We start from the raw sequence: 72089 nt of genomic DNA on the forward strand, positions 1-72089 counted from the left end.
CAACATCCTAAGATACAAATGCAAGCATATATTAAAAAACTTGGAAGCACAACAAGAAATTAGAAAAAAAAAAAAAAAAAAAAAAAAAAAAAAAAAAAGTAATCAGAAACTTAAGCACAAGAGTAATCAGAAAAGAGCTTGTAAACAAAAAGTTAATAAAAAATTAAAATACATGTGGAGCTACAACTGCAGAAGCTATGTTGAGTTTTGGCCTCTTCATATCAAAATTTAACCAATAGCCAAATCCCCTACAATCAGGAAGAAAAGAAAAAACAAACTATGAAATATAAGTTGTACATTTGTGTAAAAGACAAGAAGCAATCTAGAAAATAAAAGTATGTAACCAATACAGAAGAATAACATTAAACACAACACACAATAACAAAAAAGTGTATAATCAGTAGCTATATCCCCTACACAATCAGTAAGAACAGAAAAAAAAAAAAATCTATGAATAATAAGTATTACATTTGTGTAAAAGACAAGAAACATTCTAGAAAAAAGTATGTAATCAGATACAAAAGAAGAATATTAAACACAACACACATTAATAAAAATGTGTACAATCAATAGCTATATCCCATACAATCAGTAAGAACAGGAAAAAAAATGATAAGTTCTGCAGTTGCAAACAGAGATTAAGTATAAGTTATACAGCAAAATATACTAAAAAACTATAATCAAGAACGTGAATCAGGAAGAAGAGGAAAAAAAACGGAATCAAGAACATGAATCAGGAAGAACAGGAAAAAAAGGACATAACTTGATTTCTTATTAAACTGTTTAAGAAATCAAATTAAACCCTTGATTAGAAAAACGAGAATGATAGAGCATCTAATAACTGGAATCAATTATGAATATGTCTCAATAATCGATTAAGAGGGAAAAAAACGAGTTATATAAGTTCTTAGCGGTTTAAGAGCAAACTGAGAATCGATTAAGAACAAAATTTTAAAGAAGTTATTTTCGATTTAAGAGCACATGAAATAAATACCTTGATTGCAATCGATAAGAACTAAGTGCTTCACACCTTCACCGTCTTCACTTGTTTCGATCAGCAATGGAGGTCAGCAACACGATGTGAAGGTATTGGAAAATTAGGGTTGATCACTTGATTGGGATAAATGTTAGAGCATATACGTGTGATTTAAGGGAGAATTGATGAATTGGAACCCTTTAATACAATCGATTGAGCATAGTGCCGTTAACAAAGCCATCAATACAAGTATGGGGAAGGGAAATTGTCGATTGAGTTTCCAGTGCACGTTCTTTCAATTCTCAAAGGAGCCGGCGAAACTTTTTTATTTGAATAATTATATTATACGCTTAAAATATAAAATTTATTATTTAAATTATTACAAAAATAAATTATCGTGTCAATATCGTGGTTTAATCGTTTTAAAATCGTGTTTATAATCATGTTATATTCGTGTTGTTATCGTGTTATTATCGTTTCGAATTACAGACACGAACACGACACGACACGATTTCGTGTTTCTTTTACACGACAAGAACACAAATTCGATTTTTTATTTCGTCCCAATTTTATTTCGTGTCGTGTATTTTTATCGTGTCGTGTCAACTTTTGCCACCCCTAATTCTTGTAGATGTGAAATACGCGATGAACATTTGATGTAATTTTACCTTTGAGATTGTCATAATAATTATTGTATTAATTAGATCCTGGTAACCACATAAATGAACATAAAATGTCAAGCAAGTGATTGTAGCAAAGTTGTCTATCAATATAAAAGAAAGTAAATTACACTCGGACAATGTAATTATAACTTTTGTAGATGAAATTCCTCCCTGTATATTTAGCATCTACAAGCATAATGCATTTCACCTGTTCATCTCGCTACAAGCTGCTAGCCACAAACCCAAAGGATTTTTAACAACAGCTATACTATCAGCATATTTCAAACATTGATAAAGAAAAAAGAACGAATAATGTTTTTTCAACAAAACGTTGTTGCATACACAGCAATATAACATCAAATGGTCCTTCATACAGCATGTGTCAATGTGGTACACATAATGCAGTAGGCACAGATTTGAAAGCAAAGGACACCAAAAAGTATAAAAGGGTCATATAATTGGTAGTTGTATAGCTAAAAGCAAAGGACAACCAAAATCTTTGAACAATAAATTGAAAATGCAAATCCATCGATAAAACATCTTAATGTTGAACATATGCAAAGATAAAAACCAAGATAACAGCGCATCCAATCCAAGTCATCATTCATGTAAACGATTATCATTCAGACAATCATTGGGAAAGTACCAAATGTGTGAAGGAAGGAACCGGCCTTTTCGACTTGTATCAATGGTGGAAAGGAAGTAAGCAAATCTCTTATATAGTGACCGATGATCAACCAACAACTCTGATTTAATAGCAGCAGAATACTTCAAGCTGTTAATAAAGAACACACATTCTTCAAATGTTTTTCCCGACGACACCCACTTCATTTCCTCAAAATCTAGATAGTGAACGTCGTATGAATCTTTAGACCTACAATCCACCACATAAAGGTTTTCACTCGAAGTAAGAAACTCCGGAGATAAGAAGTCTGGCTTTGGAAAATTCTTGGTATGGAGTAACATCAATTTGGGGTCTGGATTGAGACTCATTTCATATACACGACAACCTATGTTTATGGTATATATCTTCCCCTTAAAAGCATGTAAATCAATCATGAGGGAAGTGGAGTAGATACGATTCCATGCTTGTGTACCCGCTATAGAAAACCAAACTTGATAGGTGAATGTAAGCAACATCACAAACACCCACCCAGATACTAAAGGTGAATAGACAAGGATACATGCAACACTTTCTGGATTAATGTTTGTATCAAAGGGGAAACAAGGGAAATGAAGTTCATGCCTTGTGATAAGATTCACAAGCCAGAAGTCTTTGGTTTTCCGCCCGAAAAAGATCAGGTAACCACAAGTTATTCCAACACAGATCCTGCCAGCATAATGGGGAAGGATGGTTTTGAACTTTCTACCTTGAAGGTCCTCCAGGTAACAGTACCACTCTTTCTTACAAGAACGATGAGAGATCGATATCAACATAGGTGGTCTGGATGCCATAAAAATCTTCCTGTTATCAAGTGCAAGTTTCCTCCATGATTTGCATACCCCACTAAATGCAACAAAATCAATGACACCCAATTGCATCATAACTAAAAAAAGCAAATGATGGTCAAGATCTGACCAAGGTGCCACACCACCATTGACTCTCTTCCTGCTGGATGATGATGAACCATCACAATTCTGGTTTTTGGTCATTCTCCTTATCCTGGCCATTCCTATAGTGCAAAAGAAAATTAAGTATTCGAGCGCTTGGTAAATGCAAATTCCATATAAGATACAAGAGTTGTAAGCATACACATATATACAGACGTTACCTTACCGAATAATTGAATTATTACAAGAGGTTGCAAGAAAAGGAGAAAACTGACATTACTGAATATTACGTCCATAGATACATTTATATTTCGGGAGCCCAATAAGTGGCTTTGTAACTTGCCGAGATCCCAATGAAAAGAAAACATATACAATCCAGTTGAAGTTGTTTTGCAGTTCCATAACAAATGCATAATAAATTAAAAAGGGTTAACAACATGTACTCATCATCCTGTTGCAATATAATTACCTCACCAACAGTTTTCCCAAAATCAACCCTGACTGGAAATTAGCAGTTCTAGAAGAAATGGATGTTTTTAACAAAAATTGTGCTTGCAAAATTGTAAATCTTCCACATTGTAAAAAGTTGTTGCAAATGGGTCAGTACAATTAAGTGCACTATCTACTGACTACTAAACACCTGAAGGATGGAGTTTTTCAGAATATGGATGAAGTGTAACTTGTTTTCCAGAATACATAAAAACAACAAAATTAAATCAATTTCCTTCAACTAGGACTTGATACCTGAAAGGTAAGAACCCAAAAAATAAACATCCTTTCCGAAGGTTGTTAGCGGCAAGTTTGCCTATATGGAAACTCGATTTTCATGTGAGAATCCAAGTATTAGATCAGAAACGCTAAATCATCGTATAGAGATCCAAAAGCTCATTTTGCAATCATTATTGCAGCTTTGTTAACTGTATGCAAACTCCGATGCTAACTAACTAAGTTGAACTGATTAGATCACATTGAATGAATCTAGGGCAAAAACTCAAATCAGGTCAAAACCAAATCGAGGAAAAACAATCAGATTATATGAAAATGATCGGATTTCTAGGATGAAATCCTCTAAGAAATTTTATCAGATCTTTGAACAATTAAGTTAGATTTTGTAGCCTGAACTTCAAATCAAATTAAGGAGAAGGTTTTAATTATAAAAACTATTGTGAAGAGCGAAACACAGAAGATGATTTGACAAAAGGAAACACTCAAATATAGAAGCCAAGGAGAAAAATATACCTGCAATGGTAAAGACACGGCGTTGAAGGTGGGGTTCTAGGGTTTGTACTCGAGAGAAGCATAAATACTAGATATGAGATGGGAATTGAGAGATAACATTAGGTTCCGATTTCAAGAAGAAATTACAATCATACCCCTTAATAAGAAGCGGTGACTGGTGAGTGCACGTGACTTCACACGTGATCATTGTGCTCGTGCCAGTGATTCAATGCTGTATTAGAGCATATAATTTCTGTTATGCATTTGTATACTACGAAAATTCATCATCATCATCCATAATAAATGGACATACACAAAATGTAATTACAACACCCCCCCTCACGTAATCCATAAGCCTTGATTAACCATCTATTCAACTCAAAAAAATAATGGCAAAATGGTAATGCACTAAGTTGTAAAACCTCCATATATATATATATATATATATATATATATATATATATATATATATATATATATATATAGGGTTAGGTTATTTTGTTTTCACTATCTATTGTGTGCATGTATGACTGATTCTGGACCAATCATTTTAGTTATTTTAAGAAAGTAATTAATGCATATTACATGCTGAAGATATAATGAATATTAATTACATCTTCAGCATTTAATATGCATTAATTACTTTCTTAAATAACTAAAATGATTGTTCCAGAATCAATAATATATGCACACAATAGATAGTGAAAACATTTGAACCTAACTCTCTCTCTCTCTCTCTCTCTCTCTCTCTCTCTATATATATATATATATATATATATATATATATATATATATATATATTGATTGCAACTGGAAATTTTTTTTCAAAATTATTTGTCAACCATACATGATAAAGAAAAGTACCTTGTAAATGATGGGATTCGTTATAGGAAACAAATAGCTTAAGTAGTCCATTGAGGTAAAGTGTCATAGAATGCTTGCTTCCTACAAGTAAATGAATGGAAACTTTTACAGCAACATACACAAACACAACTAAATCTTATAAAAACCAAACAAATCAGAAATGGCAAAAATGAAACATATAAATTTTTATGGGAAGTAGACTAAAAAGGGCAGCCCAGATTGCCAAATTATGATAACTTGCAGAAATAGAAAGTACACGAAATCCCAATCTTAATAATATTAGTAACAGAAAAATCAAAGGAATCACAGAGATCTGACAGGTAGCTTTACTTTTGATGATGGTTCACGAGGGTGATGAGTCAGTCCACAGTGGTCGTGGCTCAATTTGGTAATGTTTGAGTTTTACCACAAGATTGTCGATTCAAACCATCTATCAAAGATCAAATTAATATAAGAAATATACCTAAATGTACATAACAAATAAATTGCTCTTTATATTCTTCAAGACAACCAAACATCGTAATGGAATGCAATAACCCATTCTATTACTCTGTTCATTCCATTCCTTTACGATTGCATTTCATCAGAACCACTCATACCTAAAGCCTAAAGGTGTCAAAAACAATACCAACCGATCCAACGCGATGAACTTTTCAAACAATAAATTCGAAAGTTCATTTCCAACTTTTGGGCACAGTAAATCTAAATGTTCAATCTCTCGTCCGATATAGTAAAAATGATGTTATAGATCAAATAAAGTAATGAGAAACATAAAGATATTCTATTCCTATCACTGAAACTGCACAAAATAAAAGAATATGGATTACGCTAAAAGTTGTTAAAAACAATCACATCCGATCAAAAGCTTGAATATCACTGAAACTGCTTAAACAATCCCAAAATCTTAAAAATGTTCCAACATAAATCAAAACCGATAATTACAGTCCATTACCCGCTGTAGAGAACCATATTTTATTCGTGGAACTATTTAAGATAGCAAACACCCGCTCAAATATTGAAGGTTAAAAAATAAGGATAGCCCTAACTCCTATTTCAGGTGCAGCATCAACAGAAAAACAGACATTAGGCCTTACGGAAATAAAGTTCATGCCTCCTGATGGGATCCACAAGCCAGAAGTCATAGGTTTTAAACACTCTTCCTTCGATATCCTGTAGGTAACACAACACTAGTCTTTCTTATAAAATATGCAAAGATCCGTGTATCAACATGGGTGGTTAATTTGGAACCCATAAACCTTTTCCTGTTATATACTGCAATGAAGTATATGACTTGCAAACTCCACTGAATGAAATAAAATCAGCTCCAGTTGCATGATAACTAAAAGAAGCACATCATGGTTAAGATATGACCAAGGCACCACACCACCATTGTCAGGAATTTTTCTAGATGTATCACGATTCTGGTTTCTAGTCATACTCCAGTCTTTTACCATTCCTACATTTGCAAAAAATAAATAAATAAATTTAAGGCCTTTGTAAATGCAAATTCCAGCGAGACAATAGTTATAAACAAGGGACAAGTATTCACAGACAATAGTTATAAGCATCATCAAGAAATTATTACGCCTCCAATTGATTAAGGCTGAACTAAATAAACGATCAATCAATAGCTATAACATCAAGAAACAACTAATATTGAAGAATAGTTGATGATGGAGATTTTGTAGCCAAATGTATGAGCAGAGGAAGTTTGGAGAAGAGGAATCATTCATAGGATGCCCTTCAAAAGCAATTGATCTAATGTATATAATAGTGCTATCTTTGTTAGAATAACCGAAATGACCAATTAGGCCCAATGCCCTTCTTTATTATATACACTATGTATGCTTATCGTAGACCCATTTTCATGTAAACTTGTATCATAATTCAACCTACAAATCAAATCTCATACGAAAAACATAAGCTATTTGAAGATATGGATAAATTGGGGGAATTCAGTGATGAAATAAGACAAGAGATTTTTCTCTGGTTTTCTAGGGTTTTAAAGCAGAAACATAAGACAATAAAGAGAAGGGAAATTAATAAATAAATAAATAAATAACAAGCTAGGAAGGGAAAAAATCGATTAAAGAAGAGAAGAAGATTTAAATTCAACCTTGATGATGCCAGTTTAACATAAAGTAATGAACTGCGGAGGCAATGGATTGCAGGACGATGAAAGGCCACCGGGGGTGAGGCTGGGAGACAGGGGAGATGTGGGGTTAACTGATAAGCAAACCAAATAACCAGGGCGTTGCTTTTCGGCAGAGAGTGGAGAGCCGGTGGAGGGGTTGGAGGGCGCCGGATATGAAGGGCGGTCGCCGGGGAATTGATGAACAACTGATAAAGAAGGGTATGAGCCTATGAGGTAAAATGCGACGTTGTTAACCAAGGTTTTTCTTGAACCATGTTTCTGCACTAACCCTATATTTTTCCATATTATTTTTTGTAATATTCTCAAACAAAAGAACATTTTCTTTTTAATTTCATTATTACCCCCGGATAATTTCTGTGATTTTGTCTCATATAGACATTATTTCTATGATTTTTATATCACATAACCCACACTAGCACAGAACAGATTTTAATAGTGCGATGACTTTTTTTTTTTTTTGCGGCGAGAGACTAAAACCGCACCGTTAAAACACTTTCGTATTAATAAAATAAAAAACTTCACCATCTAAAGCATTTGTTGGAGCGGTTTTCTTATATCCGCATTAAAAAACATTAAAAACGCATTATTTAATGTGTTAGCTCGAAACCACACTATTAAACACGTTTATATAAATAAAAACCGCCTAAAAAAATGATATGGTAACCACATCATTTGTTTATTCTTTCCCTCTAAAATTTCATTCTAATGTTTCATTTCCCCTGAACTTTTGATTTTCTAACAAACCAAAATTTCTATTTCCCTCCTAACTCTTCAATCTAATAAACGCATCATTAAAGAATGGGGACCGCATCATAAGATGGAACAAGGTTGGCATATCAGAAATATGTAAGAGATGGTGGTGATTTGATGGTTCTAGGCAAAGTCAGGGGTTGTGGTCAGTGTTCTTGTTGGTTAGTGGTGGAGATGGCAAGTACGTAGATAAACTAATTTTTTTTCTTCTTCCTTTTATGTTTCTGATTGACGTTTGGTGGCGTCAGGTTGTGTAAGGTGGAATAATGGTGGTAAATCGGAAGTATGTAGGAGATGATGACGCATGGATGGTTCTCAGCAAAAGGTAGGTGCTCTATGGTAGGTGTTCTCGGTGGTGGTTAGTGGTGAAGACGGCATGTGGTCGGAGGTAGCGAAATGGTGAAGCGGAGGTGAAGCAGACTCGTGAAGATGTAGGAGTTGTTTTCAGGAAGTGAAGATGGTAAGGGTGATTTATGCTAAGGTAAGGCAGATGGAAATGGCGTGAACTAGTGGTGGTTTATTGTTTGTGAGCTTGGTTGTTAATGTGGTCAATTTAAAGACGCTTTATGTAACACCCTGTTCCGAATCGACTCCTAGTCTGGGGATGTGGCCTAAATATCGGTCATCATAAGGATTATGGCTTTTGAAAAGGTAGGTTCTAGGCCCATTCGGGTGCGGGTGATGTATTAGAAGTGATCCAGGTGTTCTATTCGTGTTTTGGAGCCTAGGGGTATTTCAGTGAAGTGTCACTTGGGATTTTGTGATAAATAGATTTTTGTTCAGAAGGTTATAAGAAAGGTATGAACTGATAGAAGTGTAGGGCTTCTCGTTACCTTTCCGTGGATATAAGGATCGTTAGAAACGGGTTTATAACGAAGAAGTTATGGTCTTCGGAAGTTTTGTGGTTTTTATGCTTAGCCAAGTACGCGGGGCATACTAGTGAAAAAGGTAGTATGTTGGGCGTACCTTGGAGTACATTGGGCGTACTGACTAGGATGGTCGCGAAGGTTCCCAGGAGTAAGTTGGGCGTACTCCAGTCAGATCAAAACCCTATTTTAGGGACTTGGACCCTATTTAAGCTCTTTATCTCATATCTTAACCCTAATATCTTCAGCCTCCATCCCTCCAAAGCCTAGAAATCATCCTCAATCACTCATGGTGGCATTTTGAGCTTATGGAATCCATTTTTGGAGTGTTTGGTCCATTTTCAAGAAGGTGGAGCTTGGTGCAAAGATGGGGATCAAGGGGAAGCTTATGGATCTAGCTTTTGGGACTCATTTTCCAGCTTGATGAAGGTATAAATCTTTTAACTTGATGGTTGATATCTTAGATCTCTTACTAGTGAGTTTTAGTTCATTTTGGTCCCAAAGATGAGATCTAGTGGTCTTGATTTCATTCCAGGAGCTTTGAGTTGCCCCTCTTAGTGTTTCTGAGGCTCAAGGTCCATAAAGTTGGTTCCTTTAGATTTTAAGACCATCCATGTTGAAGTTTGAGTCATTTCCATGGAACTAGAATGTTATACTTTGAGATTTGGTCTTTTGGGGGGGATGCAAAGTCACCAAGTCAGTGACTTTATGGATTAAGACGTTGGAAAGGACTTGGATCTGTGATTTTAGCTTCTGAATCTGAGTATTAAGCACTCAATAGGAAAATGACTTAACAGGGGAGTACATTGAGCGTACAAGCAGGTACGCCCAACGTACGTACCATTTGGCTAGTACGTTTAGCATTCATAGGAGTACACCCAACGTACTCATTAGTTATGGGCCTTATGGATTTTGGGCCTCGGTTTGGGCCATGCAGGGGGCTTTTTGTCCTTTGGGCCTTAGCAGGCCATCAAAAGTCAGATAATGTGGGCCAAGAAGATGTTTGGGCTTAGGGTAAGGCCCACAAGAGGGATTGGGACCAATTTAGCAAATTGGGCCATTAGTGGGCCACTAGTGGGTCTGGGAACCCATCTAGTGTTGGGCTTTTTATATTATGATTTTGAGCCTTAGATATGGACCAAGTTGGACTAGGGGTAAAATGGTCATTTTACCCTAAGGAGGATTATTGTTTTGAACTAAGTGATATTTTGGTATTGCTAGCTTTGGGAGTCGAGAGATCAGTTGTTTGGGATTTCTGGTGAGGCAGCGATTCGGGAGTTCGATTCTTTAGTTCAGATCGGCAGTGCGAGGTGAGTTATCCTCACTACATCAACAGGGTCTAAGGCACCAAGGCCGGCCTTATATGGATTTGTATCCGGATTTTGGCATGATATGTTTATTGATTACATCCTGGTAGTTAGGATGGTGATATGCTTATGCTTAGTGACCGGTTAGGTCTGTATCCCGGTTATTGGGATGTTGCTATGATTAGTGATCTGTTAGATCAGTTTGACTGTTATACGATATGAGCTAGTGTATGATATTTATCTACACATCAGTATCCTGGTATATAGGATGATGCTATGTTAGTGATCGGTTAGGTCGGTATCCTGGTTATAGGATGTTGCTATGCTATTGATCTGTTAGATCGGTTTGGTCTATAGACTATTATGTAATTATCTGTTATATGTGCGCATGGTTGTTTGGTTGGGGGTTGGGTTGAAGTGGTCCTACTTTGTGTTGTAGGCCAACATACCCGGCGAGCGGTCCGGATAGGTTGTAGGCCTTGCGAGGCGGTCCAGTGATGCCGAAGGCTCGGGAGCGGTCCAGATAGGTTGTAGGCATGCGAGCCTGTCCAGTCATGCTGAAGGCTCATTATGCATGTTGTTTACTTATATGATATATGTTGTGGCTATATCGGTATGGCGTTGGTATTTTGGGGGTAACTCACTAAGCCTTCGAGCTTGCAGTTTCAGTTTATTGTTTCAGGTTCAACGGATGACCGCAGGAAGGCGAAGGCGTGACCGTACACTTCCTCGATTAATGATTATGATTTATGGGAACTCTGATGTTTAAACTATTTTGAAAATAAATTGTAATAACTGAATGGTTTTAAAGGATTTAAAAAGTTTTAAATAGGCTCGAATTTTATGGATGTTACAAGTTGGTATCAGAGCCTTGGTTTGAGCGAATTGGAGGAACATTCGTGTGAATCGAGTCTCAAACTAAGGAAAAAGATTTTCAAAATGATTTCAAATGGTTTTCAAAATAAGTAAAAGAGGATGCGAATTGTACGATCAACTGGAGCCAGTAAGTAGACCCCAAAATATCGTATAGTTATTTGATATTGTGATATGTTAGAACTTAGAACAACATGCTAGTACTAGGCTAGGGATCTTCAGGAATTGCATGATAGAATTGCCTTATTACATGATGCCTGCTAGCCTAGGGTTTTCCTTATATGAGATTGACATCATTACTATAGTTGCTTGTGTATGTATCACGGCTGTACATAATTAAGATCTTATAGCCTGAGAATGTTTGATTTGGCCTCATGTTATGTTCTTGTTGATTAGGGACTTAGGGTAGGATCAGATATTCGAAAGTCTATAGGGTCCAGCGTTATGTATGGCTAGCATACACTAGTGTTACAGGTTTGGTGGAAGTTTCATGGATGGGTGGGTTGTGTGAGGCCGGGAGGCCAGTTACGAGATATTTAGCATTCCTCTAGGAGTGAGGATTGAGCGCTCGCTGTGATTATGTATATTTTTAGGGCGTTGTGATGATACTTGAGACAAATATGGGTAGGTGTGGAAGGTATTATGGGCTCGTACTACTAAAAGCACAAGACCCATACGCGTAGCAAGGAAGTCATCACCCCTAGGGTTTTGGGTTGGGAGTTGGTCCCATGTCATTATATGGATTATCAGAGATCTTTTTGGTGTCTTACCAGAATGGTGGTTACGAGACGTCTTGAGACCGGATCCAGGTTAGGATCGGGAGTGGGCAGCCAGGATAGGCCAACATTTCAGGGGATTGTGTTAGTGATTACTTTTTGTTTTCATAACAATATAAAACCAAAACGTTTGCTTCTAAATGTGGCATTAATACAAACTTGATGTCATTTTCTTTTTGTTTTCATAACAAAACAATTGTGCTAATTAGTAATTACTTTCGAATTTCTTTTCTAAGGACAATATGCTTTAAGTTTTATATTTTTATAGAGCATACATGAATGATGCGTGAGAGCCTATTTAATCTATTAACTATAAGTAAAAACAACTGAACATTTAACTAAATAAAATTGGTAAGAAGAAAGCAATAGTACTAGTTCCTATCACCCCCCAAACACGGAATTGAAGAACTTAATATAAATTGTCATGATTGCCTATATATTGAACACGTTTGAGTGTTGCACGTTTATTTTCATAAACGATTTTTGACATAATTGAAGGTTGACAAGTCGAATCTCCAATGAGCATTGCTAGTTTGTTACAATATATATATATATATATATATATATATATATATATATATATATATATATATATATATATATATATATGTTTGTATATTCTTTTTTAATAAAAACGGATTTGTATATATTTATGTACTTAATAAATACCTAATTTTATAAATAGGTATTTCGTATACAAATTTTAAAAAAAAAATGTTTTATATAGAAAATGTAAGATTTTTTTATGGGAAAATATGTTTTTTTTTTTTTGTATAAATATGATTTTATAAAGAAAAAACTTATTCGAATTTTTTTTTGAGAAAAAAGTTGTAAAAAAACTAAAGTTAGGATGAATTCATAACATAATTCTAAAACTTGGGCCAAAAGGGTAAATTTTGGACCAAATTTGTAATAAAATTTAAAATATGGGCCAAAAGTGTAAATTTTGGACCAAATTTGTAAAGATTTTTGAAATCTGGGCCAAAAATGTAATTTTTGAAAGTTAGATGACCTGTTGACCAGGTAAAAGGGCTAAATTGAATACGATTACCGGTTTTTGGGACTTAATTGAATAAAAAAAAGTATAGGGACTAAATCGATTATGAGGCCAATATGTAAAGACTTTATTGCAGTTTTCCCAATTATATAAAGCAATAATCTTGATAATTAACTCCGATCTATCCGAATCAAATGATATACATACCTTATCAAATCGGAAACTGAATACGAAGAAGAAAACTGAAACACAGATGTGAAACTTCACGATTAATGAAAAAATACGTATAATTGCTAACGAGTTATATAAAGAAAAGAATTTTCATAATGAATTCCTCATACACTACAAACAAATTGATATTTAGTGGCACACACTTTTAGTGGCATATTTAATTTATGCCACAAAATCAAGCCTTTAGTGGCACATTTTAGGTGTCACTATAAAAATTAATGGGTTTAGTGTCACTTTACACTTTAAGCCATTAAAAGTCATATTTATTAGTGACACTTTACATTTACATTTTATGCCACTAAAAGTCATATTTATTAGTGACGGTCATAACTTAAAAAAGAATCTAAAAAAATTTATATGTTTTATTTAGTTTAACTTTTATGCCACTAAAACTAAAAAAATATATTGAATTTTTGTTCCCCTCATTGTTTTCCCATCAGGTGCTTTTCATTTACATTTACATTTTTTACCCTCATTTATGTTTCAACCTAGGGCTAATAAGTGGTAAATACGCTCTGAACTCAATCGCTCAATTCCATCGTCGGTGCTTTAAACCCCGTCGCCACACCTTCAAGTCATCGCCCTCACTAATGTTCGATTTTTCCAGTCTTCCTCGCCCACCAATGCCGCTGCATTTGCTTCATTCTCCTCATCTGTGCTTTTAATTTAATCAGGTAATATCTCATGCATTTTCTTACTCCTTCACATTCTCCTCAAATTGTTTCATGTATTTTGATTAAACCACTCGATGGACACCTTTTTTAGTATAGTCACATAGTTCGTTCACCTGATCGGAAATATGTACGATGTTGAGGTCATCCTCAATCGATACCTAGAATGAGCCTGGTTAGATTAGAGATTAGTTACAAAATGCGAATCGTTCAATTTTAGAAATTGATACCTGGAATGAGCCTGGTTAGATTGGGAAACCTATCGACTGTTGGAAACACACGTCGACTCTTAGAAGTCATCAATTCTTCTGATTCACTGAACTATTTTACATACTGATGGTTTGATTTCCTATTCTAAGTATTGTAAACATCTATATAGTACTCAACTTTAAATCATCTAGTACAATCATCCTTCTTTCCATAGATATGTTATTAATGTGTTTTTTTCTTTGATTGTTTCTATTAGTTATTAAGAATTGTTTCTGTTATCAAAGTTCATGTTTTGAATTAACTCACAGATTATTGTTCTTGTATTCATGCTTTGCTTATTAAGCATTGTTACCTTATTCTTTCTGTATAAAATGAACAAGGAATCTGATGAAGGATCTGAAGCAATTGATTTCTCAAACTACAATGCTATAAATTAACAGTCATTGCAACATGAGATAGGTACCAATATTCAAGCATGTTCTAAACAAGGATCTAAAGAATGTATTTTCTCAAACTATAATGTTAGTGTTTTGACAAAATCTCCCTATTTTGTTCCAACATATTGTGTATTTATGTGGTGTGTAGTATGGGCATGTGTTTTTAATCAGTTTAAATAGAAGAAATGGCATTGTATATTCATTTTTTTTTCCTATTATAGCATTGTACTTTGAAAAAGATTGAAAACACAAGTTATTATTGCAAAATAAATAAATAAATTCAAAGTATGGTGTCCTAATAAGAAAACAACTATGAGTATAAGTGTTTAATGTTGTGATATAAAGAAGTTACATAAGATGCTATAATAAAAAAAGTAAATAAAAGCATGATGCTATATCTTGTTTTTAACCATAATAGCATTAAGTAATAGTTGTCCAAATTAAGCATTTTTCACTAAAAGTATATAACTTGTGCTTAAACTGATTGAGTGCGGCGTCTGTTGGCACTGTTTTAAGTTCTGGAGTAGCTAATTTAGAGTATGCTAACTATGCAACTCCAACTGCAACTGCAACTGCTACATACCCGAACAATGATCCATATGGATATGGAAACATAGGATATGTAAGTTACTCTAGTAGTAGCTATCAGCATTAGCAACCAAATCAATAATACCCTTAACAGGTTATGTTCACCAATATCCAAACTACACTACAGATTCTAATGTTGCTTATACTGCTCAAAATAATACTCCTGTGGCATCTGTATAATATCAACAAGATTATAATAAACAATGGACAAATTATTATAACCAAATTGAAGTCACATGTGCTCCTGGGATAGAAAATGTATATTCTACAAGTGCACTCAATCTGGTGTCTCCTGTTCCTGTTCCTATTCCTGTTGTTGACAATGCTTATTCTGCTCCAAACAGCCAACAAGTGGCATCTACTGCTCCAGTTCCATCATCCACTATGTTTTCCTGTTGTGTCATTTGTTAATTATTATGTTCTATGTTACTGAATAAAATATATAATCAAAATTGATTCTTAATGTCTCTGTATTATGTTTATATGTGGTTTGGTTGTAGATACCCTGCAAACATTACTCTTCTGCGTGGAAGCCATGAAAGTAGGCAATTAACACAGGTAACAACACACAACATATTTTGATATTACTCATGAAGTAAATGAAGAGGAAAGTATTTTTAAAAATTGAAAATAAAACAAGAAGTATGAGTTAATTTGTTGTTGATGTCATCTTGGATTACTTGTTTATTAATATTGTGTAGGTGTATGGATTCTACGATGAATGTCAGAGAAAGTATGGGAATGCTAATGCATGGAGATACTACACAGATGTTTTTGATTATCTAACTTTGTCAACAATAATAGATGGAACCGTATGTTTTTTTCACAATTATCATTATGTTACAGTTATGATTTTGAATTTGTGATTTTAATACAAATTGTGTCTTTGTTTTTTTCACGGGTATTATGCGTTCATGGTGGTCTTTCACCATACATTAGGACCATTGACCAGGTTTGACTTCCTATGCTACAGTTTTATATTTAGTTTCATGTGGTGGCTTAGCTTCAATAATCTTCCTTGCCCCTGTGTTATTATTATTATTTTTTTTGTCTTGTTTTCATAACACCATTTTTCATATTAGAGTTATTGATCATTATGGTAGAAAGTGTTACAAAAATGATATTTGTTGCATGAAATTGTTAAAGAAATGGTCCCTAATAACTCTCTTTTAGGAAATTACATGTAAATTAATTATTATTCTAGTATTAATTACAATATATATGTGCGACAATCTTACTATGCATTTGTTTTGGAATCTTAATAACTTTTATATTGCTTATAATAACTCTCCTTTAGGAAATCAAAAATCATCATCTGGAACCCATCATAACAATTGGAATGGAATGGCCTATTGAAGATTCATGTCGCCAGGTATTTTAAAATTTTTCCACCTATCAAGACAAGAACAAAAAAATGTGAAAAATAAAATCAAAACGGTAATATATAATTTGCTTTACTCAATCTCTTGGTTTTTTTTGGCATGTGGAGAGTTGAGTCGGATGACACATGAACATTTTTACCTCATCCCACAATCCTTTACTAAAAATATTGATGAAAAGTTGAGATCAACAATATTTTCTTTTTACATAAATGGTCCATATAACTTACAAAATGGACCCTATTTTAATAGAAAATTACATAAATGGTCCCTATCTAGAAAAAAAATTACAAAATGGTCCCTCATGAAAATATCTCTAAATTTTGTTTCTGTTTTTATATAATTTTTCTTGAATGTAAACCAGATGAGAACTATTAGAGAAGAGCTGCCTTGAAAGAAAGATACAAGATGTTGGAATACTTCCAAATGTTTGGAAACATGCACAAAGGGGATTAATGTGCGTTTTTATTAATACTTGTGGTGGAGGATAAATTAAATTTTTGTTCCACAAGTATAGTTGATTTTTGCAGTTTCGGTCAATATTTGTGGTTCTTGTAACGTTTTTGGTCCATCTGTCTTCCAAGTAAAATAGGTCATTGATAATAGTTGATTTTTGCAATCTTGGCCCCAAAATAGACATTTTACTTGGAGTAGGCCCAAAAATGTTACAAAAACCTAATGCAAGCATCAAAATTGAAAAAAAAAAGAATTACACTTGGACCAAAAGGTAATTTACGATCCTTATTATAATTGTCTTACATCATTCATTATGGGATTTTGGGTATTTTTTTGTTTATTTAAACTCTTGAAAAATAAATATATCTTGGTTTTTCTGATGAGAATTTTTTTAACTTTTATGTAAAATGTTATTTTATCAGGTGATTGAAAAAAATGCAAGCTCATGACCAGGGTACACTAGCTCACGTGTTTACTTTGGCATCTTGTTGATTTTCCATGACAAAAAACAAGTAAAAGGAAGTTGAATTGGACTTAAAAGCTGCAAAAAAATAGGATATAGTAACCACTATGGTTTAGTCTTAAGTCAAAGGATTAATGAATATCTTACAGTTCTCAAGGTGGGATTGAATCGTGGAAGGAATGGAATGGTTTATTCCATTGGAATAAAAAAGAAAATGTCGTTTGTTTCGTATTATGGAATGAATTTTTTTTATTATTTTCTAGTGTTGTAGTTTAATTATTTATTTTATTTTATATTATAGATAGAAGTTAAGTACATATAAGTAGCCAAAATTATAAAAGCTCATGAGTATTTACCAGTAAATAATGTCATAATATTTTTGTTTATAATGGCAAATAAGAAAGTGCCACTAAAAATCATAAAATGTGTAATTAAAAGTACAATGGATTTTTGAAACAAACGAGCATTCAATGGCGCAAAATGTGTGCCACAAATTTTTTTTCTTCTACTGTGGTACATAAAAAAGTGTCACTAAAAGCCTAAAAAACTGCAGCGACTAAAGCAAAAAGTGCCACTAAAGGGTTTTAGTGGGAGCGTTTTTAGTGACGTTTACTATATGTGCCGCCAATTCTCTAAAAAACCTTTAGTGACACTTTTTTGGGTTTTTAGTGGCACTTTTTGTGTGCCACTAAATGACATATTATTTGTAGTGATATCTGATTCAAACGAGCTAAAGATATCATCAAATTGGAAACTGATAACAACGAATATATAAGTTCTATGTAAAAAAGTTGCTAATTTACAAAGATACCCTTAATGAAAAAGGGGCACGCGCTTTTTTTTAAGGTGAACATGTTAGATAAATGATTGGCTGAGAATCATTCTCCCATTCTCAACCTTTTTTATTTTCTCAATTGAACCTACCTCTCTCTATCTCTCTCTCTCTCTCTCTCTCTATATATATATATATATATATACACATATATATGTGTGTATATATATATATATATTAGTGTAAAATATATATATATATATATATATATATATATATATATATTTTACACTAATATATATATATATATATATATATATATATATATATATATATATTAGTGTAAAAATATTTTCTCAAAGTTAATTTCAATAACATAACCATTTTAAACATATGTATTTCAATATTTTAACAATATATTTTTAACATGCGTTGCGCAATGCGCGAGAATTCGTCTAGTATACTTATAAAGGAAACATTTTTCCTTTCATCACATTCATTTGAAACTCCCATGTTGTGACAACCTGAAATTTCTTCCGTTCATACCGTTAAAAATAAATAAATTCGGAATTTATTTCTACTATTGTCAGCATTATCTCGGGTCTAATTAAATATTCTAAATTCAGTACAATCGAGGTTTGGGTCCAAAAATGAGTTTTTCCAAGTCAAAGCATAGCATCCGAGTTAAACACCCCTTCGAGAGGAGTGTACGACTGCAAACTCGAGTTTACGGTCGTACAACCCCACCCTACCCCCTTGACCGAAAACTCTACCCTATATATAGGGTATTTGGCCTTCATTTCAAACTTTAAACACTTCAAGAACTTTCTATCTCTACTCTCTCTCTACAATTTTCGAGTTTTGCTTCCAAATCTTCAAGAACAAGTAAGTGATCCCTCCTTTGTGTGTTAAATCCTTCCCAAATCCATGTTGCACTCTTGATTCATCCATGGATTTCATTTTTATCTAGATCTTAAAGAATCCTCGAGAACACTTTAGTGTTTTGGAACGAAAACACCTTTCTTTGCCTTCAAATCGTAAGTATCATCCTCTTATACTAATATCTAGTTAGGATTCTTGATTTTTGCCTTGAAATCGTTACTTTTCCATGTACAAAAGGTGTTTACGGTCTAGTGTATCTCCTTAGACCATACACCCTTCAATGACCGTAAACTCATGGACCGTACACCCTTCAAAGACCATAAACCCATGGATCGTAAACTCTCTGACCGTAAGGTCATTAGACCATGAACCCAACAACCGTAGGCACCAAGGACCGTGAACTCTCTTTGGTCATGCCCTTCTGACCGTAAACTCTATATGGTGTCCATATACCCTAGTTATGCAATCATATGTGATTGTATCCCATGAATCTTAGAGTTTCCTAGCCAAAAAGGGTGTTACCCTTCTTAGTTGGTTGTCTATACACTAAATTCATAAACATACATGTCTCTATGTGTTTATTAGGATCATTGTGTGCTCAAGGTTACACCTAACACTCTGTAATCCTCTTCCAACCACACGTCAGAACCACTCACTACAGGTGAGTTCATACCCCTACACTTTTATAGTTTTTAAAACATTTTCAGGGGGGAATACAAGCTAAACATAAAGGTTTTTCACAACTTAAAAACTGATGCAATTACAACAAATTTCACGTGAAAAATTTAGATACTTTATCCCTCTTGTAATATGCGGTGCAAAAGGGATGTTTCTAAACATGATTGCATAGTTTTCAGAATCATACACGAACACAACTTACCAGTCAAACTATAATAGGTATAGTTTGGGAAATTCAACTCCGGTTTTACAGATTCAAACTATGTACAAAGTCAAACATATAAACTAATACAGGCTTAGTTTATCCATTACTACATACAGAAAGCAAGAGTATCTTGTCAAATAATTATTTTGCGTATAATTATTTATACTCTACAACGTTTACAACGATTTCGAACACGAGAACCACAGAACAACACGTAAACTAGTTAATACAGGATTGTGAGACCTATCTTCGTTATGCCCTTTGGGGTACCAATAAATCCTCACCATTAGTATAACCAGAGTCTCCTGGAGGGAGAGCGTGAAATTTGTGAATAGATCTATTCGGAACTGACAATCCCACACCTGAACTGTTAGCTATAGTTTGGCAGACACGCCTGGAGTGACAAATTTTGAAATTGTACGACGCCTGAAGAAACGTCAAGGAGGTTCATCGATCATATTAGTATGGTTATACGACTCACAATAAGTATAAACTAACCTTTGTTTACGAGATTTCTTTCTACAATAGTTTTATTTTAATTAATAAAACTGCCTATCTACTTAGTGGAGTGTATTCCAGGGACACAATCTTCAGTTTTATTTAAAGTAGAAAAATTACCTTATCTACTGGCGGTAGCCAGGGTTTTCAAATGAAACGTACCTCACTTACTGGCGATAGCCAGGGTTTTTCGAATTGAACCGACCTTATCTACTGGTGGTAGCCAGGGTTTTCAAACGGAACATATTTTTCATACAGTGACAAACAAACATGTTAGAAAATATTGGATTTTCTTGGAAAGCAAGCATACATATTTCAGAACTTGATAACAATGATTTTCCACTACAAGAAAAATCATAAATAGCTACGAAAAGTTGCTACAGAATTGTAATTCGTAGCTATTCTATTATGGAATGTGCTACAAAATGGCTTGTTATAGCTATTTTGCTACGGAAATGGCTACGAAGTTACATTCCATAGCTAAACTAGGAATAACTACAAAAAGTTACTACGTAATCAAACTCTGTAGATATTATACTACGGAATATGCTATAAAATGGTTGGTCGTAGCTATTTTTCTACGGAAATCTTTACGGAGTTGCATTTCCGTAGCTAAATCTTGAATTGTTGATACAAAATCAAAACTTGTAGCTATTTTACTATGAAATATACTACATTGTTGTTGGTTGTAGCTAGTTTGCTACGGAACTTGTTACATAATCCGTTTTCATAGTTAGTTGGCTACAAAATCGGTTACGGAATAAAAATATGTAGCTAGTTTGCTACATAATAGAAATTCGTAGCTACTTGGTGACGAAAATTTGCTACAAAAAAATCTATTGCTAATCTACAACGTAACTTATAACGGAAATGTTAAGTGTTGTTATTTGTGTATCTAAGTTGTTTTTGAATTTGTAAAATAGCTACAGAGTCTAAATCCGTAGCTATTTGGCTACGGAATATTTCGTAGTCAATTAGTTATGGAATATACTTCCGTAGTAAAATAAAAAAATATTTTACCAAAAAAATTATTGTTTTTAATTGTGTTATGATTATAATTTAATTATGATTAATAAAACTCTTTATATATTATTATAAGTTTTTTATTTATTCTTATTATCATTACTTTATATATATAAAAAATAAGTTTTTTACTTATTCTTAAAAGTGGAACAAGTTAGCAACAATAATTTTCTCAGTTTTAAACATTGGCCATAAACTTTTTCTAGTTTTACACATTAGCCATATGATTTTGAAGATTTTGTCACATTTTGTCCTTGTAGTTGTGATGTTTTCATTAAGGCATGGTATTTTTTGAGGGATTGACAGCTTAGTCCTTGGTCTCGTCCCTGGTCAATGCATACTCACGTGTTCTCTTCCTCTGCTAGGGTTTTTCCCTTTTGGACATGTTGTGCTCCTTCCATCGGCTCCCAGCCTTATATTCTAATCAAATGTCCCACCTTTCCTTAGATTACACCTCCTAACCTTCGAATTAGGTTTTTCCGTTTGTTTCCGCCGCTTCCTTCCTTCGATTTCATCTAAGCATATACATGGTGATCGATTTCATTCTGTCAAAACACTTCACACCTCCGACCTCTGCTGAACGCAAACGTCACGACCACAACTATCGCCGCCGCCACCTCTACCACCACACAGCTACCCTCCGCCGCCGCTGGTCGTCGGTTTTCATCAGCCTTTTTCGCTTCTCGCCTTCTCTGGTGGTTCTTTTGTCGACCATTATGTCCGTCATTACCAGGTCGTTAAGGTATGATCATAATGTGCAAGAAATGGAAGGTAAGCAACGAATTTAGTTACTGGCATAATTTCTCATTTCTCTTCGCCATTTAATTGATAGCTTTCAATTCTTTTGTCAACAGAGAACGGAATTGGAGAAGACTGACTTTTTTTTCTTAACCTACAACTAATTTTCTGATTTTTGAGAGGAATGTCGAATTCATAGGGTTCATTTATTCAACATCCATCTCCTACTCTAATATTGGCTTCCAGGTGAAATTATATTTGATGTTTTTCCATATATACTTTCTCTTCCATCTCTGTTTACACACTTGTTCAATTCTTTGTTTGTAATTGTGTTTTCGTTTTTGTTTATGAAGCTACTGAATGATGTTTTAGTGTTGGTATATATGCCTCTTTACTTTATTTGCCCTAAATAACACTGGACTAGGGTTCTTTTGGTAGTTTTTGTAGGGTCCATTGTCATCATCTTTTCCAGTTGATGCTTCACTACAGTTCACCAATACAATGCCTTCATTGCTAGTATGGCATCAAATCAAATTATCACCTGCAGTGTTTTTTTGGTAATTTTTGGAATTGTTGTTGCAATGAGACTGAAAGAAAGAAGAAAAAGAAGAAGTGAGGGTTCCAATTCCACATAAGGATCATGTTGGATTAATACGATTATCATCCAAATTATGTTCTTAATTTAGGGCTTTCGTATGTTATTTAACTTTCCATTATCTTATTACTCCGGGAAAATGCAACTTGATTGTGTATACCATTTGCATTTGCAGAGCATAATGATGAGGAGATTGAACAACTTAAGTCTTCAGCTGATTTTCTTGTGGAGTTATGTGATACTATTTCGTCTGTAAGAGTGTTTTGCTAATTAATTGAATTCTTCCCATTTTTCATTCTTCTTATTCTACCGACTGTGTGAAGCGAGTCTTATCTTCCACCTTTTACTTTCTGCGTGTGCTATTGTTGCAGCTAGATTATGCTAATTTTGCAAATTGGTCCCACCAAGCTGTAGTACTTATTTTGGGTATCTCCTTTTTGTTTCATTTTGAAGTCAACCCTTGCATATTTCCATTTAAAACCTATGCTCTATTCTTATTATCTTCTCTTTGTCCTTTCCCTGAAGATGCAGTCAAGAATATTTTTTCCAGGGGAACAAGTATCGAACATGTTCAAAGGGATTGTTGGTAGCTTGTCACTACGTTTAGTCAAAAAAATGTGCACCAACTCACAAAGAAACGGTAAATATTGTTTTGTTATGTAGTCATATGAGATTGTCATGCTCTTCTGAAATTGTAATTATTTTCTTGAAGCTATGTCTTTCTAATTGAGTCTCCTTTATCCAATAATTCTGTTTCAGAAGCTCATAATCAATTTGAAACTGATGCCTAGTTCCATGTTCTGCATTTGCTTCATAAGATTGGAAGTGAATCATGATTGGAAGTGATCCATTTGATTCAGCTTTTTTTGAAATGCATAGCAGTCTCTACGTTTTGTAAGTAATAAACTTCAATCATTCTCAACAATCTCTTTACTACCTATGTTTTATTATTATTATTTATATGAATGCAACATGATATGTTTCTTGTTTCTCATGTGCAATGTTGATACTCATGACCTTTGTATTATTTAGCAAGAATATTATTTGGGTTCTGAATATTTTTGTCATGTTTACTTTGTATTTCACAGGATCCAGCTTATTGAATTTTTGGTATTAGATTACCTTATAAGTTGGTCAAAGATAGATGGATTTGCTTCAGGTATGCATAAATTTTCATCATGCAAAATACATTACATGCAGTTAATTTTAAGAGTTACTACCTCATTTTCATGGAAAAGAGTCCAAATTTGACTGATATATATATATATATATATATATATATATATATATATATATATATATAATTTACAAACAAAGTGGTTTCTTGGAATTAGGGAGCAATATCAATAATAAGATCATAAACAACTCCTGCCACTACAATTAAAAAATTTCAGTATGCAAATTCAATTTTTTTTGAAATCCGCTGTGATTATATTTAAATTTTTTTGTTTATTTTTAGATTTTAAATCTCTAGTTGGTCAAAAATTAGAGATATAATGAGATTTCATACAAGAGATTTGAATGTTAATCAAGTTGTTTATAAATTTGATTTTGCAGGTTATGTTATTTTTGTTGAGGTTGTTTGTGTATTTGTAATTAATATTCAATTTTAATGATTAGGGAGCCATGTAAAAGGATTTTCAATTATGTAATATATCTATAAAAATCTATGTAACTATTAAAATTAAATTTATTGCATATTTATATATTTCAACGAATATTATAAATGGAAATTGGATTTTGTAGAATATTTTTATCGTTATGAATTTGTTTTGGAACCTATTTGTGTTATGGAACAACTGACATTGAATTTGCTACGGAACAAATGGCTACAAAATTGGCTACGAAACAAATGGCTATGGAATTTGTTACGGAACATATGGCTATGAAATTTGTTATGAAACATATGACTACGAAATTTGCTACGAAACAAATGGTTACGGAATTTACTACAAAACAAATGGCTATGAAATTTGTTATGGAAGAAATGGCTACGGAATTTGCTACGCTCCCCATTGTTACAGAATTGTTATGGAAGTGTGTTGTAGTTAAATTACTACGAAATAAATGACGTAGCAAAACTGCTACGGAAACTATAATTTTGTAGCTAAACAATTTGCTACAAGAAATATACCTACGGAATCTCATTGACAAATTCCGTAGCAACTTCTGTAGTTATTCAGGTTTAGCTACGGAATTTTAGCTTTTAGCTACGAAATTTTTTCATAGCTAAATCGAAATTTTCTTGTAGTGTTCACTACAAAATCATGCTTATAAACTCACCAGCTTTATGCTGATACGTTTTCAAAACTGCTTGTATTCTCAAGACAACAATAGACAGGTACTCTTGCCAACTTTTGGAGAAGACGGAGCATTTTGGATTCACGTCTTTTTCTTTTGTTATATACTTCTATGTACAAACTTTGTTTTCAAACAGATGTAAATAATCATATCGTAATGTAATGGATGTGTTTACTTTGCTTTCTATGATACAACTGTTGTGATACTACGTATGACGTCACCCGCCCCTGGTCGTTTCCGCCGTCCGTTCTGACGGTTCAGGGGATGTGACAGATTGCTATTAGAGCTATTGTTTATAGTGAACTAAGTATACCGAACCTTACATGGTATACAACTATAAACACTAAAGGAGCCGAAGCGCTCTGAACTAAAAGTATACTTTTAAAACATAAGTATTTTTACGAAAAGTATACAAGTATACCTACATACCAGAAACAGATTCATGTGTAGAACAAAACAAAAGTATTTGGATATTGGATACTATTGTTAAACCCGGGCAGTTATGTAATCATGTCTAAGGTCAATATAGCCTGATCAACTACATTTATTCGAGACATGACCAAGATGTGCTTGGGAGTGACTGTGGTGTTGCAGCAGACCTAAAACTTACCAAGTATCCATACAAGAAGACGTCGATAGAACAAAGCAGACAACTTAAAATACTATAGGAGTATTTTACTAGAGTCAAATTCTTTACAAAGATTCATTTCCAAGTGTTGCTACTTATTCCTTTTAGTGATAACTTATTTGCATTGGTAGCTTTTCCTTGTTTATCGCTTAGTAAAACACTCTAGCTATCATATTGAGATATATCTTGCTTCATATCTCTTGATTTGATTCCAGATCCAGCTCCTCCATCTCGTCAGTTCAATCTTGCAATGTTCCAGGCAGCTGTTACTGCCGCTATAGCTGCCGCGATGTCACAGATTAATCCTGGTGCATCTGGCGGGCCAGGAGGTGATACTCATCCCTAAAATCATGAAGGTAGTCAGGGACACCAGAAGGAGTGCTCCTATAAAGACTTGATGAACCCAAAACCCACATCTTTCGACGACAATTGAGGTGTTATTGCCTTGACTCGATGGTTTGAGAAGATCGAGTCCATTTTCGAAATTTGTTCCTGTTCTGAAGCTAACAAGGTGAAATTCGCCGCTTGCACTTTCACCAACAAAGCATTGACCTGGTGGAATGGTAGGGTAAAATCCTTAACCCTGCCAGTAGCAAATGTTATGGGTTGGGAGACCTTGAAGGAGCTCATGCTAGCTGAGTACTACCCTCGGGGAGAAATGCAGAAACTGGAGTACGAGCTATGGAACTTGAAGATGAAAGGTTCCGATATTGCTGCCTACACTTCTATGTTTAAAGACCTAGCGCTTCTTTGCCCAGGAATGGTCACCCCGGAAAGCAAAAAGATAGAAAGATACATTTGGGGATGGATGCCCCCAACTCAAGGGAATGTCTTGGCTGCCAGGCCAACCATGTTTGATAGCGCCAAGTGCCTGGCATAAACTCTCATAGATCACAACGTTGATCACGATAAAGTGACAACTACTCCTGAACCAACTAAGGGAAGTGGTGAGAAAAGAAAGTTCTGGAAGCAACGAAAGGGCCAGTCTTCGCAGGAGCCCTCCAAGAAACAACATACGGTGACAGTTCACGTTGCTATTACTCCCGCCGCTGCTCCTGCCACTCAAGCACCTACCAACATATATACTAGTACTCTCCCTTGGTGCAGCAAGTGCAACTATCATCCTTACATTTCCGGCCCATGCCGTGAAATGCTCTGTAACAATTATGGCAAGAAGGGTCACACGGCTCGAAGCTGCAGAACACCATCCCAACCAACCAATCAGGCACCTGGAGCAGGTGTTGGTCAAGCCTGTTATGGCTAAGGGGAAGTCAGGCATTATAGAAGAAAATTCCCCAAAGCAATAACAACTGGAAACACAGGGAGAGTGCTAGCGACGGGGAAAGAGGAGGCAGTTGCTAATCCTACCGTTGTTACGGGTACATTCCTCCTCGACAACTCTTTTGCATGCTTTCTTTTTGATTCTGGTTCGGAGAGATGTTTTGTTAGCCATGCATTCAAACATATTCTCAAACATAAACCCCAACTGCTAACCGAAACATTTACCGTCAAGATGGCTAACGGTGAGAAGGAGAGCACTAACGACATTTTCATCGGTTGTACCCTTACCTTAAATGACCATTCCTTTCCCATCGACCTCATGCCTGTTTCCATAAAGAGTTTCGATGTCATCATCGGTATGGATTGGTTGAGCCCCAATCGTGCTGATCTTTGCTACGAAAAAGCTATTTGTCTCAATCTCCCCTTTGGTGAAACCCTCATGATTTATGGTGATAAACTCAGTTCGAACCTTTGTATCATTTCATGTATCAAAGCCCAGAAACTTCTGCGAAAGGAGTGTCATGCATTCCTAGCCCATGTCATTAACGAGAGAAACAGGAAGTTAAAAACCTCGAGAGCATCCCCGAAGTCTGCAATTTTCCTGATGTCTTCCTGAAGAGCTTCCGGGAATTCCTCCCGAGCGCCAAGTCGAGTTTCACATCGACCTAATCCCCGGAGCTACCCCCGTAGCTAAATCCCCATATCGTCTAGCGCCAGCAGAAATGCAGGAGTTATCCAGTCAGCTCAATGAGCTACTTAGTAAAGGATTCATCAGACCGAGTTCCTCACCCTGGGGAGCCCCGATATTATTTGTGAAAAAGAAAGATGGGTCTTTTCGGATGTGCATCGACTATCGTGAACTAAACAAGCACACCGTCAAAAACCGCTACACTTTTCCTTGGATCAACGACCTCTTCGATCAACTTCAAGGAGCTAGCTACTTTTCCAAAATAGACCTCAGATTAGGGTACCATCAGCTATGAGTCTACGAGAGTGATGTTCCTAAAACAACATTCCGGACTCGATATGGTCACTACGAGTTTGTAGTAATGCCCTTCGATCTAACCAACGCACTGACAATATTCATGGACCTGATGAATGGGGTGTTTCGTCCTTTCCTGGACAATTTCGTCATCGTATTCATCGACGATATACTTTTCTATTCCAGAAGTGAAGAAGATCACAGACAGCACTTGAGATTAGTGCTAGAGACTCTAAGGACAGAGAAGCTGTACCCAAAATTCTCTGAGTGCGAATTCTGGATTCGAAAAGTAACCTTCCTGATGGGTTTTGGTCATAAGACATCCTATGTGCTCATACAAACCCTGATGCTTGGATCTAGGTTTCTCTATTGTACATGGTTTGAATCCAAGACTATAAACCCTAATTCTGGCATATGGAAATCAATATTAACATATAATTAGGTTTAAGATATTACCTTGATTGTTATGTAGCAATAACAATCCTAATTCCTCCTTTGAATTGACTTTGGAAGGCTTAGAGTCACAAGTGTCACTCCTCTAATGGTTCACAAACACCATAAGCAAGAGGATGAAGAGGAGAGATGATGGAGGCTGCCCAAAACGTGTTCTAACCCTAGAAAAGAAGTTCCCCCTGTTTTTGAGCCTTAAGGGTTCTATATATAGTGAGGCTATTAGGGTTATCTAACAAGGAAACCCTAATTTGGTTGCTTAAGCCCTAAGCAACCCATGGAGCCCTTTCTTAAATCCTTGGACGACTTCATATGGGCTTCCCCCATAGAATTCGTCCACCTTATAATAAAAGGCAATCCATGGCCCAAATTGCTATTATCTTATAATTACAATTCCAGTACCTTAAGTTTAATTAATCTCTTTTAGTCACAAAACTAATTACCAATTAATTATTGACTAATATTAATTAAACAATATGATTTATCCTTTAATATATTATTCCCATAACATATTAATAAATCATATTTAATCCTTTCTCTCCATAATTCATCCTATCAAGTTGCTTTGGTGAAGGCAACCCAAAAGGACCATGCACCATCGGGTCAAGTACATACCAAAATAGTTATGGACTTAGACACTAATCCAACAGTCTCCTACTTGGATAAGTCTAACAACTATTCTGCGTATGACTTCAGATCCTGATCTGCAATCATAGCTTTCCAAAGCCGCTGTCAACTCTGATCATATCAGATACGCGTGTCCTTAGATAAGGGATCATATATTCCTCCATTCTAGATATCATATGAGATATGATTTCAAATCATTCTCTTTGTACTATATCTCGATTTCCGATTTATGACGACTGACTAATTGAACAAATCAAATTAGCCCTAGCCCGACCGAGCATTTACGTTTGTCATCACTAAATCATCGAGGGGCCCAAAGACATCGCTTTTATCCTACCTTGGATAAAAGGAAAGGATAAAATTTGATACAATGCTTGCTTGCCCTCACTCACCAAATCACACACAACAATATGTTTTATAACACCAAGTTACTAGTGCATTTACATATTATCAATGTGCCACCGATTTGTAAGATACAACTCACACATCTCGGTTTCAAGAATATAAGATGTTATAGTCTCACTAATCACTCGTGATACAATTTCATGGAGTGATCCAAGTGAGCGTGGGTTTAATCCAATGCTCAAATTCATATTCATAAGCACTCATGAATGTTGCAGCAAACATTTGCTTATGTCTAATACACTTTTAGACAATCCACACACCAATTCACGACAGTCTTCATTCATATCTACTTCCAACATATGAACGACTGTGGCCCGTTTGAATAATTCGATTATTCTTAATAAACTCAATTGTTTTGGAAGTCAAAACATGCAAAGTGAAACACAAGAATAATACTAATCCCATATGGCCTCAAACCTTTGAGCATAAATAAAACACCTTTTATTTATCACCATATCGATTACTCATTATTTGTCGTTTCGGGTAATCAACTTCTTACTTGAATTATTACACTTGTCCTATGCTCCTAGCATGCACACAATGTTTACCTATGGTTCTTACTTTGTGAAATAGATCAAATTGAACACACTTCCAATCATTCTCATTTCACAACTCCAAATCTTTTTTCATAAGTGAAAAAATATCAAATTCTTGCTACTTATAGAATATGCTAGATTCTAACATTCTATGCAACGATCCTTTCGTAATGTCACTGCACCAAAGTCACAGAGACTATTGCCAATGATATTACAAAGTCTTCTATCGGAGATTGTTACAATACAATTCCTATGATGTCTCTCACTCAAAGTACATTCCTTTGAACATCCTTTTGCATAAAAGTTTCTAATCTAGACATAGATTTTCAATATTCAATTCCCAATATGGAAACACTTCCATATTTTCCATATGACAACTCATTCTTAATAGAATCTTATCTATTCGTAATGATGTCGATATAGTCCATCCAATATGGAAACATTTCCATGATTTCCATATGACAACTCATTCTTAATAGAATCTTTTCTATTCATAATAATGTCGATATGGTCCATCCAATACCATGCTTCCAACTACTCACAAGTGACCAATCCTCGTCAAACTTTGGATTGTCCTTTGATAGTTGTTTAATTATTTTAGTCAAAACCAATTCTAGTCCCTTTTCCCTCTAAATGCACTTGACATTTGGAAAATTTTAGAATGGTCAAACATTAAATCATTTGCAATCGATCCTATACCCGAAGCGTATGGGACACGATGCATAATGTTTTATTTGCTATGTTCTCAAAATTCGAATTGTGAAGAGGAATGCCGTAATCATAATCGAAATTTTAAGAACACACTATGTACCCTTGACTAAATATATTAACATTTCTCAACCTAATCCTTTAGATTTGAAATGAAGCATAATATTCTCTCCCTTAATTATAGAAAAACAACCTTTCAACTCTTACAACTTTGCAAAGTATGACTCTTGTTTTCTATAATTAATATTGCTAACCTTGCAATACTTTCCTTAATAATCATACAATCATAACTTTTATGCTCCCACTATCATGATGATTATTATAAAACATAACACTTATGCTCCCACTAGTTTCGACATATATTCATAAACATCTTAACTTTCAGAAAAACAATGCTAATTGAATTTCTTAAGTTCATGTTTCTAATACTTAGTGCTTTGATAATCTTTTATCAAGGCTTCTTGAACTTATACACCTTTGCCTTCGATAGTTCATATGTGTGTGTAAACAATTGCCAAACCTCACAATTCAAATTATGGAAAGGGATGTCGTAACCATAATTGAATTTGAGAATGCAACTTTACAATCACTATCTTCTTAAGATCTTTCTTAGTGAAAGCATTTCCTCACAATCATTTTCATGAAGGAGGAAATCTTATGACACTTAGATTTAAACGGTGTATGTGTTCCTATCCATGTGAATTTGTTAAAACTAAAGTTTATGACAAATTCAAACTCATATGGACCGAACTTTCTTAATCTTGATTTCTTGCCTTATGGTAGCACAGCTGCCCACCACGTCTTCCAAGTAGTTAACTAGCTCACCTTTTCCTATCAATGTACCTTTCATTGATTAAGGTGCTTTGCCTTTTATGCGTTCAAAATGAGAACTCATAGGACTCACATGCATAATTAACTTGATTGGATTGGCCCAGAAACAAAATAATGTCTTCACGATAGGTTGTAAACCTCAACTCGTGTGCTAGTGATGATCGATAAGGTTTATTTGATTTGTTCTTGAAACCTTTCAAGACTATTAAGACTCCCACTGACTCCTTGACATATAAGATTCTCTTGTCAATAACCATTTCTTGACAAAACAAATATTCAAGAGTTAGTGTAGCTTTTTATCAAAACACTTCATAAATTGGTCTTAGTTGGTCTTTGTCTTATCCAAGACATCACAACTTTCCACATTTGATGAATGTTATAAACCTTTTAATACTTGTCACTCATTGTCACAATCTTAACTCTAAGACTTGTTTTGGAACGAAGTATGATTGACTTCTTGATTTGACCATTTCTTCCATCTTTGATTCCTCTTCTTGGACATACAATTGTACCAAGACTCACTTAGAGGATCAATTGAGATATGGTTCTTAATCATTAAGACCTATCATAAAGCATAAAAGGTACTCTCCCTTCTTCTTAGAATGGAGAAACTTTTATCTTTCTGCCTACTTGATTCTTCTTATTCATTCTACTATTGATTTAAACCTTTTCAATCAATTCATAATTACACTTAATCTTATAAGTATAATCATATTTACTAAACCTTTAGTAAATCATGACGAATATCATTGTTACTTTTATGGTGGACTTGATTAGCACGCAACTTTGTGTGTTCGATCTCCTAGTCCTTCACTTGACACCTTGTCAACGAATTAGTCTAATTTCCAAATATGAAATTTCTCATTCATCGTGCAACCAAGTTGCATGATTCCAAATTTCTGTCCAATTAAAACTTGGGCGATGAGAAACTCTCCCTATTTGGTAAATTCTCGACTTTCCATAAATAACATAATAAGAACCAAATCCATTATTGCTAATAATAGAAACATTTTAACATCAATTTTTTCATACACGCCATTGTAAGGATAAATAAATAATATAAAATCAAAATTTATTTTTATTGCGGAAAAATTTGTCCTTAAAATGCAACTCATTGAAAAACTTATGCTAATACATCTTTCTTAGCAATCTAATTCTAACTCTAAGTAGTAGCTCAAGAATCTAATCTTCGAGAAATGCGATCGAAATCCATTCCTACACGGTTAGATTCTGCTCACTTCTTCCCTTAAGCTTCCTTTCTTTTCTTCGATCCTACAAAACATCAATAGTAATCTCATCACATTATGTATTAAGAATCTAGAATAGAAGCTTAAAAGAGTTAGTCAATGGATTTTACCTAAGGCAGAGCCATACGTTTTGACTCTCCCATCTCTTAGATCTCTTAGGTAAATAGGGCAACTTCGTCTCCAATGCCCCTTCTCTTGGCAATAAAAGCAAATTGACTCTTTTGGAACAGAACATGGAACTACTTCAAACATTGCCTTTCTCTTATGATCAAACTTTTCGAACATAGCATGTCTTTCGTTGCCATTCTCTTTATCCATAGAAGTCTTGAAGGCAGATTCACCAATCAACTTTGCTTTTTCTATTGCACCAAACCATTGCTGATTCAGCAGAAACAAGCATATAGGTGAGATCTATAAGGTTCACATCGTAGTTCTTCATATAGTACTCTCTTACGAACTCACTATATGAGTTAGGAAGTGACTGAAGAACCCAATCAACAGACATTTCCTCACAGAAAACAGATCCCAACATTCTTAACCTATCAATGTGTGACTTCATCCCTAGGACGTGTGCACACACGGACTTTCCTTCTTTATGTTTACTTGCCAAAAAGGGCTTGATTGATCTTGTACTTTTCAAGCCTTTGAACTTGTGGGTTAGGGAGAATAATTGGAGGAGGTAGAGGAAGTGAAGCATGATTTCTTGTTCCTCGATCGAATCGTGGAATATCATCTTCATGTGGAATGCTTGTTCCACGGGATTTGAGAAGACCATAGTTGTCGAACTTTGACATCTACAAGACGGGAGAAAAACGAATTCAAGTTAGTTGATCGATAGAGTCCTTAGTAAATCACCCAAATGAAATACTAAGGCTAGGACCCAACACAATATTCTACAACTCGGGAGAGGGATGCTGTAACCCAAATTGCAGAACATTTGAAGGTAAGTGAATGACGATTCACTAATTTCCACCATGAAAAACGAAAAAGAAATTTAAGTTTTAAATCTATGAAAAACTCCTAGATCCTTTGAGATACATTGAACTTTCAATGACATGTTTATATCTCGATATGCCCCTCTAGTTTGTGACTGGGATGCCGAGGATCACAAAGCGGGTGTGAATAACCATGCAAACTTACATGGTTCCCTCACATGTTACAGTGACCTATTCGATGTGCCGGTAAACCACACACGCTCCACCGAACTATGACAAACATTGAGTCACCCTTTTCTACCTTTGCTTAGAACCATTTAGTGTGCCGGTAAACCACACACGCTCCACTAACGTCTTTGCAAGGGCACAAAGTGTAATTTCATGGAATTGCATCAATTCACTTTTTCCTAAGTAATTAAGATTGGGAATTTTATGAAAACATTTAATTACTTTTATATTTCATTATACTTATAATGGAAGGTTTTGTCCTATCCTACCCGTTCGGCTAACGACCCTCCACTAGTCAAGAGTGCGGTGGGTAAGAGTAGATAGCCATTCAATCGCCATTTTATAGGCAATTTCCTTAAACACCCCTTATTGACTAGCTTCGTGAATGAGGCCTACTAACGGTAAGACTGACTTTTACTCATACATATATATAATGTTAGACTTTTAATGTTATATATAGTATAGGGTGTATTTTATACTTTCAAAATACTAGGTGGTCTAATTTAACAATTATACCTTTAATTCAATTAAATTGTAAACCTAAACTTTTATGGATTTATTAAACTTCTTTTAATTATACACCTTAATTAATTAATAAAACCATAAGGGTGTGATTTGAACTTTTTCAAAACAATACTAGAGTTTTAGAATTTAACATTCCTAATTAAACTTTTAATCAACTTTTAAATTCCAAAACTTGAGAGCAAGTTTTGAAACATTTCAACACATTAGGGTTTCAACTATTTAAATTTCAAAACTACAAAACTATTGGGTTCAAATTTAAACTATAAAACCTAAAGGGCAAAATATGAAACTTTTCATAACAACAAGGATCAAATAACAAATAATCTAAACTAACATTTAATTACATAATTATCCATATTTGATTTGTTTAATGATTTCTTGCAAAACAATTTATCAATTTACTCAAAATAATTATTCAATTATCTTATAAGGAAACAATTATCTTATTAATTGATAAATATCCTCTATTAGATCAAAAATATAGTCAAATATATCATATAATCGGATTAATATTGATCTAACATGATAAGGTAACTATACCAATGCAAAAACAGCAAGAAATCCCGAGATAAGCTCTATCTGACGAGTTGACTCGTCGAGTCAAGCCTGGACTCGTCGATTCACCTTGGACTCGGCGAGTTCAGCTATGGACTCGGCGAGTCCAGCCTCCAAAACACCAAAAAACGAATTTTTTGAACATGTAATGCATCAATACAATTGAAACCAGTCTAGGCTCTGATACCACTGGTGGGTTTTGGTCATAAGACATCCTATGTGCTCATACAAACCCTAATGCTTGGATCTAGGTTTCTCTATTGTACATGATTTGAATCCAAGACTATAAACCCTAATTCTAGCATATAGAAATCAATATTAACATATAATTAGGTTTAAGATATTACCTTGATTGTTATGTAGCAATAACAATCCCAATTCCTCATTTGAATTGACTTTGGAAGGCTTAGAGTCACAAGTGTCACTCCTCTAATGGTTCACAAACACCATAAGCAAGAGGATGAAGAGGAGAAATGATGGAGGCTGCCCAAAACGTGTTCTAACCCTAGAAAAGAAGTTCCCCCGTTTTTGAGCCTTAAGGGTTCTATATATAGTGAGGCTATTAGGGTTATCTAACAAGGAAACCCTAATTTGGTTGCTTAAGCCCTAAGCAACCCATGGAGCTCTTTCTTAAAGCCTTTGACGACTTCATATGGGCTTCCCCCATAGAATTCGTCCACCTTATAATAAAAGGCAATCCATGGCCCAAATTGCAATTATCTTATAATTACAATTCCAGTCCCTTAAGTTTAATTAATCACTTTTAGTCACAAAACTAATTACCAATTAATTATTGACTAATATTAATTAAACAATATGATTTCTCCTTTAATATATTATTCCCATAACATATTAATAAATCATATTTAATCCTTGGTCTCCATAATTCATCCTATCAAGTTGCTTTGGTGAAGGCAACCCAAAAGGACCATGCACCATCGGGTCAAGTACATACCAAAATAGTTATGGACTTAGACACTAATCCAACACTTCCTAGGTCATGTGGTAAGCGAGGAAGGTATACATGTGGACCCCTAAAAAATCAAAGCGATAGAGAATTGGTTAGCACCAAAGACGCCCACAGAAATCCGTCAATTCTTGGGTCTCGTTGGCTATTATCGCAGATGTATCCAGAATGTTTCTAGAATTGCCAAACCCTTAACCACTCTGACCCAGAAAGGTGTACCCTTTTGTTGGAGTGAAAAGAAAGACACAAGGTTCCAGACATTAAAGTAGGCCCTATGTAGCGCACCTTTCCTGTCTCTGCCCGAAGGGACAGAGGACCTTGTTATTTACTGCGATGCATCCAATCTGGGTTCAGGCTGTGTGGTTATGCAGCGGGGAAAGGTTATCGCCTATGCCTCAAGACACCTGAAAACACACGAAGTCGACTACACAACTCAGGACTTAGAGTTGGGAGTAGTAGTCTTCGCATTGAAGATATGGAGACATTATCTCTACGGAACCAAGTGCACTATCTTCACTGACCATAGAAGCCTGCAGCACATCTATGACTAGAAGGAGTTGAACATGAGGCAACAACAATGGGTAGAGCTACTCAGCGATTATGAGTGCGAAATATGCTACCATCCTGGCAGGGCCAATGTGGTGGTAGATGCCCTTAGCTGTAAAGAATGCTCAGTTCGTAGGGTGAAGGCACTAACAATGGCCATCCATTCCCACTTACCCGCAAAAATTAGAAGGCTCAGCAGGAAGCCTTAAAACCAGAGAACATGCCGAATGAAGACTTGAGAGGAATGGATAAGAACCTAGAGGTCAAGGGAGACGGAGTCTATTATTTCATGAATCGGATCTGGACCCCAAAGTTTGGTGGTTATAGAGAGGTTGTCATGAACGAAGCTTATAAGACCAGATACTCAGTTCATCCAGGTTCGGACAAAATGTACCTTGATTTTAAGAAACTATATTGGTGGCCAAACATGAAAGCAGAGATTGCTCCCTTCGTGGGCAAGTGCCTGACTTGCGCCAAAGTGAAGGCGAATATTAGAAGCCCTCAGGTTTGCTTCAACAGGCGGAGATACCTGAGTGGAAGTGGGAGAGGATTATCATGGATTTTATCACCAAATTACCCAAGTCTCCGAGTGGGTACGATACCATTTGGGTAATAGTCGACCGATTGACAAAATCCGCTCACTTCCTGCCAATCAAAGAAAACTTCAAGATGGAAAGACTCACACGAATCTACATTCAAAAGATAGTTAGACAACATGGTGTGCCTGTGTCCATTATCTCCGACCGAGATAGCAGGTTCACTTCGAGGTTCTGGCAGTCACTACAGAAAGCTCTAGGAACTAAGTTGGACATGAGTACAACTTACCATCCTCAGACAAATGGGCAGAGTGAGAGAACCATCCAAACCTTGGAAGACATGTTGAGAGCATGTATCATTGACTTCGGTAAATCATGGGACACCCATTTACCCTTGGTCGAGTTCTCCTACAACAACAGCTACCACACCAGTATCAAGGTTGCGCCTTTCGAAGCCCTTTATGGCTGCAAGTGAAGATCCCCTCTGTGCTGGGCTGAGGTGGGTGACACACAGCTAGCCAAGGGACAAGTCCCTGATAGCACTCTCAGGACCAGAAATCATCCGTGAAACCACTGAAAATATTGTGAAAATCAGAGAATGACTGAAAGCCTCACGAGACCGACAAAAGAGCTACGTTGATAAACGATGAAAACCCTTGGTGTTCCAGATAGGAGACTATGTTCTGTTGAAGGTCTCACCCTGTAAAGGCATGATACGCTTTGGAAATCATGGAAAGCTAAATCCAAGATACATAGGACCTTTCGAGATCCTCGCTAGGATCGGTCCTGTAGCCTACAAACTTCGTCTACCCCGAGAACTTAGCAACATTCATCCGGTCTTCCACATTTCGAATCTTAAGAAATGTTTATCCGAGGAAACCCTTGTGATCCCTCTCGATGAGATTGAAATCAACGAGAACCTAAACTTTGTGGAAAAACCAGTCGAAATCATGGATAGAGAAATCAAACGAACGAAACAAAGCCGCATCCTGATAGTGAAGGTTCGTTGGCATGCCAAGCGGGGACCCGAATTATTTGGGAGCATGAAGATCAGATGAAACAGAAGTATCCGCATCTTTTTATAATCCATGATTTGTATTCTATGTTCGAATTTCTGGACGAAATTCCCTCTAACGAGTGGATGATGTGACACCCCGAAATTTCTTCCGTTCATGTCGTTATAAATAAATAAATTCGGAATTTATTTATGCTATTGTCAGCATTATCTTGGGTCTAATTAAATATTATAAATTTAGTGCAATCGAGGTTTGGGTCCAAAAATGAGTTTTTCTAAGTCAAAGCATAGCATCCGAGTCAAACACCCCTTCGAGATGAGTGTATGATCGCAAACTCGAGTTTACGATCGTACACCCCCACCCCACCCCCTTGACCGAAAACTCTACCTTATATATAGGGTATTTGGCCTTCATTTCATACTTTAAACACTTCAAGAACTTTCTCTCTCTACAATTTTCGAGTTTTGCTTCCAAATCTTCAAGAACAAGTAAGTGATTCCTCCTTTGTGTGTTAAATCCTTCCCAAATCCATGTTTCACTCTTGATTCATCCATGAATTTCATTTTTATCTAGATCTTCAAGAATCCTCAAGAACACTTTAGTGTTTTGGACCGAAAACACCTTTCTTTGCCTTCAAATTGTAAGTATCATCCTCTTATACTAATATCTAGTTAGGATTCTTGAGTTTTGCCTTGAAATCGTCCCTTTTCCATGAACAAAAGGTGTTTACAGTCTAGTGTATCTCCTTAGACCGTACACCCTTCAATGACTGTAAACTCATGGACCGTACACCCTTCAAAGACCGTAAACCCATGGACCGTAAACTCTATGACCGTAAGGTCATTATATCATGAACCCAAGAACCGTAAGCTCCAAGGACAGTGAACACTTGGACCGTGAACTCTCTTTGGTAGGGATGAGCATATGGTCCAGGGAACCAGTCGGAACCGGTAGCGAAACCGAAACCCGATGGAACCGGTCGGGCCGGGACCGGGACATTATTTTTGTGGGTATTTGGAACCGGGAACTGGTAGGAACCGGAACCGATATAACTGGAACCGGTAGAACCGGCTAAAACCGGAACCGTATGATGCTATTTTTCGAGGACCAGTTCCAACATTTGAAAACACGACAAGAACCGATAGGAACCGAGAACCGGTAGAGCCGCCGAGCTGGTTCGGTTCTTGATTTTGGTTGAAGCTGGTTCCCGGGTCGGGTCCGATTCAGGCTGGTTCCTGCCGGTTCGGTCCTTTTGCTCATCCCTACTCTTTGGTCATGCCCCTCTGACCGTAAACTCTATAGGGTGGCCATATACCCTAGTTATGCAATCATATGTGATTGTATCCCATGAATCTTAGAGTTTCCTAGCCAAAAGGGTGTTACCCTTCTTATTTGGTCGTCTATACACTAAATTCATACACATACATGTCTATATGTGTCTATTAGGATCATTGTGTGCTCAAGGTTACACCTGACACTCTGTAATCCTCTTCCAACCACACGTCAGAACCACTCACTACAGGTGAGTTCATACCCCTACACTTTTATAGTTTTTAAAACATTTTCAGGGGGGAATACAAGCTAAACATAAAGGTTTTTCACAACTTAAAAACTGATGCAATTACAACAAATTTCACGTGAAAAATTTAGATACTTTATCCCTCTTGTAATATGCGGTGCAAAAGGGATGTTTCTAAACATGATTGCATAGTTTTCAGAATCATACACGAACACAACTTACCAGTCAAACTATAATAGGTATAGTTTGGGAAATTCAACTCCGGTTTTACAGATTCAAACTATGTACAAAGTCAAACATATAAACTAATACAGGCTTAGTTTATCCATTACTACATACAGAAAGCAAGAGTATCTTGTCAAATAATTATTTTGCGTATAATTATTTATACTCTACAACGTTTACAACGATTTCGAACACGAGAACCACAGAACAACACGTAAACTAGTTAATACAGGATTGTGAGACCTATCTTCGTTATGCCCTTTGGGGTACCAATAAATCCTCACCATTAGTATAACCAGAGTCTCCTGGAGGGAGAGCGTGAAATTTGTGAATAGATCTATTTGGGACTGACAATCCCACACCTGAACTGTTAGCTACAGTTAGGCAGACACGTCTGGAGTGACAAATTTTGAAATCGTACGACGCCTGAAGAAACGTCAAGGAGGTTCATCGGTCATATTAGTATGATTATACGACTCACAATAAGTATAAACTAACCTTTGTTTATGAGATTAATTTCTTTCTACAATAGTTTTATTTTAATTAATAAAACTGCCGATCTACTTACTAGAAGGTATTCCAGGGACACAATCTTCAGCTTTATTTTAAGTAATAAAACTACCTTATATACTGGCGGTAGCCAGGGTTTTCAAACGAAACGTACCTCACTTACTGGCGATAGTCAGGGTTTTCAAAAGGAACATATTTTTCGTACAGTGACAAACAAACATGTTAGAAAATATTGGATTTTCTTGGAAAGCAAGCGTACATATTTCAGAACTTGATAACAATGGTTTTCACTATAAAATCATGCTTATGACCTCACCAGCTTTATGCTGATACGTTTTCAAAACTGCTTGTATTCTCAAGACAACAATAGACAGGTACCCTTGCCAACTTTTGGAGAAGACAGAGCATTTTGGAGTCACGTCTTTTACTTTTGTTTTATACTTTTATGTACAAACTATGTTTTCAAACAGATGTAAATAATCATATCGTAATGTAATGGTTGTGTTTACTTTGCTTACTATGATACAACTGTTGTGATACTACGTATGACGTCACCCGCTCCCGGATGTTTCCGCCGTCCGTTCTGACCGTTCGGGGGTGTGACACATCTATTTTTTCTTTCACCACATTCATTTGAAACTCCCATAACTTTTCAATTTCTTTCTAATAATAATTATAAGTTGGTTAATAAGGTTAAATAAATATCAAACCAAAAGTGCAATTATATATCAACTAAATTTCAATATTAAAATAATATCTTACTTCTACTTATAAAGTTATGTTTTTTTTAACTTTTAACATATTATAGTTAATTATTAGTTTTAATATATTGTTGGATGTAAACCATTATCATTTTAAAGATACAATTTTAAAACAATTTGTATAAAATACTTACATTATTAATTTAAATATAAAATTACAGGATCAACTTAAATATAAATTTTAGTTTAACTTAAACAACCCAAAAAATATTTTGTAAATAGTTAAAAGTGATAAATTGTAGTGTCTTTCTAATAATGATTATAAGTTGGTTAATAAGGTTAAATAAATATCAAACCTAAAATGTAATCATAAATAAACTAAATTTCATTTTTAAAATAATATCTTTACTTCTATTTATAAAGTTATGTCTTTAACTTTTAACATATTATACTTAATTTATTAGATTTAAAATGTTGTTGTAAGTAAACCATTATCAGTTTATAGTTTCAACTTTTGAACAGTTTGGACAAAATACTTAAATGTTAATTTAAATATAACATTACAGTGTCAACTTAAATATAAATTTTAGTTCCACTTAAACAACCAAAGAATGTTTTGTAAATAGTTAAAAATGATAAATTGTAGTAATAAATGCAAAAATTAAATTGTAATCCCAATTAAACTAAAATATTTTCTAAAAATATTTTTATAATCGTTAAAAGTTTTTAAATAAGTATCTTAAAATAACTTACAATAACAATAGTTAAAAATAACTTTATATAAATGATTATATTGTTACCTTTAAAATAAAAAATAATGTTTGATGTTTCATATAATTATAATGATATAAATTAAAATATTAAACAAATAATTTTTAAAAAATTAATTAACAATAACAGCAACTATAAATAACATTAAACCATATATTATATTTAATTTTATTCATGTGTAACTCATGGGTAGAAGTCATTAAAAAAAGGCATTTTTACTTACACCACATACATTTGAAACTTCTATGACTTATCAATTTCTTTGTAATATTTAATATAAATTGGTTAATAATGTAAAAATTAATGCAAAAACTAAAATTTAATCATAAATTAACTAAACTACAATATTGAAATATCATAATTTACTTCTATTTATAAAATTATGACTTTAACTTTTTAACATGTTATAGTTAATTTATTAGTTTAATATTTTAAAGCACAACTTTTGTATAGTTTATGAATTTTTTTCAAAATAGTTAAATTATTAATTTCAATATAATATTAAACGGTTAACTTAAATCAAAATTTTAGTTAAACTTGAAAAAAATCGAGAGACTGTTTTATAAATAGTTAAAAGTTATAAATAATAGTGTTAAACCTAAATTGTAATCCTGAATTAACAAAAAAAACCATGAAACTATCTTTTATAATCATTAAGAGTTTGCAAATAAGTAGCTTAAAAATAACTTACAATAAGAATTGTTAAAGTAATATCATATAAAAAATCATAATGTTATCTTTAAAAACAAAAACAATGCTTATTGTTTTAAATAATTACAATCAAAGAAACTAAAAATATTCATTAAATAAATTATAAAAAGGTTAGATATTTGAAACCAAATTAAAATAATTATGAATTTCCAAATACATTATTTTAAATAGCTTACAACGAAAATAGTTAAAAGTAAAATTATATACAAAAATTATATTTATATCTTTAAAAACAAAGACAATGTTTGATGTTTTAAATAATTACAATGATAGAAATTCAAATCTTAAACAAATAAACTTTTTAAAATTAATTAATCATAACAACAACTATATATATCATTAAACTATATCTTATATTTAATTTTATTCATGAGTAACCCGCATGTAGAATGTCATTGAGACAATTGTGATTATATAATTTTAAATGATATCTACATTATCATATAATTCAAAACTTATAATGTTTATACCAACTTATTATAAGATTTATTATATAAGAGGTAACAACAACACCATTGATATATTTAGAAAACATGTATTTGTAAAGATCTCAAATACATTGTTGTATTATGCACAATGCGCAAGTATTCGCTTAGTATATTTATAAAATAGACATTTTTTTACTTGCACTACATGCATTTGAAACCTCCATGACTTTTCAATTTTTTTCTATTAATTATTATAAATTGGTTAATAATGTTTAATTAATGCAAAAACTAAATTCTAATCATAAATTAACTAAACTACAGTATTAAAATATCATATTTTACTTCTATTTATAAAGTTATGACTTTTATTTTTTAACATATTTTAGTTGATTTATATTGTCGTATGTGAGCAATTGTACTTTTAAAGTCACAACTTTTGTATAATTTATGATTTTATGCAAAATAGTTAAATTATTAATTTTAATATGATATTAAACAGTTAATTTAAGTTCAACTTGATAAAAATCGAGAAACTATTTTCTAACTAATTAAAAGTTATAAATTATAGTTTTAAACGTAAATTGTAATCCTAAATTAACAAAAAAAAACCATGAAACTATTTTTGATAATCATTAAGAATTTTCAAATAATTAGTTTAAAAATAACTTACAACAAAAATAGTTAAAAGTAATATTATATAAAAAATTAAAATGTTTTCTTTAAAAACAAAAACAATGTTTGTTGTTTTCAATAATTACAATCAAAGAAACTAATAATATTCATCAAATAAATTTTAAAAATAAATTTCTAAAACCAAGTTAAAATAATTAAGAGTTTCCAAATATATTATTTAAAATAACTTGCAACAACAATAGTTAAAAGTAGCATTATATATAAAAATTATATTGTTACCTTTAAAAACAAAAGCAATGTTTGATATTTTAAATAATTACAATGATATAAATTAAAATCTTAATCAAATAAATATTTTAAATTAATTAATCATAACAACAACTATTAATATCACTAAATCATATATTATATTTAATTTTATTAATGAGTAACCTATAGGTAGAGACCATTGAGACAACTGAGATTATAAAATTTTAAAAGGTGTCTACATTATCATATAATTCAAAACAAACAATGTTTTTACCAACTTATTATAAGATTTATTATATAAGCGCTAACATCAACATCATTGATATATTTAAAAACCATATATTTATAAAGATTTCCAATATATTTTCGAATTCCGTGCAACGTACAAGTATTTGTCTAGTGATGATATATTTATATAGGTATATATTTATAAAGATTTCCAATATATTTTCGAATTCCGTGCAACGTACAAGTATTTGTCTAGTGATGATATATTTATATAGGTACCTAAATAAGGATGAACAATAATTAATCGAATGCAAAATTAATTAAACCAAACTAAAATCAATTAAATGAAGAAGAGATATACCAGATGCAATTGAAGAGAGGTGAACTGGACTTCCTAGTTGAAGACCATCTTAGTAGCTGTGCGGGAAAGAAATGGTAGCAGGAGTTTAACGACTTGCAAGAAGTTTAGTCATATCTAATTAGATTTAATCTTAATCTTTATTTTGGGAAGGACATTTTAGTAAAATCATATGTAATTTTGATATCTAGATAATTTTATAAATATTAAATTAATTTTAAAGCTATTTAAATTATAAGTTTGGATATAAAAATGAGTTTTACTGTTCAAATTGGATGTATAAGTAATTATAAAGTTTTAAGGATATATAAGTAATATTTAAAGTTTGTAAGGACATGAATGGAATTTTTCGTTTATTAAAAATGGTCATTTAATCTATTATCATGTTATAATGGTCACTTTAATTAGGTTTAATCTTAATCTTTATTTTGGTAAGGGTATTTTAGTAAAATCATATGTAATTTTGATATCTAGATAATTTTATAAATATTAAATTAATTTAAACTAATTAAATTACAAGTTTGGATATAGATGTGAGTTTTAGTGATCAAATTGGATATTTAAGTAATTTTAAAGTTATATGGATATTTAAGTAATTTTAAAGTTTATAACGATATATAAGTAATACTTAAAATTTGTAAGGATATAAACAAAAAATTTCATTTATTAAAAGTGGTCATTGAATCTACTATCACATGTTATAATGGTCACTTTAAATCAAAAATAACAAGTTCGTTAATATTTTACAATTTAAATAAAGTTTATTGACTAAATGGACACAAATTCAATACTTCAGTGTCGAATTTCGACATTATCCCCTTTTTTTTTTGTTCTTTGTTCGTCATGTTTAGCATTTTTTTTTCACACATTGCGTATCACATCAAGCGTTAAGGATCTTATTCTTTTAATGTGTATAGAAGATTTATATATCTAATTAAATAGTATTGACAAATTAATATGTAGAAATGTAGTATTAAAGTTTAATAATAAAAAAAGGTAAGGAGGTGCAAAAAGTAATTATGTTGTCTTGGTTGTTTGGGACATGGGTGATGATGATTTAGGCTGGTCGGTGTTGGCAACGTTCACACCGGTGTTTTTAGCTAAAAACAAAGAAGTGGGCGTTAACAGAAGGTGGTGACGGCAATGGGAAGCAACGCCAGGCGTATAACGCCTAAAGGGCGTTGCCCATACCCAACACTCTTAAGAATACTAATTTTCCGTAGAAGTTAGACTTCTAGGCTAATTTGGTGGTCAAACTACAAGAGGCTTAAGCAAATTGATGTATATCTACTTTTTGAAATTCAATAAATTAATTTTTTATGTATTAACAAAAAGTTGTATTTTTTTTATTCATGTTTAAATGAGAAGTAAAATAGTTATAGAGATGATCATATTACTATATTTTCAAAATTATAGATATATGAAAAGAAAAGATTTTGAATATTGTATATGTATCATCATAATTATACTATTTAATTTTTGCTCATTAAGTCACTAGTAAAAGGTTACTGAACATGCTATTTTTTATTCGAAGTTGTCATTAAACCTGCTATAACATGTCCTAAGGACCAGTTTCAGTCAAAATAACAAGGTTACTAAAATTCCTCTGTATATATTTAGCATCTACAAGCATGATGCATTTCACCTGTGCATCTCGCTAGGAGTTGCTAGTCACAAACCCAAAGGACTTTTTATTGTATCGACGTTTTAACAACTATAGTAACAGCATGTGCCAATGTGAATGCAGTAGGCACATATTTGAAAGTAAAGGACACCAAATTGTAAATAAAGGACATTTATAGCTAAAAGCAAGGGTTGAGCGACAACCAAAATCTTTGAACAATAAATTGAAAATCCAAATCCATGGATGAAACATCTTGAAAATGTTGAACATATGCAAAGATAAAAACCAAGATAAGAGTGCATCCTATCCAAGTCATCATTCATCTAAGCGATTCACATTCAAACAATCATTGGGGAAGTACCAGATGTATGAAGGAAGGCACCTGCGTTTTCGACTTGTATCAACGGTGCCAAGGAAGTAACCATCTCTCTTATAGAGTGCGCGATGATCAACCCCCAACTCTGAAATTTCCGACGACACCCACTTCATTTCCTCAAAATCTAGTTCGTGAACCGTGTATGAATCTTTTAACCCACGGTCGATCACATAAAGTTTTTCACCCAAATTTACAAACTCCGGAAATAAGAAGCCTGGCTGTGGAAGATTCTTGGTTTGGAGTAAAGTCAATTTGGGCTCTGGAGTGAGTCTCATTTCACATAAACGACAGCGGATGTTTACGGTATATATCTTCCCCTTGAAAGCATGTAAATCAATCGCGAGGGAAGTGGAGGAGATACGATTCCATGCTCGTGTACCCGCTATAGAAAACCAAATTTGACGGGAGAATTTACGAAGCACCACAAACACCCAACCAGATACTGAACGTGAAAAGACAAGGATACCTCTGATCCTTGCTACATCACTACTTGCATTATAGGGGAAACAAGGGAAATGAAGCTCGTGCCTTGTGATAAGATTTACAACCCCCCCCCCCCCCCCCCCCCCCCCCCCCCCGAACAAGATGAGGTAACCACAAGTTAATGCCATAAAAATCTTCTTATTACCGAGTGTGAGTGACCTCCATTTCTTACACACACCACTGAATGCTACAATTACTCCCAGTTGCATCATAACTAAAAAAAGCAAATTATGGTCAAGATCTGACCAAGGTGCCACACCATCGTTGAATCTCTTCCAGCTAGATGATGATGAACCATCACAATTCTGGTTTCTGGTCATATTCCTTTTCTTGGCCATTCCTATATGGAAATTTCATATAAGATACAAGAGTTGTAAGCATACAGATGACATTTAAAAGAAAGGTTATTGACATAAAAGTACATTAAAGTGTCACTTTTAGCTTTAAAAGGTCCCTAAACTTTATTTGGACCTCACCAACACTTTCCCCAAAATCAACACTGACCAGAAATTAGCAATTCTAGAAGAAATGGATGCATTTAAAAAAAATAGTGCTTGCAAAATTGTAAATCTTCCACTTGGTAAAAGTTGTTATTGCAAATGGGTCAGTACTATTAAGTGCAAAATTGTAAATCTTCCACTTGGTAAAAGTTGGGAAAAGAATTAAGATTGCAAATAGTTAGAAGCTTCCTAAATCCATTTATGTTCTTCCCAATAAAATCATCAGGAAAACACAAAATACAGATACAAAATGTACAACATTTTCTCCATCTCTGCAATGTTCCCATTTTTGCAGTTTTCATTTTAATCGGAACACATAAATGAAACACTATCATAGGTTTACATGCCCCTCTACTACATTGAGAAGAGTATGAAAGGTAAGAACCCAAAAAATAAACGCCCTTTTCGAAGGTTGTTAGCGGAAAGTTTGCCTATATGGAAACTCGATTTTCATGTGAGAATCCAAGTATTAGATCGGAAACGTTAAATCATCGTATAGAGATTCAAAAGCTCATTTAGCAAACATTATTGCAGATTTATTAACTGTATAGTGCAAACTCAAGTGCTAATTAACCAAATTGAGCTGGTTAGAACACATTGAATCAAACTAGGGCAAAAACTCAAATCAGGTCAAACCAAATTAAGGAAAAACAATCAAATTAAAATGATCAGATTCTAGACTGAAATCCTTAAGAAATTATATCATATCTTAAAACAATTAAGTTAGATTTTGTAGCCTGAACTTTAAATCAAATTAGGGAAATGTCTTTAATTATGAAAACTAGTGTGAAGAGCTCACACAGACGATAACATGACAAGGGGAAACACTAAAATATAGAAGCCAAGGAGAAAAATATACCTGCAATGGTAAAGACGCGGCGTTGGAGGTGGAGTTTTAGGGATTGTAAATTTGTACTTGCGACAAGCACAAATATTAGAGATGAGATGGGGAATTGAGGGGTAACATCAGGGTTCTATTTGGATGAGAAATGACAATCATACCCCTTAACAAGACGCGGTGAATGCACGTGACTTCACATGTGATCATCGAGCTTGCGCCCATCATTCAATGCTCTATTAGAGCATATAATTTCTGGTATGCATTTGTCTACTAAGAAACTTCATCATCCATAATAAATAGACATACAAAAAATGTATTTACAACAGCTCCTCAAACAATATTTTCTAATATAGTATGAATGACTTACTCCATACCCCTTGATTAACCATCTATTCAACTCAAAAAAAAAATAAAGGCAAAATGGTTTTGGAACCCAAGTACATGATATGCAATATGAAATATATCAGATGGCTTGATTGTAACTGGAAAATCAGGATCGAAATAATTAGTCAACCATACATGATAAAGAAACTTACCTTGTAAATGATGGGATTCATTGCATGAATTAACAAATAGCATAAGCACTCCATCGAGGTAAAGTGTCATAGAATGCTTGCTTCCTACAATTAAACAGATGGAAATTTTTACAGCAACAGACACAACTCAGTCCCATAAAGAACATACATATCAGAAATGGCAAAAATGAAACATATAAATTATTTCATATTGATTTTTATGGGAAGTAAACTAAAAAGGGTATAGCCCATATAGGCAAATTATGATAACTTGCAGAAATAGAAAGTACAACGAAATCAAAATCTTAATAATATTATTAATAGCAAAATCAAAGAAACCACAGAGATCAAACTAATGATAAGAAATATACTTAAATGTTCATAACAAATAAGATGTTTGAATGACTCTTTCTATTCTTCAAGCCAGCCAAACATCGTAATGGAATGTAATAGCTCATTCCATTCCTTTACAACTCCATTTCAACATACCAAACATAACTATAGATGTCAAAAACAATATCATCCGATCTACCGCGATGGATTTTTCAAACAATAAATTCAAAGTACAACGAAATCCCAATCTTAATAATATTAGTAACAGAAAAATCAAAGGAATCACAGAGATCTGATAGGTAGCTTTATTAGTAACAGAAATAGAAAGTTTACTTTTGGGCACAGTAAATCAAAATGTCCAATCTCTCGTCCAATATAGTAAGAATGATGTCAGAGATCAACTAAAGTAATGACAAACATAAAGATATTCAATAATCAATTGCTATTCTAACACAAATTAAAAGAAAATGGATTATGCTAAATGCTAAAGATGTTAAAAAGAATATCATCCGATCAAAAGCATGAATGACATTGAAACTGCTTAAACATGAAAATTGCAAAATGCAAAGCCACAAATGCTAGTTCTCAAAATCTTAAAAATGTTCGAACATATGCTAAAAAAAAGGTGAGTCATAAACCTTTTCCTGTTATATAGTGCAATGACCTCCATGACTTGCAAACTCTGCTGAATGAAATAAAATCAACAAATCCAACTAGATGATGATGCACATCATGGTTAAGATCTGACCAAGGCACCACACCACTGTTGTCAGGAATTTTTCTAGATGTATCAAACTATCACCATTATGGTTTCTAGTCATACTCCAGTCTTTTACCATCCTACATTTGCAAAAAAAAATAATAATAAATAAATTCACAACCTTCGTAAATGTAAATTCCAGAAGAGACAATAGTTATAAACAAGGGACAAGCATTCACACAAATACAGACACGGCCATTTATAACGGTTATATAATCTAATTATGCCTATGAATATTTAGAATGTCCAAAATGACATTAGAACTTCTTTATAGTACTTGGAAATTGTAGATAAGCCACATGGTAAAAATGTTCTTGATGAACATAAAGGGTTACACCTACTCCAGCAAAAAAGCTTTTTCCTACTAAAACCCAAAATGAATGAAAAAACAAGCAATATATAACCAAACCTAATGGGAACATAAAACCTAAGAAATCAGAAGTTATAATATTGAAAAATCAAGTTTTAGTGAGGGCACAAAATCAAGGTTTGATTGATACATAAAATTGAAGACATTGAAAATGATTAAAATTCATAGATTTTCAATTGGTGGAAATCGCGATTATGGATGAGCAGAAGTTGAATAAAAGTTAACATCAAAGACCAGCAAAATCGAGATGCTCTGGAAGAATAATTTATACACAGAATATTAGGGCTTGGGCCGGTGTTTAGGCCCAGAGTTTTGAGTTGGGCCTGTGTAATGACGTTGAACGAGCCTATATAAATGCCCACTCTATCCTTACATTCAACAAACAATTTTCACAAAATATCAATTCACAAAACACTTTCTATTAAAAATTTGGACAACTCAACAATGAAAATTCATATCAACTGAAGAGTTAATAAGATGAAACGCCTACGCATATATAAACATGAATCTATAACTACAACAATAATCTTCTTCTATAGAATTACAATCCATTCAAAATTTGGTTATCCTCACATGGGTCCCCAGAAAACAAAAGATGTTTCACGAGCAATAATCTATTACTACAAAATTCTCCTTCAAGGAAAGCATCAACAGGAATTTATTATGCCTCCAATTGATTAAGGCTGAACTAAATAAACGCTCAATCAAAAGCTATATCATCAAGAAACAACTAATATTGAAGAATAGTTGACAATGAAGATTTTGTAGCCAAATGTATGAGCAGAGGAAGTTTGGAGAAGAGGAATCATTCATAGGATGCCCTTAAGCAATTGATCTAATGTATATAATAGTGCTATCTTTGTTAGAATACCCGAAAAGACCAGTTAGGACCAATGCCCTTCTTTCATGGAAACTTGTATCATAATTCCACCTACAAATAAAATTTCAGACGAAAAACATAAGCTATTTGAAGATATGGATAAACTGGGGGAATTCAGTGATGAAATAATACAGCAGATTTTTCTCTGGTTTTCTAGGGTTTTAAAGCAAAAACATAAGACGATAAAGAGAAAGGAAATTAATAAATAAATAAATAACAAGCTAGGAAGGAAAAAATCGATTAAAGAAGAAAAAAAGATTTAAATTTAACCTTGATGAAGCCAGTTTAACATAAAGTAATGAACTGCAGCGACGATGAACGGCCACCGGGGGTGACGCTGGGAGAGAGGGGAGATGTGGGGTTAACTGATAAGCAAACCGAATAACCAGGGTGTGGCTTTTCGGCAGAGGGTGGAAGGGCGCCGGATATGAAGGGTGGTCACCGGAGAAGTGATGAAGAACTGGTATTCTGGTAACGAAGGGTATGAGCCTATGAGATAAAATGTGACGTTGTTAACCAAGGTTTTTCTTGACCCATGTTTCTGCACTAACCAGTGGGATTTTGTCTCATATAGCATTATTTATATAATTTTGATACCATATAGCTCACTATTTCGTAAGACATCTCTTTCTGTGACTTTATCGCTATTTGGCAATCATGAATACTCTTCAAACCAAAGGTCGTTCAAAGCTTCCAAGTCAGCCACCACAAACCAAAACAAACCGCCACAAACCACTGGAATACTCTCCACTACCCCAGTACCCCTAGAAGAGAGAAAGAAGAGAAAAAAACCAAGAGAAAAGAAGAAGATTATTGGTCGTGTCAATCGTCCTCCCCACAACAATCCTCGAGACAACTACGAAGAAGGAGACACTGGGGTGGTGTTCACGCGTCAAGTGGAGAATGAAATCAGGAAGGCCTTATATAAGAACCCATAATTTTTTTGTGATTATTTCTGTAGTTTTCTAAAAATGATTATTTTTATAATTTTCTCAAACATTAGGATCATTAGATAAAATATAATTTTTTATGCAGGAACCATTATAAAATTTGGCTCGGACTTATTATGTAATTTTTCAAACACATGGATCAAAAAAAAAAAAAATTTGAAGGGATTATTTCTCTAATTTTCTTAAACGTAAGTTCCCTCACACAAACATATCTTTGTATACATGGACCAATTTTCTAGTTTTTTCAAAGATAAGGATCATGAGCTAATTTGGAGATTAATATATAATTAATATCCCAACAACAAATATAAGGATAATAGAATTAAAATAAAAAGAAGTGGTTAAGTTTGAAATTAGGTACTTGACATTTTTTTTTTAATTCGTCACTAAATTTTATATAAGTTATAAAAGGTAACCGAACTTGTTATCTTTTATTCAAGCAATAATACATTCAAAGGATAACATAGTTTAAATTACATACACATTTAGTTACTTACTTTTATTTTTGTACACATTTAATCATTTATGTTTTTTTTATATATTTTGTCACTTATATTTTTTATTTTGTACACATATGACCATTACGTTTGATGATCATATGTGTACAAAGGCAAAAACATAAGTGACTAGATGTGTACAAAAAAAAAAATATAAATGATTAAATATGTAAAAAATAAACATAAGTGACTAAATGTATACGCAATCTAAACTATGTTACCCTTTGAGTGCATTATTCTTTCATTCAAAGTGGTTATTGAATCTGCTATCACATGTTATAATGGCCACTTTAAACCAAAAATAACAAGTTCGATGATATTTTACAATTTAAATACTGTTGATCGACTAAATGGATACAAATTCAATAGTTTAGTATCTAATTTCGATATTATCCTTTTTTCCTATTCTTTGTTTGTCATGTTTAATATTTTTTCCATACATTGCAGATCGCGTCAATTGTCAAGGATCATATTCTTTTAACGTGTATATAAGATAGATATATCTAATTAAAAAAAGGTAAGGGGGTTTAAAAAGTGAATTATTTTGTTTAGGTTGTTTTGGGACATGGGTGATGATGATTTAAGAATTTTGATTTTGGGTAAAAGTTAGACTTCAAGGCTAATTGGGTGGTCAAACTACAAGAGGCTCAAGCAAATTGATGTATATCTACTTTTTAAATTTCAATAAATGAAGTTTGTAACATCTCGATTTCTAGGTATTTTACATTTTGACCATTGGTATGAGAATTGCTTGCAAATTGGTCACAAATAGCATTTAAATGAACAATGGGGGTTGCATGAGTGCGCTGGGCGTACGTGGTCAGGAGTCAAACCCTAATTTTTAGGGTTTAGATCCTATTTAAACATCCTTAACTCTTTGATATGCCTTCATTCATCAACCTGCATCCTCATCTTCATCTCGAGCAAACCCTATTTCCTTGTTTGTGCCTTTTGAGCTTGAAAGTGTGCTTTGTGGTATTCTTGAAGGAAAAAGAAAGAGAGAAGACCATCTTATAAGAATGAAGCACTTTGGATCCAGAAGCACATCATCATTTTGCACCACTTGGAGGTAAAAAGCTCTGATCTGGATGAAGTTTTGGTTAGATCTTGTTAGCCATGGATTTGTGTTCATTTTGGTCCCATAAGCTTGGTGTTTATGAGTATGGTTTTCTCTAAATCATTTGAGTTGTTTCAGACGTTTTGAAGAGTTTAGAGTCATAAAAATGTAATCTTAATCATTAGTTTCCCTCCATTCATGTTCTTTAGGGTTTTAGACCTTGTATTAAGTTAGGGTTTTAGTATTGGGCACTTATTAGCCATTTAAGATCATAAAGTTTGAAACATTATGATTAAGGACGTTATTTGATGACTAGATCTAGATTTTGGATGAAAGGGGTTAAGGGATCAAGCTCTTAATAGAAGGAAAAGTTGGTTGGCACGTACGTTATGCGTACGTGGTCAACAACTCGTATTCTGGTCAAGACACTAGTACACCATGCGTACAAGTTAAGTACGTTGGGCGTACTCAACTGAGTTGACTCTGTTGACTTCTTTGACCAGGATTTGATGAAGTTTGACCTAAGGGTATTTTGAGTTGCAGTTAAGATTGGTCACTGTTTAATGTATAGGTGACTTGTAGAGTTGATATTCAGAGCAGTGTCTTGTTTAGCTATCTTCCCGGACTGAGAAGTGAGCTTTCCTCACTGTACTTACCGATCGAAGCCACTAATACCGGCCCATTGGATTAGATATTTTAACGTCCCAAAAATAAGACACTAAATTTTTCATTTTTAGATTAATAAAAATAACAACCCAAAACATTGTTATAAAACCAAGATTATTAAATGTATTGATACATCATCAATATCAGAGTAAATCACATAGATGCGGAAACAGGTGGCATGTGCTCTTTTTAAGTCTATAGTGTGTTGTGTCAAATGTGTGCTTGTATAGTTTGTTTATTCTGAAATGGGCTTGTCCATGTTTGGATCCACTATATAGTCTAGTCTATGTATAGTGCATGCATGTAAGATTTTAGGGTTATGTCATTAAACCCTAAACGGTGTTTTTGTACGCTCGAATAGAGAAGTTCCATCTTTGAGAACTCTTCTAGAGTTGTTTGAATCTAATCATTCGACATACGTTTGATCATTATTTCTGGTCTTTAATTCACGTTATTAGTATAGCATTTATCGATCTTCTTTATTGTTTTTACAATTGGTATCAGAACAGGAGATAGTGTAATTAATTTGCTATTCTTCTGTTGAGTATAGGGTTTTATTAGTGTTTTACATTTATCTTAGATCCGTTCTTGTTGTGTCAATTGATTATAGACCCCAGATCTAGATCTCTTGATTACCCTTGAACTCGATTCACGTTTTACACATCTGGTTCTATATTTGTTTCAGTGAATTTTTGATAATATGCCTAACAAAGATCCTCACGCTCGTTTGTTCAATCTCTCAAGTAGTATTGGATCCACTACAAGGATTAAATCCTCTTTCCAAAAGATTATGAAGTTTGGGCACTCCATTTTGAAGACTACGTTATTGGGATCAAAGAATATGGTTCTACTATATGGCAGACAATAACGCAGGAAACGTTCACATATTCAGGTACCAAACAAGCAAACAAATCTGGTTGATTATAATGCACTCGTTATTAAACATACTAATGTTCCAAATGATGAGAAGAGTAAGCTCATGTGTGACATAAAAGCTAGGAGAATCATTTGATTTGCAGGAATGTCAAGGCCAAACATTAGCAACCTCACAGCAAGTTGCAGCCGCTAGACATTCTCGTTTGGAAATGGGAAGAGATCACCATGGATTTCATCATGGAATTGCCACAGACAGCTCGTGGAGTGGATTTGATATGGGTCATCGTGGATCGATTGACCAAGAGTGGTCATTTCATTATGATTAAGGAGAGTATCCCTGCTGAGAAGTTGACCGACATTTACATCAAGGAGGTTGTGGCACGACATGGGGTGCCGTTTTCAGTGGTTTCAAACAGGGATGTCCAGTTTATTTCTAGGTTTTGGAAGAGGTTTCACAAGGAGTTGGTGTTAGATTAGGTGTCTAAGCCCATAACTATAATTAGTATATACTTGATTTGATTGTAGCATGGTCCTTTTGGGTTGCCTTCACTCATGCAACTTGATAGGATGACTAGTGGAGAGAGAGTAGAATTTACTATGTGAAATAATAAATTGGTATTGAAAATGATTTTATTAATACATTACAAGTTTAATATATTTGTAAATCATATTATTAATTAGTATTTAATCAGAAATTAATATGGTATTAATTTTGGGATTAAAGGAACTGATTAATAATTGAGGGGTAGTTTTGCAAATCATTGATAGTTGTAAAACTGGGCTAATGGACTCCTTAATTAGGAGTGGACGAAATCCCGTAGGGAGGCCCTATAGATTTGGTCGAAGGCTTGCTAAAAGAGAGTCCATGAGTTGCTTAAGCCTTAAGCAGAAATTAGTGTTTCCTCCAAAAGCCCTAGCAGTCTACAGCTATATAATGACCTCCATATCATGGAATTTTTGGCATATGCATAAGATACATAACCCTAGCTGGAAATTCTTGTCTTCCCTCTCATCCCCTTGCATTAGGTGTTTGTGACTCCATTAGAGGTGCAACACTTGGAGCAGTAAGCTTTCAAGAGTCAATGATCTTCAAGAAACTCTTGTTATTACTATATAACAAGTGAGGTAATCTTCTAACCCTGTTTTTTTGTGAATTTCGAAAATGTATGCTAGTTTCTAGGGTTATTGGTTTGGTGTTCTATTTCCATGTTCAATTAGTGAAATACTTAGATCCACAGCAATTAGGGTTGCATGATCACATAGGAATATAGATATGCTCATAACCAATCAGTGGTATCATAGCCTAGGATGTTTTTCAATTAAATTGATGTTGTAGTGAACTTTCCAAAGAACAAGAAAATCGTTTTTTGCTGTCTGGAGGTTGAACTCGACGAGTTCAAGTATGAACTCGACGAGTTGGGTGCACTCGATGAGTTTTGTGCCCAACTCGACAAGTTGACTCGTCTATTGCCTAATTTTTCAGTTTTCAGATTATGTTTTGATTAGGATAATTGCCATAATTCATTTTTAAAGTCTAAAATCAAATTTTCTGAAAGATAACATGATATCCTTATCAAAATTGAAAGATTTGGTTGAATTTTTTGGATAATGATAAGATTATTTTCCTAATTTAAATTTAACCTAGTATTTTGAAAAGTTTTTTAAAATACACCATTTGGTTTCATAATTTAAAATTTAATTAAATACTTTTAATTTTGAAATCTTAAATTTTAGAACCTTGGTATTTTTGAATAGTTTAAAAATACACCCTCATGGATTTTATTAAATTGATTAAGTTGTTAATTAAAAAAGAATTGATAAATCCATTACATGGTTTAAATTGAACTAAATTAAAAGATTAATTTATTAAAGGATTAAAACACTTAGTATTTTAAAAGGTTAAAATACACCCTTATACTATATAAAATTAAAAGTCTAATATATTATATATGTATAAGAAAAATCATTTTTACCGTTAGTAGACTTCATTCACGAAGTTGGTCTATCAGGGGTGTTTAAGGAAGCAGTATGTAAAATGACCGTCATTGGGTATCTATTCTTACCCACCACACTCTTGACTAGTGGAAGGTCTTTAGCCGCACGGGTAGAATAGGAGACTAAACTCTCATTAAAAGTATAGTGAATTATAAAGTAACTAAATGCTTTTATAAATTCTCAATCTTAGTTGCTTTAGGAAAATGTGAATTTGATGTTAATCCATGAAATTACACATTGCACCTTATTAGTCGTTAGTGGAGCGTGTGTGGTTAACCGGCACACTAATATGGGACCAATATTGTTGGCGATGGGTAGCTCGTAAATTATCGTTGATCAATGGAGCATGTGTGATTAACTGGCACATAGATTAAACGATAAATGATATCGAGAGTACCAAGCTAGTTTGCATGGTTATTCACATCTTATTTGTGATCCTCAGTATCCCAGTCACAAGTTTGAAGGACATAACTGAGATTAAACATGCCATTGAAAAGTTCAATGAATCTCAAAAGATCTACAAATTTTATTTAAAACCTAAATCGTTTAAAATTTCGTTTTCATGGTAGAATTGGTAAATCGTCATTTACCTACCATCAAATAATTTACAATTGTATTACGGCATCCCTCTTCCGAATTGTGAATTATTATGTTGGGTCATAGCCTTAATATTTCATTTGGGTGTTATATTAAGGATTAAATCAACTAAATTGAATTTCTCCCTTTTGGAGATGTCTAGTTCTGAAAACTAAGACCCAACTACTATCCAATGCTTAACACAAACTCCGAATACAAGATCGACTCCCAACCCAAAAGTTGAACCAATAAAGGCTGCTCTAGCCCATTCGTCAAAACAACTCCAACAGTCATTCAATCCCACAGAGCTATCTCAACTAATCTCATTGCACGCGTAATCACTAAGTTCGTTTCGCTCCAAGCGAATACTACAAACCGATCTGATGTCACACAACACCTTCGACCCCCACATCAGCCTATGATCTATCCAAAAGCCAAAATCGTTGCAGCTCTTCCACAATCCAATGCCCATTTCTATGATGGTCCAAATCCTCCTTAAGAATGCTACAAGCCAAGTCATAGACTTCACACACTCCCTCAACCGCTTACCAACCTAGTGGATACTACAGCTACCCTGCAATCTTACAACACTCCCATACTGACTAGTGAATGCTACGGCACCCCGCAATCTTACAACACTTACATGGACTAGTGAATGCTATGAAACCCCGGAGTCTTACAACACTCCCACACTTCCCATGGGCTCACCCCATAGTCTTTCCACGACAGCCAGGAAGTTTCATGTAGACTGTCGAACAGATGATCCACCTGAGAGCGAACAATCATACAAGAACATCACAAACATGCATTAGACCAAGAGTTCTCAGGCTATCCAACTTAGACTAAAAGAGATCCTGAACCGTAATTCCCATCGACTTGATCAATCGGTTAAGGCCCCGCTGGCCTAACTGAAACTTGGTCCACACTCATAACCACACTTCTCTTGGATTCTTTCTTATCACAAGGAACTATGGCGCTCCCTCCAAATACCCCGATTCAAATTCTGACATGGGTATGAACCCTAAAATGGCTCACACTTTGATCTATCCACCGACAGTTCTAAGTGATTACCCTCACTTGGATTCATCCATCCTTTTACTACCTCGTAACTGCTAGATTACTGAACCATCTCATAATCTCATTACCAAACCACCACCATACTGAGTTTACCGAACTAATACCTCATGACCAAACATTAATAGGTGCCCACACTCAAACCAGTTTAAGCACTTTACCACTTTCGAAAAGGGTTTTCATATCCAAAGCACCTTCCCTCAATACAATTCCAGACCCTTGAACAACCCCATCTAACGACAAAGAACTGATAGGCCCATAATTGGGATAGGTAAATAGTCGATCTGTTGCTCCACTTACTACCAAAAAAAACTCGAGACTTGCAATAATTCTACAAACTAGCAATTAAGGGCAACATACTCGGAAGCCAAGATACACCATTACAGAATTTAACGATAGCTTGTCACAACCACTGATCTTCAAATTATACATCTCGAAACATTCGAAGTATTCCAACTTGTTAATGAAGAACGAGAAATGATCAAAAATGGAGAATGCTTTAAAGACAACCCAAAACCCCAATATTTACCAAACAAAACCCACGTGAAACCACACATCCCAATTTTGAAGTTGATTGACAGATCAACTGCTGCTCTTCGTGGAGTATAGATAGCAATCTATACATCGAACTTGCAAACCCTTCAACAACCAAAACTCAACCCAAACAACCCAAACATAGGCGAACCCGAAAGAAACATTGACCATAACAAGCTCCCTGACCAACTACTACTACCCGTGAAGACACTCATTTATTTGTAAGCACATACAACATGCATCATCTCATTCTGCACCTCGCCTTGACCACATCTAGACCCAAGTTGTAACATCCCAGAATCAGGTATATTTCCTTAGCCCTTCTTCTTTCCTTAAGTTGTCAACTTTATCCCTCGAGTAGTTTGTGTGATAATCGAGTACGTTGGGTGTAATAGAGTGTATGTCGCACGTACTCGTGAGCGTATTCATGACGTGGAGGTTGCCTAGTATGCGGGGCGTACTAGGCCCAGAATGAAACCCTAATTCTAAATGAGCCCCCTATTTAAATAACATTATGGCCTCATTGTTAGCCACCATTTCCAAAGACTTGTCCATCCAAAACCCTAATCCTCGTTCCTGTAGCTAGAGAGTGCCTTTGAGAGCTTGTTGGTGTGTTCTTGAGCTTTAGGAGTGGAAAGGAAGCTTTAGAGAAGAAGGAGTAAGAGCCAAAGCACTTGGATCTGAGGTTAGCAGTGTGGGAAGCTTCAATTGGAACTATAAAGCTTCAAACTTTCTTCCTTTTTCTATTTTGTGTGCATACATGGGGTGTTTTAGGGTTTTGTCCCAAAAGTTAATGGTTTGTGAGTTGATGAGCCCTAAGAACCGAGATTTGCCCCTTGCTAGTGCATTTTGTGTTATAAGGTCATAAAAATCCAATCTTGGTCATTAAGAACTAACCATGCATGGGATATGAGGTTAAGGAAGAAAAAGGATGAAGGTTTTGAGTGTTTGAATCCAAACCACCCATGAAAAGGCAAAAAGTCTTTGACTTTATGGATTAATAGGGGGTCCAGATCTGTATTTTGAGCTAAGGTCTTAACTGATTAAGACCATAAGTGAGATAAAAGTAGAACCAGGACGTACGCTGAGTGTAAATCCCAATACGCGGGGCGTAGGGGTCAAGTAGCCCGATAACTGCGTAGCGGTTGAGTACGCCCAACGTAAGGATCTGGTATACGCAACGTACTCACAAGCGTTGACTTTTACGGTTTGGTCAATAAGTGGACTTTTGGACTCATGAAGGGGTAAAATGGTCTTTTACCCTTCTGTGAGAACATAGGGAGGGTTGTCTAGCTTAATGTGTGCTGTTATTAGATAAGAATTTCGTTTGTGTGTATTAGGCGGAGGCTAGATCGGAGATTTGAGTCCGAGATTATTCTGAGTTAGTTCGAGGTGAGTCTTCTCACTAGACATTACCTAGAGTGGTAGTTATAGGTGACCAGAGGGTCTTATGCGCTTGTTGAGTTATGCATGATTGTGTGATATGTATTGTATGCTATATTATTGTTGCTTAGATCGGACCATAGGGTCCAACGAACTATGAGGCCAGAGGGTTCAAAATCAAACCGGACCGGAGGGTCCAACGAGCTAGACCGGACCAGAGGGTCCAACGAGCTACAGGACTGGAGGGTCCCGCTGAGACACATGGGTCGGAGGGTCCTGCAGAGTATAGCCTCGAGTGGCGAATTTGTTGTATGTGGTATTTTGAGGAACTCACTAAGCATTCGTGCTTAACGTGTTATGTGTTATGTGTTTCAGGTACCTCGGGAGATAACGGGAAGGCGTTAGTATAATTGTACACACACAGTCAAGATGGAACATGTTAGAGGATCCTGGATTTGAATAATTGGGTTGAAAACTTGATGGTTGTTTTTGAGAATTAATGATGAGACATGTTTTATGAGTTTTAAAATTGAATTTTTTTTTTGAAAAATCATGTCGTTAAAGTTGGTATCAGAGCCTTGGTTTGAGGGATTCGGATACACCTTCGGGCATATTTGGACTCAAACTGAGGATTTGAGAAAAGTTTTTAAAAAGAAACGATTTTTCCAAAACGAGTAAAAGATTTCAAGAGGAAGTGAAAAAGAGCAGTGTGTACAATCAGTCAGCACCCGAACGGTGATTTCCCAAAATACCCTTACGTTATGTGTTATGAGATGTGTTATGCATGCTAGAGTAGGCTAGGTATTTATATTTAGGACTAGAGTCGCCTGATTTGTGATGCCTTAGTCCAGAAGTTACTGCTACTGTGCATTACTTTGAGTGTGAGTAGGTAGCAGAGAGGAGCTTATGAGAGGTCTACTTGAGGGTAGCCTGCGTTTAGTAAGATATAGAGTACTTGTGATCTGGAATCCTAGGAAGAGGACTTGGGGTGAATATTGATGTGGTGTGAAGGTAGTATACGACCCGTACTACTAGAAACACCGGACCAGTGAGCAGTCCAAGTAAGAATCCTTAGGGTACTAAGGAACAAGTAGGGTTGAGTGACTGAGTGCGAGAATACTCGAGCGAGTCTCTAATTTCTTTTATGCTGTGTTTCAGAGACATCATGGTGGGTACGCGCCACACCCGAGAAAGCAGCAGTGTTAGCAATGATGAGATTCGCAGGATGATTCATGATGAGGTGGTTGCAGCCATTCGAGCTGAGATACCAAAGATGTTTGGGTCTACAAAGACCACGCTGATTGAGACGTTTGACAAGTGGTATGTTGCTCTTACCGATATTGTTGTTGTTGTGGCCACCACAGCCGTCGCCGCTGCTAGGCCACAGGGGGTGACTCGTTGCTATACCGGGAGTTCAGCAACACGAAGCCACCAGTGTTTGATGGGACTCAGGATCCGATAGCCGTGATGAGATGGATCTCTGAAATTGAGGGATGCTTGTACACACGTTCTTGTCCGGAGCATCTGAGGGTGCGGTTCACGTTGAACCAGCTTCACTTGGGAGCGAAGGACTGGTGGAAGTTTGTGACAGCTGACTTTACTACCGCAGAGCTTACCGCAATAACTTGGGAGAGGTTCACCGCTATGATTCAAGACGAGTACGTTCCCCCAGTGGAGAGGGAACGGTTGGTCCATGAGTTCTTGTCCCTCAAGTAGGGGACTGACTATGTGACTGTGATCACACGAATGTTTCATGAGAGGGCGTTGTTTTGCCTTGAGCACCTAGATCAGGCATGTATGAGCCGATATCTGAGCATTCTGAGGAGAGAGATTCGTGAGTTCATGGCAAACTCGACATACCGAACATTTGTCAAGCTCCAGGCAAATGCTCGGAAGAGGGAGATTGAGCTAGAGATTCAAGCCAGGGAGGAGGCGGAGTCTCAGGTGTGTGTTACATGTGCGAGAAGGAGGGGTATGCAGAGCAGGTGTGTGTTACATGTGCTAGAAGGAGGGGCATATCGCGAGGGATTTCCCCCAAGGGTTTTTTGGTTTGCTTCCATTGCAACCAGACTGGCCATAGGAAGGCTGAGTGCCCACAGTTGCTTCAGGGATCAGCGCAGGGATCTGTTCGTTGTACTACTCGAGTTACAGAGAGTCGTCCCATGAAGGCCGAGGTACTGAAGGCTTGCGGTAGAGCCTTCCAGTTGAGAGCGGAGGAGGTCCGCGCAACACCCGATGTTGTGGCTGGTATGTGATATTTTGCTTATTCTTTTGTTTATATATGGTGCTTATTTGTGATATGTTTACGTACTTTTCTTGTGAGTTATGTACCTACTTTGGTGTTGTTTGACTCGGGTGCGAGTCAATCTTTCATATCCCTAGCATTTAGTCGTCACATCAGTATCTGACATGAGGCGTTGAGTTGAAGTTTGAGAGTCTCCATAGCTGATGAGCATGCTGTTTTTGCGACTGATGTGATCCGGGGATGTGTGTTTGAGATTTTTGGAGTCGAGTTTCTGATATATTTGGTACCTATCGCGATGGGGGATGTCTGTGTCATCATAGGCATGGACTGGTTAAGCTGATTTGGAGCCATGATCTACTGTGAGCGTCAGCTGGTGACCATCTGAAACCCTAGTGAGGGAGTACTTACAATATTCGGCGAGGGTACCCGATATGGGTAAACATTTTTTTCGGCTGCTCGAGCGAGGCAGAGCTTGCAGCAGGGTTGCATGGGTTTTCTGGCGTATGTGTCGGATACGCAGGATGTTGCGGAGAGATCGAGTACTGTCGCTGAGGTTCCGGTAGTTAGCGAGTTTCCGGACGATTTCCCCAAGGAGTTACCAGGTGTGCCTCCCGAGAGGTAGGTGGAGTATCTCATTGATTTGCCTCCAGGGGCGGCACCTATCGCCAAGGCACCCTATCGCCTTACGCTGCCAGAAATGCAGGAGTTATTCTCGCAACTTCAGGAGCTGTTGGGAAAAGGATTTATCCGTCCGAGTAGCTCGCCATGGGGAGCACCGATCCTTTTTGTCAAGAAAAAGGATGGCTCGCACCGGATGTGCATTGATTACCGGGAGTTGAACAAGCTGACGATCAAGAACTGTTATCCACACTCCTCAGGATCGACGATCTGTTCGATCAGTTGCAGGGTGCATCTTGGTTTTCTAATATCGATTTGAGGTATGGTTATCACCAGATGAGGCTTCGTGAGGAGGATATTCATAAGACATCATTTAGAACTCGTTATGGGCATTATGAGTTCGTGGTGATGCCTTTTGGGCTCACCAATGCACCAACAGTGTTCATGGATCTCATGAACCGGGTATGCATGCATAAGTTGGATTGTTCGGTGATCGTGTTCATCAACGATATTTTGGTATATTCAAGGTCTAGAGAATAGCATGAGGAGCATTTGAGAGAGGTCCTCAGAGTATTGAGATCGGAGAGGCTTTATGCCAAATTCTCCAAGTGTGATTTCTGGTTACGAGAGGTCCAGTTCTTGGGACACCTCGTTAATCAGAATGGGATTTTAGTCGACCCGTCCAAGATTGAGGCGGTTATGAGTTGGGCGGTGCCGAGATCCCCCACCGAGATCAGGAGTTTTCTGGGGTTGGCCGGCTACTACCGGAGGTTTATTAGAGATTTCTCCAAGATTGTTGTTCCTCTCACCAAGTTGACCCGGAAGGGTGTTAGCTTTGTTTGGGGTCGTGATCAGCAGACCTCGTTTGATACCCTTCGCTAGAGATTGTGCGAAGCTCCAGTGTTAGCTCTTCGTGAGGGAATGGAGGACTTCGTGGTTTACTTTGATGCATCTATATCGGGGTTAGGTGTAGTGCTTATGCAGAGAGGGCACGTGATAGCTTATGCATCGAGGCAACTGAAGCCTCATGAGACGAGGTATCTCACCCATGATTTAGAGATGGGGGCAGTGGTGTTTGCACTCAACATCTGGCGCCACTACTTGTACGAGGTTCAATGTACCATTTACATGGACCACAAGAGCTTGAAGTATATGATGGATCGGCCTAACCTGAATATGCGCCAGAGGAGGTGGTTGGACGTGGTAAAAGATTACGACTGTGAGATTATGTATCACCCGGGCAAGGCTAACGTGGTAGCCGATGCCCTGAGCCGCAAGGCGGAGAGTGCCCCGATTCGAGATATATCCATGAGGATGACAGTGATGACTCCGGTATTGGATACCATTCGAGAGGCCCAGGAGGAGGCCATGAGACCGGAGAATCACAGGAAGGAGCGGGTGATCAGCCAGGTATCCGAGTTTGCGATGGATAGCCGGGGACTTATGACCTTTCAAGGTCAGATTTGGGTGCCTTATACGGGCGGGGCTCGCGGCACTCTGATGGAGGAGGCGCATAGGTCAAGATTTTCGATCCATCCGGGGGCCACTAAGATGTATTTAGATCTGAAGAGATACTATTGGTGGCCCTATATGAAAAGGGACGTCGCGTGGGTAGTGGAGAGGTGCTTGACCTGCCGTTGGGTCAAGGCAAAGCACCAGCGTCCACATGGTCCATTGCAGCCTTTGTAGATTCCCCAGTGGAAGTGGGAGCAAATCTCGATGGACTTTATCACCAAATTACTGAGAACGGCTTGTAGAGTTGACGCGATCTGGGTGATTGTGGATCGGTTGACGAAGAGTGCTCACTTCCTTGCTATTAGTGAGAGCTCTTCTACTGAGAGACTGGTAGAGATTTATGTGTGAGAGGTGGTAGCTCGGCATGTAGTGCCGACGTCCATAGTGTCGGATCGGGATGTGCGTTTTACTTCCAGTTTCTGGAAGAAGTTCCATAAGGAGCTGGGAACGCGATTGCATTTTAGTACTGCCTACCACCCACAGACAGACGGACAGAGTGAGTGGACGATTCATACGCCCGAGGACATGCTTCGGGCATGCGTTATGGACTTCGGTGGCAGTTAGGACACATACCTACCCTTCGCTGAGTATTCCTATAACAACAGCCATCACTCAAGCATTGATATGTGTCCCTTTGAGCTTCTTTATGGGAGGAGGTGTCATACTTCCATCTGTTGGGGAGAGGTGGGGCAGAGAGTTATGGGCGGCACTAAGATAATGCTGAAGATGACTGAGCAGATTCAGTGAGTCAGACAGAGGTTGCAAACGGCTTAGAGTCTTCAGAAGAGTTACATAGACAGATGACGATCTGAGCTTGAGTTCCAGGTCAGATATTTTAACTTCTGAAAGTTTCCCCATGGAAAGGAGTAATCCAGTTTAGGAAGCGGGGCAAGTTGGGTCCTCGATATATTAGACCTTTCAGGGTGATTGCCAGGGTAGGCAAGGTAGCATATCAGGTGGAGCTACCTGAGGAGTTGAGCCATATCCATAGCACCTTCTAGGTGTCCCAGTTGCGGAAGTGTGTGGCTGATGAGACGACAGTAGTACCATTAGAGAAAATTCAGGTGGATGCGAGCCTGAATTACATCGAGAGGCCGATCGCGATCCTAGATCGGAAGGTGAAGATTCTGAGGAACAAGGAAGTACCCCTAGTTCAGGTCCAGTGCAAGCATCAGAAGGGGTCCGATTTTGTCACACCCCAAAACCGAGAACGGCGGAAACGTTCTGGGGTGGAGGACGTCATGTAAAGTATCACAACACAGTAAAAGTAAACAAGCAAACAACATCATCCATTGCATTAAATATATAATTTTAATACAAGTGTGTTCTGTACAGTTATAGACACCAAAAATAATGTAAGTCAAAATAAGGAGATGAGTCATGTATGCGCTCCATCTTCTCAAAAGCTGGTCTCGGTACCTGTCTACTGATGACCTGAGAATACAAGTTATTTTGAAAGAGTTTATCAGCATTAAGCTGGTGAGTTCATAAGTATTTGAGTGTCGTTGTTTGTTATCAAAACGTTTGAACATGTCTCCATTGTAAGTTTGTTAAACGTATGTAAATGTTTGTAAGTGTTTGTAAAAGTTTGAATCACTCAGAAAAACCTATATTTTCTATTAAAAGTAGCCTTCTCCCAAGGCGTAACTGTTTTGTATATTTGTTAATCGTGACAGTGGGTAATTTTCCAAGTGTAACTATCATTATCAAAATATAGTTTATACATTATTATTTAAGTGAAATAGTCACTAAATGTATATAAAGGATAAATTACTGTAGTCCTTGTAGTATTGTATTATAATAACTACTGTTGTACTATCTACCTTAAACCGGATTTATATTAATGTATCATGTGATAAATTGTACCATGCTATCGACTGAGTAACAATGACAAATGTAGGTCGTAAAAAGGTATGACGTTTGGCACCCGCAGACCTGCAGGTCCGGCTGTAGCTAGCAGCAAGGTGTAGGATAGTCAATCCAATATAGATCTATACGAAAACTCACGCTCTCCCTCCAAAAGTCTCTGGTTACAACTCGGGCCATGACATTTAAGGCATGCTCCGATACAATGGATCACATTTATGTAAGTGTAAGTATGTATATGTAATGTATTGTTCCTGTTCTAGTATCGTTGTATATGTTCTCTTTCTAGTATAGTTGTATATGTTCTCATAGTAATATCATGTATATGTTCTCGTAGTAATGTAATGTATATGTTCTCATTAGTAATGTAATGTATATGTTTTCATAGTAATAAGTATTGACTCGTAGATGAACTGACTCAATGATCTAACAAAAGTATAAGTGTAATCATGTGTTACCCCGATGGTAACTTACTAATGATGTAACTGATACGCATGAATATGGAAGTACTTTTATGTCTATATATGCACATATGATATACAATTAATATTGAAACGACCCTCGGACGGCTACCCGACATCCCACCAGACCACATCCAAATCGAGGAAAAGGAAATAGGGCGGATGGGCTTCTTAAGCCTTTTAAACATTTCTTATATATCTATGCATATATGGACATGCAATTTATAAGAAGTATAATAACGTTTAAATAAAAGTATTTGATAAGTAAAAGAGTTTGTAAAAAATTTTGAAGTAAAACAGTTTGATAAACATTTTGAAACAGTTTGGTTTGGTAGTTATTAATCACATGTGATTGATGTAATAACTATAAGTATTCAACTTGTATTCCCCCCCATAAAAGCATTTAAAACATTTAAAAGTATTTCAAAGGTTAATTAAAGGGGTATAAACTCACCTTTAGTGAGTGGTTCTGATGACAATGTTGGATTTGGTGTTAGGTGTCAAGTGGTGACTTGAGTACACGCGTGAATCCTATTTAGCATATATAGGCACATATATGGATTTAATTAGTGTTATGAACAACTAATTGATGATTTTGGGACCACCTTAGGGACTAGTAAACACTTATAATGAAGTGTTAAAATCATATATGATTGTATAAGGGTTTATAAGGCTATACAAGAGGGTGTATGGCCAAAATACACACTATATGTGTGTGTGCGGCCAGGTGTGCGGCCTAGTGTGCTGCCAGCACATGTGTGCGGCCCTATGTGCGGCCATGTGTGCTGCCAGGTGGTGTGTGCTGCCAGATGAAGATCTTGGTGTTCTTGGTACCTTTTATGAAGATCTTCAAGGAGAATGGATGATACTTGAGAGGATTTTCGTGTTCTATGCTTGAAGAAGTGAAGGAAGTGTTCAAGAATGACCTAAGGGTGACATATATAGGTAGAGTGTGCGGTTGGGAAGGTGTGAGGCCGCAAACAAGAGTGTGTGGCCGCACACTCAAGTGTATGGCCGCACACTCCATGTGTTGGATTGTTTGGCCCGGTTTTGATTCCTACACTTCGAGTTAACCCTTTTTAACACTCCTGCCTTAATTATATCATATTTAGAACGCTTTATTAGACTCTAAAGGGTACTACCATATAGTAAAATAAGTCTAATATTGTAAAGAATTGAAGAGTGCATGCAAGAAGTTTTTCGGGTTGTCACATCATCCCCCTGTTAAGGGAATTTCGTCCCGAAATTTGAGTTTAAGTTACTAGATTATTACAAATAACTAAGTAAAAAGATGAGGATATTTCAGTTTTATCTGATCCTCGCGTTCTCTAGTGAATTCCGGCCCGTGCTTGGTGTTCCAGCGAACCTTCACGATCGGGATACGGCTTTGCTTCGTCTGTTTGACCTCACGGTCCATGACTTCTACGGGTTCTTCCACGAAGTTGAGGCTCTCGTTGATCTCGATCTCATTGAGTGGGATTACAAGAGTCTCGTCGGATAGACACTTTTTCAAATTGGAAACGTGGAATGTAGAATGTATGTTACGAAGTTCGTTCGGTAGATTAAGTTTGTAAGCCACTGGGACGATTCTTGCGAGAATCTCGAAAGGCCCAATGTACCTTGGATTTAACTTTCCACGCTTTCCGAAGCGTATCAAGCCCTTCCAGGGTGAGACCTTCAATAAAACACGGTCGCCCACCTGGAATTCCAACGGTTTTCTACGTTTATCGGCGTAGCTTTTCTGTCGGTCTTTGGAGGCTTTCAATCGTTCACGGATCTGAACGATCTTGTCCATTATTTCCCGAATGATTTCCGGACCTGTGAGAGTACTATCAGAAGTTTGACCCTTAGCTAACTGGGTATCACCCACCTCAGCCCAGCATAGAGAAGATCTGCACTTTCGGCCGTAGAGGGCTTCAAATGGAGCAGCCTTGATGCTCGTGTGATAACTGTTATTATAGGAAAACTCGACAAGGGGTAAATGAGTATCCCATGCCTTCCCAAAGTCAATCACACAGGCTCTCAACATATCTTCTAGTGTTTGGATGGTCCTCTCACTTTGTCCGTCGGTCTGTGGATGGTAGGCTGTGCTCATGTCTAGCTTTGTCCCTAGGGAATGTTGCAACGATTGCCAGAATCTTGAGGTGAACCTACTATCTCTATCGGAGATAATGGATATAGGAACACCATGTAGTCGCATGATTTCCCTAATGTATGTTCTCGTAAGTTTCTCCATCTTGTCAGTTTCTTTGATAGGCAGGAAGTGTGCAGACTTGGTCAGTCTATCGACAATGACCCATATGGTATCAAGTCCACCCGTTGTCTTGGGAAAATTGGTTATGAAATCCATAGTGATCCGCTCCCACTTCCATTCTGGGATCTCTGGTTGTTGCAGTAAACCAGAGGGCTTCTGGTACTCGACCTTAACCCTTGCGCAAGTAAGGCATTTACTTACGAAGGTAGCAATCTCTGCTTTCATATTAGGTCACCAATATAGCTTTTTAAGATCCAGATACATCTTATCTGAACCTGGGTGGATGGAATACCGAGTGTTGTGCGCCTCGGTCATGACCAAGTCTCGTGAAACCACCGTGTTTCGGTGTCCAGATCCGGTTCATGAAATATAAGGCTCCGTCACCCTTGGCTTCTAAATTCTCGTCCATTCCTCTAAGGGATTCACTCGTCACATTTTCAGGTTTCATGGCTTCAAGTTGAGCCGCCTGAATTTGCTTAGACAAGTCTGAATGGATGGTTATTGATAATGACTTGACTTTGCGACCAGAATATTCTTTCCGACTTAGGGCGTCTGCTAGTACGTTGGCTTTACCCGGATGATAACGAATGTCGCATTCGTAGTCGTTGAGTAGCTCGACCCACCGTCATTGTCTCATGTTGAGCTCCTTCTGATCGAATATGTGTTGTAAACTCTTGTGGTCGGTAAAAATAGTGCTTTTTGTGCCATACAAGTAATGTCTCCAGATCTTCAGGGCAAACACAACTGCCCCCAGCTCAAGATCATGTGTGGTGTAGTTGACTTCGTGTGTCTTCAGCTATCTCGAGGCATAGGCGATGACTTTACCCCGTTGCATCAGGACACAACCGAGCCCTTGGTTTGATGCATCGCAATAGACTACGAAGTCTTCTATCCCTTCGGGGAGGGATAGTATTGGCGTGGTGCACAAGGCTCGCTTGAGCGTTTGAAATGCTCTCTCTTGCTTCTTTTCCCAGTCGAAGGCCACGCCCTTCTGGGTCAATGTTGTAAGAGGTTTCGCAATACTGGAGAAGTTCTATATAAATCTGCGGTAGTAGCCAGCGAGACCTAGAAATTGACGAATTTCTGTAGGCGTCTTTGGTGCTGACCAGTTCTCAATAGCCTTAATTTTGGATGGATCCACGTGGATTCCCTCTTTGCTTACCTCATGTCCTAAGAATTCGACTCTTCGGATCCAAAATTCACATTTCGAGAACTTCGCATAGAGCTTCTCCGTTCGTAAGGTTCTTAAGACCTGTCGTAGGTGATTGCCATGCTCTTCCTTACTCCGGGAGTAGATCAGAATGTCGTTGATGAACACAATTACGAACTAATCCAAGTAAGGTCGGCATACCCGATTCATCTGATCCATGAAAACTGCGGGCGCATTGGTCAATCCGAATGGCATCACCACGAACTCGTAGTGTCCGTAACGAGTCCGGAAGGCTGTCTTCGGAACATCTTCCTCTAGCACTCGTAACTGATGATATCCGGATCTCAGATCAATTTTGGAAAAGTAGTTCGCCCCTTACAGTTGGTCAAATAGATCGTCTATGCGAGGCAGAGGGTAACGATTTTTGACCGTCAGTTTGTTGAGTTCCCTGTAGTCGATACACATATGGAATGATCCGTTCTTCTTCTTAATGAACAAAACCGGTGCTCCCCAGGGCAAGAAGCTTGGTTTTATGAAGCCCTTGCTGAGCAGTTCGTTAATTTGACCAGATAATTCCTGCATCTCTGCTGGTGCTAATCGGTATGGCGACTTAGCTACTGGGGTAGCTCCTGGAATTAAGTCGATTCTGAACTCGACCTGTCGTTGCGGAGGTAAACCTGGTAGCTCTTTTGGGAAAATGTCGGGGAAGTCGCTCACTACTGGAATGTTCTTTAGTTCTTTCGTTTCTAAGCTTGCATCGACCACGTGAGCAAGGAACGCGCGATATTCCTTACGTAGGTACTTTTGTGCTTGAATACTTGAAATAATACGAAGACTTGTACTGGGTTTGTCACCGTAGACGATAAGGGTTTTGTTAGACGGGAGATTTAGATGAATTGCTTTCTCGAAGCACATGATGTCGGCGTGATGAAGACTCAACCAATCCATGCCGATGATAACGTCGAAACTTTTAATGGAAACCGGCATGAGGTCGATTGGAAATGAATGGTTATCTAGAGTTAAGGTACAACCTAAGTATATGCTCTTGGTGCTTTCAGTTTTCCCATTAGCCATTTCTACCGTGAATTTCTCTTTAAGTGCGTGAGGTTGATGTTTAAGTATGTGAGCAAATTTATGATTTACGAAGCTTCGCTCCGCTCCACTATCGAACAGAATGCATGCGTAGGAGTTATCGAGGAGGAACGTACCAGTCACCACCGTCGGGTCAGCAA

General features: G+C 35.9%; 1 protein-coding gene and 1 long non-coding RNA gene across 16 annotated transcripts; one reads left to right on the forward strand and one right to left on the reverse strand.

Moving 5' to 3' along the window:
- Positions 1-2078: 2078 nt before the first annotated feature.
- LOC145101827 (uncharacterized) lies at positions 2079-52018 on the reverse strand. 8 transcript variants are annotated; one of them, XM_079039101.1, is made up of 6 exons: positions 51411-52018; positions 51132-51191; positions 6366-6727; positions 5602-5701; positions 5272-5352; positions 2079-3311 (listed from the first exon to the last, which is right to left on the reverse strand). In XM_079039101.1, exons 5-6 carry the CDS (start codon positions 5336-5338, stop codon positions 2239-2241), a joined length of 1140 nt encoding a protein of 379 aa, XP_078895227.1. In that variant the 5' UTR covers positions 5339-5352; positions 5602-5701; positions 6366-6727; positions 51132-51191; positions 51411-52018; the 3' UTR covers positions 2079-2238. The 8 variants fall into 8 exon arrangements, 7 of the variants coding, with proteins under 7 accessions (XP_078895227.1, XP_078895231.1, XP_078895230.1 ...); XM_079039105.1 differs by lacking the exons at positions 51132-51191; positions 51411-52018 and adding exons at positions 4563-4639; positions 7388-7704; XM_079039104.1 differs by lacking the exons at positions 51132-51191; positions 51411-52018 and adding exons at positions 4429-4639; positions 7388-7704.
- On the forward strand, positions 21895-25181 carry LOC145100184 (uncharacterized). 8 transcript variants are annotated; one of them, XR_013704872.1, is made up of 7 exons: positions 21895-22919; positions 22997-23073; positions 23193-23247; positions 23347-23461; positions 23581-23715; positions 23910-23980; positions 24379-25181. It is a non-coding gene; the product is annotated as an uncharacterized LOC145100184 (long non-coding RNA). The 8 variants fall into 8 exon arrangements; XR_013704868.1 differs by having other exon boundaries at positions 21895-23073; XR_013704867.1 differs by having other exon boundaries at positions 21895-23247.
- Positions 52019-72089: the final 20071 nt, after the last annotated feature.

The sequence above is a fragment of the Lactuca serriola genome, chromosome 4, assembly GCF_051521515.1.
Source record: "Lactuca serriola cultivar US96UC23 chromosome 4, Lser_US96UC23_V15, whole genome shotgun sequence".
NCBI lineage: Eukaryota > Viridiplantae > Streptophyta > Magnoliopsida > Asterales > Asteraceae > Lactuca > Lactuca serriola.

Excerpts from the sequence above, each read along its gene's own strand:
- LOC145101827 (XM_079039101.1), bottom strand. The coding sequence starts at position 5,338 with ATGACACTTTACCTCAATGGACTACTTAAGCTATTTGTTTCCTATAAC. Across the intron at positions 3,312-5,271 it reads CGAATCCCATCATTTACAAG|GAATGGCCAGGATAAGGAGA; the intron begins GTACTTTTCTTT and ends TTTGCACTATAG.